Source organism: Alexandromys fortis, unplaced genomic scaffold (genome assembly GCF_014885135.2).
Source record: "Alexandromys fortis isolate MF-2015 unplaced genomic scaffold, M_Fortis_MF-2015_v1.1 scaffold_46, whole genome shotgun sequence".
In the NCBI taxonomy this organism is placed as follows: Eukaryota; Metazoa; Chordata; class Mammalia; order Rodentia; family Cricetidae; genus Alexandromys; species Alexandromys fortis.
In genome coordinates, this window is record NW_026067919.1 from 7,547,595 (window position 1) to 7,617,718 (window position 70,124).

The 70,124-nt window shown below is 45.3% G+C and overlaps 2 protein-coding genes across 5 annotated transcripts; one reads left to right on the plus strand and one right to left on the minus strand.

Moving 5' to 3' along the window:
* Positions 1–333: 333 nt before the first annotated feature.
* On the minus strand, positions 334–7,688 carry Lrit1 (leucine rich repeat, Ig-like and transmembrane domains 1). Its single transcript, XM_050140712.1, has 4 exons — positions 7,567–7,688; positions 4,984–5,450; positions 2,890–3,195; positions 334–1,310 (listed from the first exon to the last, which is right to left on the minus strand). Exons 1-4 carry the CDS (start codon positions 7,686–7,688, stop codon positions 334–336), a joined length of 1,872 nt encoding a protein of 623 aa, XP_049996669.1.
* Positions 7,689–10,931: 3,243 nt separating this feature from the next.
* On the plus strand, positions 10,932–22,504 carry Rgr (retinal G protein coupled receptor). 4 transcript variants are annotated; one of them, XM_050140716.1, is made up of 7 exons: positions 10,932–11,010; positions 12,447–12,603; positions 13,491–13,639; positions 17,057–17,210; positions 18,598–18,715; positions 21,814–21,927; positions 22,382–22,504. In XM_050140716.1, exons 1-7 carry the CDS (start codon positions 10,932–10,934, stop codon positions 22,502–22,504), a joined length of 894 nt encoding a protein of 297 aa, XP_049996673.1. The 4 variants fall into 4 exon arrangements, with proteins under 4 accessions (XP_049996673.1, XP_049996674.1, XP_049996675.1 ...); XM_050140717.1 differs by having other exon boundaries at positions 13,518–13,639; XM_050140718.1 differs by lacking the exon at positions 21,814–21,927 and having other exon boundaries at positions 13,518–13,639.
* Positions 22,505–70,124: the final 47,620 nt, after the last annotated feature.

Below are 70,124 nucleotides of genomic sequence, written 5' to 3' on the forward strand. Positions count from 1 at the left end.
CCAGAGTTTTTGCTTTTATTTGTTATGTAGCAGAAACTGACTGATACAAGCAAAATACTTAACACTTGCTTCTTCTCCAGGAAATTAGAGAGAACGATGATGCCTGCAGATACTAATGGCTGTTATGAGAGTCAAGTAAGTTAATACCTACGAAGTGCTTTGGACACTTGCTGGACCATAGTAAGTGCTTAATAAGTGATGTTAGCTGTCTTTGAAGTAAATGTACATGTAAGTACCCGAACCATAAGGGTGGCTGAACACACAGTCAGGGTGTGAAAGTGTGTGAGACTGAAGAGGGAGAGTGACCAGGCAGGTGCCAATGGAGACTCGGGCTCAGCAGAAGTACTCATTGATGCGTCTGCCACCCCTGACTCCCAAGAGCTGCGAGTCCAGGCTGGAGCGCGCTGAGAGAAGCCTGTCCGCCTCACTGAGGCTGCTCCGGGACAACTCCTCTGAGCCATCCTCGCTGTGGCCCAGTCTTTCCAAATTAACATAGGCACCGGACGCCTCCACGGAGCCCCCGGTGCGGCACTTGTGGCAGCGTCTTCGGAGAGCCCCGCAGCAAACCAGGAGGGTGGGAGGCAGGGCAATGATGGCTGCCACGCTGATCACCACCATGTTGATGAGCCGCTGGGTGCCCTCCGCATCTACCACCTCGTCAGTAGAGAAGATGACACACTGTTCCTTTGTAGGCACCAGGCCCCGCACACAGACACATGCCACATACTTGGTCTTTGGGGCAAGCCCCTCAATAGTGACACTAGTCTTCCCAGGCTCCACAGTCATCCTTCGCATGTCACGCTGCCCAAAGACCGCATAAAGGACGCTAAAGGCGGTCGTGTTCCCAGCTTGAGGGGCCTTCCACACCAGCAACACACTGTGGTAAGTATCTCCCACCACCTTGAGAGACCTGACCATCTGGGCCCCCTGGTGTTCTGCTCGCTCTCTGGAGAACTCTCCTGGGACATCCATCTGAAAGTGCTGGAGCTCCAACTCCTCCTTTATGCTGGGCACCGAGGGCTTGTTCGCCAGAACTACGGGTTCCGGAATATGGGGGACATGCCTGGCCACCAGCTTGTTGTTGTAAGCAGCAGCTTCTGACCCCTCTCCTGTCTTTGGCCACAGGGCCCCCGGAACCCCACTATATTCTGTAGAAGTCTGGGGTTCAGTGACAATCAAGGAGATAAGAGTTTCAGAAGCCCCTAGAAAGTTCTTGGCCTGGCAGATGTAGTCTCCAGAGTCGAAGAGAGACACAACAGGCAGATCCAGCAAAGTCCAGCTTGAGCCATCACTGGAAACTTCCTGGTGCACTAGAGAGAGAAGAGGCAGGAATGAAGGAATTGATGAATTATCTTCACGGGCTCCCTTCTAAGGCCAATGTCACACACAGTCCCTGGTCTACACACACTATAGTGAAAACCACTCATTCCAAGAAAATAGTGGCGTGCACTCAAATCTCAAGTCCCTCACGGCCCACTTTACTGGGTTACTCAAGGACAAACTGCTTAAGGGCAACGAATTGCCTGTAAAGTTTAATCTCTTCAGAGTTTACCCTTCGGGTTCTAGAGCGTGGCAAAGGGGTCCCATCAGGGCACAGGCAAGTGCCTTAAAGGTAGGTTGGTTCAGGGGCAAGTATGAGAAAGAGAGGACAATCCGGAAGCGCCATAACCACCTCTGCACACCCCAACTGACCCATCGAATTAGCATCCTCACCTTTGTGTTGTTACACAGTGGAGCCTTCTGCACCGAACTGACCTAAAATCCCTACCCTAGAGCAACAGTAGTCAGCCTTGTTGAGGAGCCAGAAGAAAGCTGGGGGTGATGGGAAATTTTCCGGTTAGGTGCTAAGAAATGATTTCTGCTCGACTTGTTTTCTGCCCGTGTCTGGCTGTGACTTTCGTCCCTGATGTCATTGTAACAGAAATGACCCATCTCTGCCCACGCCACTCAGCCAGAATAGGCATTTGTCCACACCACTCAGCCAGGGCTAGACTGACTGGAATCCCAGCTTCTTCATATATGAGCTGTGAAACATGGGGCAAGCGTTTACCTCTCAGCACTTCCATTTATTTGTGTGAAAAAAGAAAAGATAATCAGGTTGCTTTTTACAATTTTGGTTTGGTTTGGCTCAGTGGAGGGGTTGATTCTGACAGACAGTCCCATGTAGCCCATTTTACTAACCCGTAACTCTGTGTAGCTAAGATTGACCTTGAATTTCTGATCTTCCCACCTCCCAAATGCTAGGGCTATAAACCCAGATCACCAACCTCACTGACTTTTTCAAGTTCAAAGGCATCATGGACATAATTTACTTAGCACAATGTTAGACCCATAAGATTACAAGATCTTAACAGATGGCAATTCCATCACTATTTAACCCGGATGTTTCTGGGTTAATATTTTAAAGGAAAAACCTGCTAAAATGTTAAATACACGAAAAGTATTTTCTTCCAAAAAAAAAAAAAAAAAAAGAAAAGAAATTAACTTTGTGCTGGGCTGTGAGCACATACCTTTAATCCCAGCACTCAGGAGGCAGAAAGAGGCAGATCTTTGAGTTTGAGGCTAGCCTGGTCTACAAGGACAGTCAGGGCTACACAGAGAAACCCCGACTCAAATCAAAACAAAACAAATTAACTTCGTATTGCTCCTAACATGGGCCCCGGGTTTCTGATAACTAAGTCACTAAGGAGAAGTGACAGGATGCACTGAGAGCCATTGTCACAACCAATGTCCAGCATGTGAGCAGATTCTAGCCAACCTCATTCAGACAAATCAGAGTCCAACCTGGCTTGCTCCAGTCCCTGCTAATTTTGTCCGCTCTCCATTTGGGAAGCTGACCCACCTGTATGAACCCAGCACTCAACACAGACGGCCTTGTTGCTCACACACCTGTGCCATTGAGTGGGCGTCCGTTGCCTCTTCTCCAGCTCATCTCAGGACCTGGGATCCCTGTTGCTCCACAGCGTAGCAATACTGTGCTACCCAAGGGGGACATGATGCTGGTCACCCCCGGACGGAGCTCTGGGCTCTGACACTTTCTCAGCTCCAGCTGGCTGAAGGCCACCCCAGCCAGGGTGCGTGGGCTGGCGCACCTCAGTCTAGGCTCGATGAAGACCAAGTTTAAAGTCCAGCCTTCTAGCAGATGAACTAGGCCATAGAGTCGACAGTCACATACCCAGGGATTGTCCTGTAGCCCTGCAGAAGGGAGAGAGCAAGCAAGAGGTTCATGCTACATCTCCAGGTCCAGCTGCATGTTCCCCTGTTCCCCTGAGAAAACGAGGCAGTTTTTCTGCTCAAAGTCAGCAGAACTGACCTCCAGTCCCAGCTCCTTGCCTTGCTAATATGTGACCCGAGACTTGGTTCAGCGACAGCACTGTTTTCTGAGACGGTTTCTTTCTTTATAAATAAACTGTTTACAATATCAAGAATTAGAGGACACTCACAAATACTCCCTGGGTCTGAGGAGATGGCTCGGTGAATAATAATCCAGCCTTGCTGGATGAGCCTGAGGAACAGTATGGATTTCCTAATACACGTAAAAGCCAAGCAGGCATGGTGGAAGCCTGCAGTTTTCACACTCGGAAGGCAGAGGCAGTGAATCCCCAGGGCAAGCTGTAGTTAAACCAGCTGAGCCAGTCAGCTCTGGGTTAGTGGGAGACCCTGCCTCAATAAATAAAATGGAGACTGACCATGAAAGGCAAGTGACATCTATTTCAGGTTTGCACATTCATATTCGTGAACACCTGCTTACACACACTATGCCCCTACACATGCAAGCATGCATACACACATGCTACATGCACATAAATATGCAAAAAGACTTAGTGATCATATGATCATAGTCTCACACACTAGGGACAAAGACTGAAAATTGTACCGCCTGCCTTAGACGCGATCAAATGGATGATAGAAATTTTCACAGGTGTACTGGATTATCTCTCAAGTTCACTTCTCACCATCCATCCTTCAGATGCATTTGCACACACACACACATACTAAGAATGCATGGCTGAGAATAGTCTCCAGTACCGAAGGTGTTGGTGAGATGGTGAAAACAATCTAAAGACCTGTGAAGGGCGGAATGGCTGCTTTACTGTGGAAGATGAACCTGCTCATTGCGGTTGTTTAGGAAGATCTCAGAGGTGTATTGTTGGATGAAAAAATCGGTGCTGCTTAATACATACAATATGATTTTCAAAAAAAAAAAATTGACAGCAGGGCCTGGAGATGGCTCCGTGGTTAAGAGGACCTGGCACCCACATATAGGCTCACACCCATCTATAACTCCAGATACGGGGGATACAGCGCCCTCTTCTGGCCTACGAGGGGACCAGACACACATGTGATACACAAATACTTCAAAAATTGTAAGAATACGCAGCTTTTCTTTGTGTGTGTGTGTGTGTATATATATGTGTGTATGCACGTGTAAACATGGTGTAAAAGATAAGAATCTTGTAAGTAAACATGGTGATTAGCAGGCTGTCCTCGGGAGAGGGATTAGGAAAAGGGACCAAGAGATCATTAGCCTCTTTGCTTTGTTTTTCATGGCTTTTCCAGTTACCCATCAGCCCCAGGAGCAGGCAGTTGCCCTGGGCAGCAAAGGCTTGCTTATTTACTTGGTAAACTTTTGGTTTATCAGGAGCAAGGAAGGATAGAAGAGGCAGAGGGTCTAGCTGACATATTTCACCGTCTCATTCCATCCTGAGCTGGGAAACTGAGTTTAAATGGGCCACACATTGGTTGTGTGACTAGGAACCTCCCAAGTCTCAGTTTTCTGATTTCTGGAATCTGAGCTGGCTCGGTTTGTCTGGAACTACTAAACCCGAAATTAATGTCGACATCATTCCATGGTCCCTCAAGTATGGACGATGAGCATGATATCAGTCATGATATCATCAGACTCAGAGAGGCTTAAGGAATTGCCTTAAAAACCCAACATGCACCGGGATGGTTCTTGATGATGGATGCCATCTTGATTACCTAGGACTAGCCTGGCACGGTGGCCGGAAAGGAAGGGTCCGGTCTTCAGGTGAGCCCAGGTGTCCAGCAGCTCCAGAGGAAGCCTCATCAGGTGGTTGTTGGAGAGGTCCAGGAAAGTTAGGTTCTCCAGGAAGTGCGCAGCCTCAGGTGGCAATGTCAACAAGCGATTGGCCTGCAGGTCCAGCAGCTGCAGCTGTGGAGCATCCCTGAGCGCCGCCCAGGGGAAAGCAGCCAGACGGTTCCCAGGCAGACGGAGCTCCCTTAGGCGGCGCAGCCCCCTGAGCATGAGGGCGCTGAGCTCGCTGAGAGCGTTATAAGGCAGCCATAGCTGCTCCAGGCGGCTGAGAGACCTGAAGGCCTCTCCAGGCACCCTGCGGATGGCGGTTCGCTCCAGGCGCAGCCTGCAGGTGTCCGGAGGAATTGAAGCTGGGGGCAGGGTCAAGTCAGGGTCGCTGCACACCACTGTCCTGGTCACAGAAATGGGGGTGGGGGTGGGGGTTGAACAAACATTCTTCACTTATGCTGCCCCAGATCTGCTGGTTAACACAGATACCAAACACAGTGTCTAGTAGGCTCGGGAGAGAGCACCCCAGATCATGGAATCAAAGTCACAGTGCCTGCCCATTGCTGTTGATAATCTAGCCAAAGAATAGAGACCTGAATGCATACATAGAAAGACCCTAATACGTAATACATAGACATGCAGTGTCTGTCTGTATGGGTAGGATGTTAACAAAGAAGATGGCTTCGATACAGGTAAAGGAAGGGACTTCATAGAGAAATTGTCCCTCAATGCGGCCCCGGGGAGGGGTATGGTCAAGGGAGGGCGTACAGGGTCGAAAGAGCCTAACATGAATCACCCTAAAAAACTGGGCGCTAAGAGAAAGAGAAACATCTATTTAGATGCCTATGTTGCCCCGACCAAGCCACCTCCCAGGATGCACAGCTGCTACTGTAATTCCCGGAGGCTCACATATTGTGTTCAGGATCCCAGCGTGAAGCAGGAAGGGAGCTGGGGTGCTGCTCTACAAGGTTAGAGCTGGGTTTGAGGAAGGCATCTGGCATACAGAAGGGGCTTTATCTCAGTGTGCTGCCCGTTCCTGTGACCACTAGAGACTGGGGCTTCTCTGCGGCTTTCCATGGCCTCACTGCCCTCACGGGACAATGTGCATTTAGCTAAATGTCCTGCTCCCCATGCATGGCAGAATTCCTGGAGTCTTAAAATTAGATCCATGGATCTTTGTGAGTTTGAGGCCAGCCTGGTCTACAAGAGCTAGTTCCAAGACAGGCTCTAAAGCTACAGAAAAAACCCTGTCTCTCAAAACCAAAAGCAGCTGAAAAAAAAAAATAGATCCATGGATTCTGGTACTGGTTCTACCACCAATGGCATGTGACATTGAGGCATTTGCTCTCTGTGGATGGTGTCACTTTTGTGACCAGGGTGACAAAAGCACCCTCACCACACTGTCCTTAGTCATCAGCCATTTTCCAGGTTGATTGAGCATCATTACGGATCAGCCCGTCTTACTTAGTAAAAGCAAATTTACTTCCCATATGAATTAAGTCATCAAACACATCAAAAATAGAATGCCTTCTTTCCTCCGGAACAGACAAGTTCTCTTTTCTGGAGGTTTCTCTCCGTTCTCAGCCTCCATCAACCCCAATCAAGCCAACATCGAGAGGAGGGTAGTTCCAACAACAACAATTGCACGCTCAGAAATGATGAGTGGTTCTCCAGCATTCAGTGAGGCAAAGAAGATAGGATGATGAACGCCACAAGGTTGAGAAGTTGGTAGGAAAAGCCCCGCGTGAGGGACTGAAGTCCTTGAACCCATTAGAAACTAAGTTTCCTCCTGAATAAGCCAAGGACATTGAGGAAAGATGACTTAAAGTTCTCTGACGAGAGCAAGAAAATGAGCTCCACTAGAAAGGCAAGAGTCCACCAACCACAGTGGCTTTGCCTTCCAAGGCCCATGAAGAGGAGAAGAAAGCACGAGGGAAAATCAAGGAGCGGGCTGAGGAAGGAGGGAGATTCCTGCTATGAAATGGGCATTTCTGGCCCTGTAGATAATCAAGTGGGAGGAAACACAGGGGGAGGCATGTGTCCTACCATGGGGTAGGAGGCAAAGTCACCTGAATGTGATTGGGTGTCTTGCGGAGGTCACGCGTGAGAATGGGAGATGCCGAGAAAGAAGGCTGGGAGATACAAAGAGGAAGGAAAGAAGGAAGGAAGCAGATGAAGGGAAAGAATGAGAGAGGGAAGAAACTTCTAGACTTCAAAAACAGAGCTTCACCCCACCAGAAACACAAAGAAAGGCTCAGGAAAAACTTCCAGATCCTGGCCCCTGCATGTCCCACACCTCGTAGGCAGAGTAAACCCCCTGAGTACACACTGCTTTCCCAAGACGTTGGGTCTCAAGGGTCCCTGATCCAGGATGTCTACGTGTATCAGATAGCCTCAGGTGGGAGCAGGTGACTCATGAGTAAGTGGACAGCTGCCAGACATCCAACCCCAGGCAACTCTGCCTAGCTGGTGGATCTGTGAAGGTTTGATGGCCCATCCCACACCTGGAGGCGTCCTACCTGGCCTTGCTGCCGTCACTCAAGATGTGCAGGCTGCAGCTACATTGAGAGGGACAGAAGCTCCAGGCCTGGTGAGGTCCCCCAAGTGCTAGGAGCCAGACCATGCCTAGGGCCACCCACATGACTTCTGGCTCCTCTTGGGCCCAGGCAGGGAACCTGTCCCCGGGAATGCTCCGTCCTGCTTGGCCAGTAAGTCCAGCAGCTACCAACTTGCTCATCACTCTCCAACCCCCACCCAAGGCCATGGGATAAACACAGGCTGGGGATTAGGGAGGGAGCCCCAGTCCCGGCACTCAGCAGCTTATTGCTCTCTGAATCACCCAGTCTTGAGGGGAGGGGAGAGAATCCCTCTTAAAGCCACAGCCCCAGGCAGAAGAAGCTGGGGCGCAGCAAGATAAAGCAGATGGGCAGCTGCCCAGAGGCACGTGACTAGCTGGCTAGCGGATTGGGCTGTCTGTTTGCAAAGAACTTCATTTCAACCAGGCCATGGGTAACAGATCTGTCTGTCTCCTTGGGGTGCAAGGCTCAAGGAAAACAAACAAACAGAACTGTGGTCTCTCATAAAGGTCTTTGAAAATTGTCTCCTATGACAGTCTCCAGAAAAAAAGTAGGAGTGACAGGAAGCAAGGCCTTCTGAAGTGAATGCAAGCATTAGCAAGAGTCCACGCTTCAGGGCACAACCTCTGTACTGTACTCAGATCTCAGATCACCAGTTACAGAGGAAAGTAAAGCTTTTCTACCTGAGAGCTGCTGAAAATTAGCCCAGGCTTGCCCATCGGTGGCTGTCTGGGGGACAGAGCCTTCCCACAAACTGTACATTTCCGGAACTTACACGCACTTGCTCACCGAGGAGCTGGGAAGACTCTGTATTGCTGGAAGACGTTAGTGATGTCTACCTTGCTCAAGAACAAGGGTAACCACTGCCATTCCTGAGCATCCCAAAGAGCTCAGTCTCAGATATCAGTGGGCTACCTTTTGAGGCATTTCCACCCATGCTTACAGTAAGGGGGGGGTCACTGCAAGGAGAACGGGGTCTGCCCTCCTCAAGGATCACCCACCAGGAAGGGTCCTAGAGCTGGATCTCACAGAGGTTTTTATTTGTTTTCTCTTCTCCAACCCCATCCTACAAAACCTTCCCAAGATGCTAGGGAGGAGGGAATTTGAGATCTCCTGAAAAGTCACCCATTCACTGGCTTTGCTTTCTCCCTCAGAATACTTAGTCCTCTGGCTTTTCTGGTAGATTCCACAGTCTGGCATGCTTAATGGCCTAGTCAAGCCTAGGCTGGTGAGGTTGGACCCAGGAAGACACCTGGGGACTTGCTAGATAGTTTTATGTCAACTTGGTAAAAGTTGAAGTCATCTGTGAGGAGAGACCTTCAATTAAGAAGGTCATTATAAAATCTGACCGTATGCAAGCCTGTAGGACATTTTCTTAATAGTGCTTACAGGGGAGGACTCAGTCACTTGTGGGTGGGGCCAGCCCTGGGCTGGTGGTTCTGGTTTCTATAACAAAGCAGGCTGAGCAAGTCATGTGAAGCAAACCAGTAAGCAGCACCCTCCATGGCCTCTGCACCAGCTCCTCCCTCTAGGCTCCTGTCTTGTTTGAGTTTCTATCCTAACTTCCTTCAGTGATGAACAGTAGTGTTGAAGTGTAAGCCAACAAACTCTTTCCTGCCCAAGTTGCTTTGGTCGTGATGTTTTGTTGTAGCAACAGTAACCCTAACTAAGACAGAACACAGTGACTTCTAGAAGCCTGTCTAGACAGGACCATTTCCCAAAAAAGATGCTTTTCATACCTTCTCTTTCTATCCAGCCAATAGCATTTTCTTAGTGTTAATACAGTACCTCTCATCCTCCTTCCAAAATCAAAGACGTCCCTGCCTGCTGCCACACCCAGGCTGCCTTTTCTTCTTCTTTGGAATGCCTTCACTCAGACTTCATTTAGTTGACTCTGTACTTTATTCCTAACTTTGTCCCTTCTCTTCTTTCTTGATGTCTTTGGGGATCTTGTGGGCATGAGAAGACAGCCATAGGTGTTAACCAGCAAGGTAGAAATCAGAAAAGAGTAGGTAAGGCCCTGGAGGATGTAGCTGCAACTTTGGGCTCAAAGAAGCATTAAGTTCAGACTTAGGTAGGGAAGGTTTGTGACCTGGGCAGAATGAGTTGCTCTTCTAGAGGGGATCAGAGGGTGCCAATGTGAAGCGGTAGTGCCTGGAAGGTAAGGATCACTGCAGCTCCACTTCCGGCTCACTGCATGGCCCTGGGTTGATTCCTAACTCATCTATCTCCAGTCTTTTCATCTGAAAAGGAGGGGCCCTGGCATCTCAACCATGGGGTTAGTTTGAGGAGTCTTCTGATGGCCACCCTTAGTGTGGTCCCTAACTTCAGGAGACATGAGCTATTTTGTTAATAGCCCTCTGGGACTTGGTTTCTCCATCTGAAGGTTAGTTGTTGCACAGATCACTGTTTTCTGATGTGGATTTCAATATGAGCAGGTAGACAACTTGTGTCGAGACCTTGTGTGGAGAAGCCAAAGTGTTAAATCAGTTCTGAGGCACTTTGAAAAAAGAGTGCAAGCCATCCTTCATCCTGGGAGATACTTTATGCATGCATAGCTCCAAGGTTGTGTGGGAAATAGGAAGTGAAGCCCCTAAGTCTAAATCCACAATGTATTCAAACCAGCACTTAACTAGGAAAAGGCAAGGAGCACAAATGCCTAAGCTGAATAGATAATGACCCAATGGTTGCAATGCAGAGCTATAGCCAGTAGTGGCGGCTTTGAAACCAGAAGCTGAGGGTCTGATCCTTGTTAACACTTGTTTTTATGGCAGCATATGATGTCAAAAGCATCACCCTTCCCTGAACACTTGCCTGTATATGCCAATGGACACACACACACACACACACACACACGTACACGCACACGCACATGCACATGAACGCCCAGACATTTAGCTTGTCAGTAACTGTGCACATAGGAGGACCTGGTCACTATCCAATTCTCAGGGACAGCTGCAGCTCAAATCCTTTCTTCCGCTTCCCTCTCTTGGTTATGTAACCCGTTCCCAATTCGGCTTTTGGTCACACACCATTTAGATCCTAGACCTTAATCCTGCCCAGGGGGCTGAAATGAACAAGGCCGGGCTCATTCCAGATTCACACAGGCACCACTGTCCTTCTGCTGAATGAATTCTTTCTGTGTGAGCCAAGAGGAAGACTTAGAAGGGTGAGGAAAACAGAAGGTGTTCAAAGTCTACCCTAGTAAGCACCATGTGCCAGCGGGTGGGGTAGCCCTTTATAAAGGAGGACCCTGGCTTCAGAGAGCCAGCAGAGAGCTGGGTGGCCGACGAGGAGGGTGTCCAAGGATGGCAGCAAACAGGGCCCTGCCTGCTGGCTTTGGGGAACTCGAGGTGCTGGCTGTGGGGACAGTGCTGTTGATAGAAGGTGAGCTAAGCAAGACCTTGGGTGAAGCGAGGACCCAGTGGTTACCAGAATCCAGGCCACAGCCGTGGAAGGGGAACGCCATCCTGGCTGCCTCTCCTCTGGATCCAGGGGTTATTCTCATCCCCCTTAGGATGTAGCATGCTGTGTAGAAGCCAGGATAAAGAAGTCAGGCAAGGGCCAAATACAGAGCCCTTTGGACAGGCGATAGCTGCTCAGGAGGTGACTGGACCAGGCCTGTGCTTTTCATGTCCCTCAAGCCAAGAGAAAATTTAATCCATTTCCCAAGAAATTTTGCTGAGACTGTCTTATAAGAGCATGTTCTCAGAAGTCTCCAGATATAAACAGTTCAGCTGACTACCCACTGGGGGACGTTATCAGGGCATTGCCTAGTCAGAAATGTGTGTGTGCAGAGGCAAGTTGAATCATTAGTATAAAATCATGGTTTAACTAGATATACAGGGAATTTAAGTTCTTTAGCCCCCGGCCACCTCTGCCTTAGTCTGCCACTACCCCCACCAGGTCTATATCAACAACCAGAGTTTTTACTCCAGCAACAGCTACTTAGGTTCAAGAGATGCCTACCTCAAGCTAGAATCTCTAAGATGCTCAGTGAGTACAGAAATGGGGTTCTCCCCAAAGCCAGGCTGGTGGGGTACAGTCTCCATTCAAACCGAACCCAGAAGAGTAACTGTGCATTCTTTCACACGCGCAAGGACTGACAGTGGGGGAGGGAGTGACCATTAGACCCTGCAGATCCTGGACATCGTGGAGTGGGCCCCATTTTCTGGGAACCCTTCAACTTTGCCTGCTTTTTGGGTCCTCTAATATGCTAGGGAATTTACTTCATGTCTTTATATTGCTTCTCTTTCTAGGATTCTTTCCAATGAACTGACCTCCACAATTTTAAAGGAAAAAGCTTTCTCTCTCCATCATCCTTCCTCCCCCCTCCCCCCTTTAGCAAGAGTGGGATGCTACTGAGGCTGTAACCCAGGGCTTTTCACAAGTCAGATAAGTTCTCTACCGCTAAGGAGATGCCTAGTCCTGTTTTGACCTTTTAGCTTTGAGGCAGGGCTAGATAGGCTGACCTTGGACGTGCAATTCTCCTGCCTCAGATTCTTCAGTATCTTGCCCAGCAGGTTCAGCTCTTGCTCTTTTAAAACAAGAAGCTAAGGTTAAGGAAGTTCAAGGAACAGCAAGGGAGTGACCAAGCTGAAATTGAAGGTCGGGTCTCTGCTTCTCAAGAACCCCTCCTGCAGCTTCACCTTGTTGCCTGGTGTCCTGGGTCATCCCACCAGAGTAGCAATTGAAAAGATGCGTGAGAGGGTGCTGAGGTGGAATCTGGGAGGTTCCTGAAACTCCACCCACCCCAGACCCTGCTTCTGATGCCCACATGGGCCTCACCTCGGTGCCAGCCTCGATATCACCCTTCCTTTCAGCGCTCTCTGGCCTCAGCCTCAATGGCCTGACCATCTTCTCTTTCTGCAAGACTCCAGATCTGCAGACTCCTAGCAACCTGCTGGTACTGAGCCTGGCCCTGGCAGACAGTGGGATCAGCCTGAATGCCCTTGTTGCAGCTGTATCCAGCCTCCTCCGGTACCAGCCCCTTCCCCTTCCATAGTCTCTGAGGCCTCGGGGTTTTAAGTAAACAAACCAGAGCCTTTCTTTCTACCTATAGAAAACTGTCACAACGTCAGAGGTTAAGTATGCGGAATTAAGTTAAACTCAAATTCCTGGTTATTGATGAAGACTTAGCCAGTGTCTGTAATTGCAGGGGTTGCTCAGACCTGATCAAAGAGACGGTGGACTGGAGGGATTCAGAACCTGAGCCCTGCGTTCAAGGGGCTGAGCCTTGAGTCCTTGCTTTATCATTTCCAGTCCTGGGATGCGTCTACCAGTTACATATTACGACCTAATTCATATGTTCTTTTAGATGTACTGGTTTGATTATTTACAAACAGCTTGAACTAATAATACTCTCTGGTAGGCCCTAAGTAGGTGTTTGTTAAAACAAACAGGATTTAGACCAGTGTCTAGTACCTCATGTGCACACCAGGGTCTTGTCATATGGTCTGTAAAGGTGTCTTACTGATGAAGTCTACATCAGTAAGAATTCCTCCTCTCACATCGAACCAGTACTTCTTCCTCAGCTTCACCAAGAAAATGAGAATCCAAGATTTGGGGGTTTACCCTCTAGGTTTGCCTTCATCTGTTGTGGTACCCTGGATAAGAAATTTTGTTTCTCTTGGCCTCAGTTCACCTACCTGTAATGAGCAGGGATGAGACAGATGATCATCCCAAAGGACCTTTTGGCCCATTGGTGGTTCCTTAGCCCACTGACCTAAACCCCAGGGTCCCAGTTCCACCATGGGAAGACACCATGGGACCTTAATAAGGTCCTCCTTGCAGGAGCAGGGATAGTGATCCAGAAACCTTCCAGCTTCTTCTGGGCAGGTGTGGGTGGGGGGAAGGATGGAGGGAAGGTTCATTACTCCCATTGTTTCCCACAGGCGCTGGCCGTATGGTTCAGAGGGCTGCCAGGCTCACGGTTTCCAGGGTTTTGCAACGGCACTGGCAAGCATCTGTGGCAGTGCAGCCATCGCCTGGGGTCGCTACCACCACTACTGCACCCGTATGTCTGTGGGCCTGCTGACTGTGGGGACACTGAGCGTAGGAGGATAAAAGAGAGGGCAGGGTGGTCAGTACTCAATTCAGCCCAGTGTTTTCCAAACAGGAGAGTGTGGTTGGGAGGGAGGCCACATGCACATAACGTACTGCATTCATTCCAGAAGAGGAGGAAGAGGGAGGGTGGAGAGGCCTGCTTTGAGATGGGCATTAGAAAGACTGTGTCTGCCCTTGCTACCGTCTTGCTTCAAGGCTTTGAACCTCAGTTTTCTTCTCTGCAAGATTATTTTAAAAAACAATCTTTAGAGATTCATCTTGAAAATAAAATGAGATCATGGGCATAGAAGACATCCTGGAAGTCAGGTAAATTTGGGGGACAGAAAGAGGGTGAAGAGTGTGTGTGTGTTTGTGTGTGTGTGTGTGTCAGAAGGTGGTGTCTGCGTGTGTTCCCACCTCGCCATTTCATGGGTCATGGCAGAGCCACATGAAGATGAACCCAGTCCTAGATTTCCCAAGCCTCATTGTAGATTTTGTCATTAGTGCGCCACCTGCTCTGTTGTCTTTTTTTTTTTTATTTGTTTTGAGGCAGGCTCTTATGTACCCCACCTGGCTCCAGACTCCCTGGGAGTGCTAGGATGACCAGCGTGCCCTTCCAAGCCTGCTTCATGCACTGCTAGGGATAAACCCAGTGGCTCACACACGCCAGGCAAGCACTGTGTTAATGAGCTATGTCCCTAACCCTTGCTTGTTATTTTTTTCCCCCAGCAAATGAGTTACTTTAAAAAATGTCAGACTTTTATTTTAGTTTTATGGGTTTTCTTTTATCTCATTAGTTCTGTTTTATGACTGTCTCAGGCAGCTCAGGCTCCATATGAAGGCAGGGTGACTGAAATCCTGGTCCTCCCATCTCTATTTCCCAAACCAGCTATTATGAGTGTGTATCACTGTGCCTTGCCCAGTTCTCTTTAGAACTTATTTAGGATCTGGTTATATAGCTCAATTGGTAGGGCCCTTGCTTAGCATCTACAAGGCTTTGGATCTAGCCCTCAATTCCACAAAAACCTGGAGTAATGGTGCACACCTTTAATGCCAGCACTTGGAGGATGACACAGCCAGAACAATCAGGAGTTCAAGGTTGTTTTCAGTTACTTAGTGAGTTCAAGGCCAACCTGAGTTACAAAAAACCTTATCTCTGAAACAACAACAAAAAGCTAATTTTTATTCTTCTTAGTGTCCTATTCTAAATGATAGCTGTGAAATCACAGGTGTAGTGTACTTAAATTTCAGTACATGTTAAAACACACAACATTACGACTAGCAGAGAGAGGCACATGAGCATACTTTTGAAGAACTGTAGTTCAACTGACCTAGATGGAAAACCTCCAGTGTACAGCCTAAGAAACAGGCATAGAGAAGAAAAAGAAGGTAGTCAACCAGCCCCATGACACTAGCCCAGTAAATAGAGCTGGCATCGAGTATGGCCAGGATGTCTCCAGAGGTTGTAAATTCCTTTCTCAACTGAGTCCAAGTCTTGCATGGTGGATTTTATCAGCATGAAGGCTCCTTTAGGGTCCATGACCCCCACAAGCTAACCTTCAGGCATCAGGAGCCACCCTCTTGGTGAAAAACTGCCTTGATTTTATTCTGAGTGATGATAAGCTAGCCTCTCCTGTTAACATGGCTTAGGGGATCGCTCTTTATGGTTCCCATACTGCCTTTTCCAAATGTCCTCAGGATCATCACAACATACACAGAAACATACACACACATGCACACACACACGCACACACACACTCACATGCATGTGCACACATATGCACAATGCGCACACACATACGTATGCCTACACATTTGTAGACATGCATACACACATACGTGAAGGGACGGGGGAGGAAGAGAGAGAGAGAGAGAGAGTCTTCTCTGGGAGTCACAAACATCTCTTCACTTAACCTCCAACCCCACCATGCCTTTGCATCCAATTCTTTTCTGCTTTGGGGAGTGCAGCAGAACAGCCTGAAGACAGGGACTAGTGAGGAGGGAGGCCAGGATCACCTGCTCCATTACTGGGTGACATGAACACTCTATCATGGAAATGTTTTTCATGCAAAAAGGCTTCTGCCCCATGTGGGCAAAGCTGGATATTAATTACCCCGCTCTCTGATGGAGTAAAGGGTGCCTTAGTTGGCCTGGGATACTATAACAAAACACCAAAGAGCAGATGGCTTAAACAACAGAACTCTATTTCTCTCAAGCCTGAGATCATGTCTGGTCTTGCTTGGTATAATCCCTCTTTCTAGATGTTCACCAAACTACATCCTTGTTTGTTTGTTTGTTTGTTTGCTTTGAGACAGGGTTTCTCTGTGTAACAGTCCAGCTGTCCTGGAACTAGCTCTTGTAGACCAGGCTGGCCTTGAACTCACAGAGATCTGCCTGCCTCTGCCTCCCAGAGTGCTAGGATTAAAGGTGTACGCCATCACTGCTGTGCACCAAACTGCAACTTCACAAGGTCATTGCTCTCACGTCTGCCCTTATATGAATATGAGAGTTGTGAACTACACTGCAGTCTAGAAAGATCCATACTAAAGGACCATGAGGCTCACTCAGGACTCCCCATTCGTGATAAATGAGCTCCCAAAGTTTTACCTTTAACAGCCATCACACAAGATATTACACTCTCAGCACTTGCATTGGAGGACACCACCTATCTTTAGCAGGGAAGTGCACATTCAAACAAAGTTCATCTGGTGTATTATCAAGAGAGGCTAGGTGTGGGGTGAGGGAGGTTGTAAACCAGCTCTTCTATGCTTGTCCTATCGGGAGCCCTGTCTTCTACCCTGGGGTCAAAAGGGCTCAACAAATAATCCACAGAGAGACAAGGACACCTGGGACAGATATGCTGAAGACAGGCCAGTCAAAGAGGCTGCAGAAGATAGAGAACAGGACCACGGCAGGTCAGTCAGGCTGGACCACATCACACCCTAAGAGGCTGTCAGTACAATAGCTTCTGCCAGCAGTCCTGAGATCAAATCCAGGTCCCCGAGCTTCTGTAGAACATCCTGAGAGCAGACACATGCCTCTCAGCAAGCACCCCTCTACCCAAACTACCGCATAGATCTCTTCCTCAACCTTGGCCTTGGGTGACACATCTGCCTTTTGTCTTCACTCCCTCCCTCCTCCTCTCTGTTCTCTAAGGATGATTTAGCATATATGAGGAGACCATCACTTCCAATGATCTCTTTTGTTCATGATAGCCCTCAAACGCAGAGATCTTCATGCTCATTATGGAGAAAACTGAGGTTCAACGATACCCATGCTATTACTATTGGACTAGGGATTTAGGGACTCTGCAGTGACAAAGTCCGTTCTTTTTCACATAGTCAAGCTATCTCTTTACAACCTATCTTTCGTTCCTCTATCTCTGCAGGTAGACAGTTGGCATGGAACACAGCCATCCCTCTGGTGCTGTTTGTGTGGCTATCATCTGCCTTCTGGGCATCCCTGCCCCTGATGGGCTGGGGCCACTATAACTATGAGCCTTTGGGGACATGTTGTACATTGGACTATTCTAGAGGTGACAGGTGAGGTGGAACTTGCAGCTTTGAGGATCACTTCCACAGGGATCTTGACTTTAAGCTTCTGTGAGAAGGGTGTTCCAGTTGAAAACTCAATTGGAACAATGTTAACTTTTGGGGAAACCCAAAGGAGCATGACACAGTGGGTATTGGTCTGTGTCAGTCATGACTATTATGGAACTCCACTACCCTTTGGCCCTCTTCAGCACAGGGAGGTGTCGTGGTGCAGAAAGCATAGACAAACATATCTAAAGCACATAAAGACTTTGCCTAGGTGGGGACCTCCTGGCATGAAGATACATTCTCCATTTCCTCTCAGCATGTAATGTGGGCTAAACCCTGTCAAAATAGGATTGAATACATGCAGTATCCCTAACCATGGAATTTTCTTATACTACCACACCATCTGTGTGGCTCTTGGGAGAAAAAGCTTAGAAAAATCCATCAGGTATCAATTTGGGGATTGGTCACAGTGGCTTCTAGCTCCATGCCTCCCACCTCTCCCCATCTTGTTTTCAGCACAGTTACACTGGATTCATATTTTACAGACAAGGCAGATTCATTTGCCCCTCATAGCAGGCTTCTCACGTGAAACTGACCTATGCATTTGGATGGTCCTAATAATGTCCTACAGAACATCACCCAACAAGTACTCCTTACACTTCTCCTTAGTGAACAAGTAAAACGTAGCCCTTGAGTAGCATCCCCTTCATGAAGCCAGGAATGCATCTTTGTGACTCCCAGTTGTTTCTGGTCATCCTCCCAGCTCCTCGAGGCCCTGAACCGAGACCACAGGCTTTTTGGCAGTCCCTTTAATGAGTTGTCCATTGTTGATTTTTGAGACACTAGGTCACACTAGCTCAGGCTGGCCTGGAATTCACTCTAGAGCCCATGCTGGCAGTGAACTTGTGGCAATCCTCCTGCCTGGCCTCCCAGGTGTGAGTCACCATACCCAACCCCTTCACTGATTGCTTAAAGAGATAGTACCCAGTCTCCAGCATCCATGGGTTATTTTCAAATCTTTGTGCAAATCAAGAAATGTCCTTGGATATTCTTTTCTCTCGGCCCACTGATACCTTCAGAATTTAGTGAATATATTTCCCAAATTGAAGAATTCCATCCAGCCTTGGCCAACAAGATAGCAGGGCTGAGCATTTGAGCTTGAAAAATAAATCCTTTCTTCATCTGAGCTCCTGGTTCCCAAAGGCAAACTTCAGGAAGACCTATGGCTCCTGACTACCCAGGAGAGATCAGCTGGGCACAGGAGCACCTAGTATGAGCGCATGTCTAAGATGGGGTGCCGCCACTCACTGTCCAGCACCGACATGGTAGCATCCTGAGCTGCTGGTATCCTGGATGAGTTGACCTCTGTTTTTCTCCCCTCTGCCTGTAGAAACGAAATCAGTTTCCTCTTCACCATGGCCTTTTTCAACTTCCTCGTTCCCCTCTTCATCACGCTCACTTCATACCGGCTCATGGAACACAAACTCTCCAGGAGTGGTCATCTTCCGGTAAGAAGCCAGCTCCTGCAGCAGGGGGGGGCCGCTGGGTCCTTTCAGAGACCCTGGCAACATTCATGGCACGACAGAAGTCAGGGTTTTGCAAAAGTCATCAGAAAAAAAAACCCAACTTGCATAGATAATATATTGTTAGGGCTAGACAATACCTTTCTGTTGCTCAGATTTCCAAAGCTTAGGCAGCAAGGGCTCAAACAAGACCAATTTGTGCAGACCTTGCAGCCCCAAGATCCAGGCTTCCACATTACATCCTGCAGGCTGCTATGCTTCAGTCTCCCTAGGGATTTGAGGCTTGGCATTCAATTGCAGGACTCTTCAAATGCTGCTTTTTAAATTGCTTTGAGATGTTTAATTTAACCACAGTCACAGGCTATTACCCACCACATCAAACCACACCTGCAAGCACATTTGTCCGAGAAAACGATGCTTTAAAATAAGACCTCCTGGCCAGCTCAGAATCCCGATATTAAAACTCCCGTGCCAGAGATGTTCATTTGACTCTGCCCCTTAATCAATTAACAAATGAGCCGTAACTGGCAGCAAAGGGTTGTTTTTAAGGAAAGCAAATATTGATATTGTAGACATTATAGGTATTTTCCCTTCATCTTTGTGAATCTCTTCTGATGAGCAGAAGCTTTGTCACAGACTGGGAGGAGGCGCCGAGAAGGGAGCTAGAGGACTCACCAGTGCCCCACATTTGGTAACAGCAGAGGTGGATCAAATCCCAGCCCTGGAGTTCTTCCACAAAGTGCTTGACTTTAGTGCATAAAAATATTCTTTTTAGTAAGACAACATGCCACTGAAATTTATTCCTGTGAATTAGAAAACAACATTATGTATTACTTTCATCTGTGGGTCTAACTAAAATGTCAAGGGCTTCCCTGTGACAAAAATCCTGACCCGGACCCTGGAGGCCAGAGCGCTACCTCCTCGATTCTCTTCCACATTGCTCACCTCAACATTAAAAATTATTTGTATTAATTCTTTGAGAACTTCATACAGTGTGGTTTTATTTGATTCAATCCACACTCCTTCCCATAACTCCTCTCAGGTTCACCCCTACTTTCTTCATCCCCAGCTCACGTTCTCTTTTTAAATAACTTAATCCACCAACCCCAATTTGTGCTGCCCATGTAGTTACACCCATGGGACCATCAACTGGAGAATGCTCAGTCACCCTGAGTCCACACCCTTGAAAGCCACCAACTGGCCATAGCTTCTTAGGGGTGGAGCTCATGAACCACTTCCCAACTCCATGCTAGAAAGTTGACTGGCTTGGTTTCATGCAGACAGCCACAGCTCCTGTGGCTTCATGAGTGCAGCTCTCATGTCATGCCCTCAAAGTACTGTTACTCCCATGCTACCTGAGTCTGGGCTTTAACAGTGTGTGCACCACTTTCCTCTATAATTGCTGAACTGGTGTGTGTGTGTGTGTGTGTGTCTGTGTCTGTGTGTGTGTGTGTCTGTGTCTGTGTGTCTGTGTCTGTGTGTGTGTGTTCCATTTTCTTCTATAGTTCCTGAGTGTTCTCTCAAGTGCTCGAGTGTTCTCAACACACAATTGTAAAGATTTGATGCTAAGATCCACATATGAATGGATCGTGTATGCAATGCCTGTCTTTCTAGGTCTGGGTTTCACTTAGTATATTTTCCAGTTCAACCCATTTACCTATGAATTTCATTTTCCTTGCAGCTGAATAAAATTCCACTGTCTATTATTATCCATTTTCATGATTTTTCATCAGTAGGTTGTCTTCTCGACTGTTTCTGTGTCCTAGCAATTGTGAACAGAACAGCTGTGAACATAGGTGAGCATGTGTCTCTGAGGTAGGAAGCAGAGTTTTTTGGATGCCCAGGAGTGATATTATTAGGTCATATGGTAGATCTGTTTCCATAGTGACTGCATCAGCTCACACTGCTCCAACAATGAATGTCATTGCAACTCAATACAATTGATGGGAGGCTAAGGCAGACTGATCTCTGTGAGCTCAAGGCCACCCTGGTCTACACGGGCATACACACATGGAGGTCATAGGACAACTTGCTGAAGTCAATTCTCACCTTCCACCATGTGGGTCCGGGAATTGGAGTCAGATTGTTAGGATTGGATATAAGCGCATTTGTCTACCCAGCCGCTTCATTGGCCTTTCCCACCCCAACTTTGATCTGCACACATGAAACTTTCACACTTATCGGGGGTTCCATCAGCCAGAAGACCACCACCATGATTTCCTCATCTTTCTGAGGCATCAGCTCTGCTTGCCCAAGCATTGGTCACTATCCACGGCACCAAGGTTCCGAGCAAAGCTGGGAGCTTCTGGAGATGGAACTGTCTACTGTAAGGAGCTAGTTTCCCTCCTAGCCTCAATGTCTTCACTACACGTTTTTCTCCAGAAAAGGGCTAATTCACAAGAAAATGAAAACGGTTCCTGGTTCACATTTGAGGAGCATTGGGGGAAGGAGTTCACGTGGCTGTGAAGACCGAAAGTCAATGCTTACTGCCTTTGCCACTCTCAAGGTTTTTGAGAGGGAGTCTTTTACTGAATCTGGAGCTTGCCACTTGGCTCAACTGGGTAACCAGTCAGCCCCATGTATCTTTCTTGTCCCCGCCTCCCAATGTTGGGATTACAGGCATGTGCCACCGCATCTCGCTTTTCACACGGGTGCTGGGCGTCTGAATTTCATCCTCCTGTTTATACAGCAAGGCCTCTACCCAATGAGCTGTATTCCCAGGCTCACTGCTCAACATAGTTTAAAGATTCAACATTGAAGGAAATGTGTCTTCATCCAGTTAAATCTCCTTTGCTATAGAGTCATGTCAAAGAATGTTGCTCACTATCCATCCCACCCCAGTTCCTACCTCCAGGCAACTCAGCTCTATCATACCATTTTATAGACAAGGAAACTGAGGTCAGGTAGGCTTAAATACCAGGCTTAAGACTACCTACCTAGCCTTTCAAGGCAAAGAGCTAATGTGCTACCTAATTCTGCTGGCTCAACCCCTTCCTAGAGCCTGTCCTGTGCTAGGAGCCCTGCCTCTGCATGACTATGGCCACCTAGAGTGAAGGATGCTTCTTCTGATATTTCCTCCCTAGGTGAACACCATTCTGCCAGGCAGGATGCTGCTGCTGGGCTGGGGCCCCTATGCCCTCCTGTACCTATATGCAACCGTCGCAGATGTGGGCTTCATCTCTCCCAAGCTACAGATGGTACAGATTCTTCCAAAGCCCAAAGAATCCCCTACATCTTCACATCTGTCTGTCTCATTGTATCACACCTTCTGGCTTCCTGCTAACTCACCCACTTGGTCTCTTTTTCATTCCCCTCCCTCTTTCTTCCCTTAAATGTTTGCCAAGTACAGAAAATGTTTTTGTTCTGAAGTGCCCCTTCAACCTTTGGGCCATACTGAGATGATAGAGACAGCTAGACATGGAGTGAGCATGTGCTCCGAGACCAGGGGCTGGGATTGACACCCAGGTTGGGCATGGGTAGGATGTGGTAGGGGGTTCTGTGACATTTGATGAACCATAGACATCTACCAAGAAAGACTCGGAGGCTGAGGAATCAAATGATTGGCAGTTGCAAGGGGATGAGTCATAAAGTGGGCCTAGGAGAGACGGAGAGGCTTCAGAGCATTTATCACGGGCTTTTCCAACACAACAGGTGCCTGCCCTCATTGCCAAAATCATGCCCACAGTCAATGCCATCAACTACGCCTTGCCCAGTGAGATGATCTACAGAGGAGTCTGGCAGTGCCTGTCTCCACAGAAGAGCAAGCAGAACTGAACCCAGTGAGATTCTTCAAGGGGCTGCTCACAGTCAAGCCTACCTCTGCAAGCTTGGGCTGAGACCCTGGCAGGAAGATGCCCTAGCACACTTCCCAACAGCCCTAGAGACATGCTGACCCTCATCCAGTAGCCTTAAGAGTCCTGTTGAGTCCAGAATTAGGCTGGACCCAAGAATTCAGATACTCGGTTCATGGAAGGAGTACTAGTCTCTGCCCTTTACTCATGGACAAAGAGGCCCTGGAAACATAACTGTCTCTGAACTTAGTTATCTGAAGCCCAGAGCAAAGACATCATTATGAACTAACAAAGATGCTGTATGGTTGAACAAGCTAACATACTCGCCAAGCACATAAAATGTTTACTGAAACAGAGCTACTGGAATAAGCCCTGGCCATGTTCTACGTGAACCCAATCTTAAAATAAAAGGAGACAAAGCCCTGGGGTTGTTTTTTTTTTTTTTTTTTTTTTTTTTTTTTTTGGAGGGGGGACTCATCTGAGGCTTCCAGCTTTCAAATAACACTTATTGTAACGGTATCGATGGCTTATTCTGCCCTTTGCTCTATGTCCCATATTGTAAGACATGATTTGTATTGTGAGATGACAGTAATGACAATTTGACCATACAGACTGAGGCAGATCATGCAGGTTACATCCTGCCTGAGTCAGTCACCAGCACCAGAATTCAAAATGAGTCCTTGGTTATGTGAGATTTGGATTGAAGTTTGATTTAAAACGTTCCGGAACTCATTGCCAATATTTAAAAAAAAAATGGAAGCAATTGTTTAAGTGTCCAGATGTCAGGAGATGTGGACCCACAGCTCTGCCTTCCTCTTCATGGTGACAGTTTGCAGAGCTCAGGGTGCCTCTTTGCCGAGCCCTTTGCCCAGAACACACAGGGTCCTGTTCCAGCTCAGATGTTCCCTGTAGAGCCCATGTGCTTCTGGGTTTGTGACACTAATGGAGGGGTTCCACCCACCTTTAGATGTTCACCTGTGTCTTCTACAGAGCCAGCAAGTCAGGACCAAGACATACTAGGTGCAAAGTCCTGTGTGAGACCCGCTGTCCTGGAGGAAAGCGGGGATGATTGACAGGGTGATGGAGCCCATGCTGCAAGTCTAATGGTGGAAGGAACAGATGGCCCAGGCACTGTGAGAGATAGAAATCACATCTTATGAAGCCAAGAACCTGAACAGGCCAGTTTCTGGGGATGAGGGGTGGTCATGAGAATAGCTTGTAGACTTGGGTCTTCCTCCTGGTTCTCCAGATGCGCAAAATCAGGTCCCATAGAAACAACCCAGAAGGCGCTTGCATAAAACAGAGTCCTGCAGCCAGGCATGGTGGCGCACACCTTTCACCCCAGCACTTGGGGGTCAGAGGCAGGTGGTTCTCTGCGAGTTCAAGGCCAGCCTGGTCTGCAGACCGAGTTCCAGGATAGCCAGGGCCACACAGAGAAACCATGACTTGGAAACAAGAAAAGCAAAAACAGCAACACAACAGAAACCAGCCCTGTTTAGTTGTTTTGCAGGATGAACTGAGGAAGAGGAGAATGGGAGGAGCCTTCCCAAGGCACTGTTTTCTGGATTATGTTCTGAGCCGGGTGCTGTGCAGACAAGGTTACACTTGACCATACTTCAGGGCCCACAAAGGATGCTTGACCTAGGCTGTGGATAGAGAGAGAAGCCTGGAAATCCCAGGGTCTAAGCTGGGCTTGCACATGTCTCGGAAGCCCAGGTAGAAATTATTGAACAATTGCACCCATGCAAGTACAATTAGCCAGAACAGTGTGGGGAGTATAGAGACAGTGCTGCAGTTCCTGCCGATTCGCTTTAAGTCCCTACCACAGAACGGAACCGTTTTTCTTCCTCCATATGAAGTAAGAAGTATGTCGTCCAATTTACAGTCAACACAGTTCAGCTCTGCATGCCAATGGAATTTGAATGTGTTTCCATGTTAGCCCCCATTCTGGTTAGAAAAAAATCGTGAAGTTTAACCAGAAAACTTAAATGCCACCATGGTTTCTCAATTTTCCTTTAAAGGGCAGACCAGTTAGGAGAAAGGCTCCATATATGCTCTCTTGTGCCATGACCAGTGTGTGTGCCATGACCAGCGTCTGTGCCATGACCAGCATGGGTGCCATGACCAGTGTGTGTGCCATGACCAGTGTGTGTGCCATGACCAGCGTCTGTGCCATGATCAGCATCTGTCTGTGTCGCCCCCTCGTTTGGTGGCCATGGGGCAGAAACTTTCTTTGTCCATGTTTTCTGTCTTCCTGATCTCAGTGGATTCTGATCATGACAGAGGGTGCTGAGACTATAAAAAGTCTCTTTCTCAACCAAAATGTTTATGTGGGATCAGTTATCTCCTCCCAACTGAAACCAAACCAACCAACCAACCAACCAACCAATTAACAGCAACAAAAGCCAAAGCACCCTGGATACAAAGTCTCCAAGGAAGTGGGGTTAAGTGAGAGACGCACCCTAATGCCCCCAAATGCTCTCTTCCTAAGAGGAGGCAGCACAGAGCCAGGACTCTGGCCACTTGTCCGCTCCCATGCACACAGCAGGAAAAGTCCTTGTGAGCACACAGTGAACAACTGCCGTCTGCACACCGAGCACAGACCTCAGCAGACACCACCTCTAGCAGGAACTTCCTTCGGCTTTCCAGCCTCAGGACCCAAGGGAGATGCAGGCTTGTGATCTGAGCCTCTGCATCTATGAGCTTTTGTTAGCGTGCCTCTAGCAAGCAAATCGTTTTCAATCGGAGCTCCTTTCAAAGAGATTAATAACAGAGGCAAACAAAAGCTTGGAATGAGGCCCCTGGAATACCAGGGCCACTCGTGCAGAATTCTAGCTCGTATTCCTTTCAGCCTAAAATGTGTGAGCCAGGCACGGTGTCACACACCGTGTGACATTGCAGCATATATGTATATACTCTTTAGGTCCAGCCTCAAAAATACGTATTTATGATATGAGATATGAAATTTGCCTCCTCAGACCTCTTCAGATACAGAGTCATTGTGCTTAGTGTGTTTTAACTAACAAATATAAGTCTAGTTAGTAAAAGACTTTCCATCACCCATATCGTCTTGCTAGGAAACATTGCTCTCCCTGCCTTGCCAAATAGATGTGAGTTATAGTCACAAGTAAACCAGCAAATTATTTTTAAAGTATCAGATTGTCTTCAGACCAAAAGACTTGCATGGAACCAACCATTTTTCAGAAGAGGAACAGGACTGTGCTTAGCAAAAACGATATCAATTATATGCATTCATATTTCTTCTTAAAAGCGAAGGGAATACTGATTTTTACACACACACCTATTTCAATAGCAAGAACGTGGGCGCAATTTTTACACACACACACACACACACATACACACACACACACACATCTTGAGACAAGGTCTTATGAACCTGAAAGGTCTTTTTCTGTTTCCCAGTTAAAAAGATTCTTGGTCAATTTATTCAAATATAAACTCGCTCTTTTTTTATTTTTTATTTATTTATTTTTTAAATGCCTAGTTCCGATGTTCCCATCAGAGGAAGCGCCGACGCTATCGGTCTTGTCTTATGAGCCAATTAAAGCAAGTTCTAACAAGTAGAAATCAATCGGGAGTCAGTGAGGGTGTGCAGTGCCAGGCTGGTGCCACAAGGTGGCAGTGCTCTCTCGACGATGACTTAGTCTCTCAGGCCAGGTTGCTTTCTTTTGTCTGATCTAGGTACTGAAGCCTGATGCCTGGCTGTCTCTAAGTGGGTGACCTTAAGATCCCTTTCCTCTCCTTGAAAGACACAAATTATATATTTAATGTCTGGAGGGGTCGCAGACAGAGCCCCCTTTTCTCTGTCTACAAAGTCCTCACAGAAAGTCTCGTCCGGTGTAAAACCAGAGCCCTCCCAAACAGGGCAGGAATGTGGGTAGGCTATTAAGAGTCTGATCTTGGTCTAACTGGGCAATTAGGACGGCCCTTGGCCTTCAAATCTCGTGTGAAAATCAGGTGATAGTCATAGCACCGAATGCTGAGATTACATGTGGACACACAATGTAAACTCCAGAGAGCCGGGCTCGAGGGCACTCTGAGCACCGCTCCTAGAGAAGCAGCTTCTGCACATGCGCACTGCCTGCCATTCATTAAGGATGAGCAACGTTTCCGAAGAAACAAGAGCTGGGAAACTTCTGGATGAAAACCAAAGGCACAATCCCTTGAAACTCTCCTCTCCTGTCAGTCACGGCCACTGGTTGCTTCTTTCGCAAGCTGTTCCTTGGCCCTAACGCTGCACACCTGTCCTTCCCTCTGCCTGCCGGGCTCTCTTAACAATAGCCTTCGTTGTCTCCCTTGGCCCAGCTGCTCTTCTCCCGACAGCTGTTGGGCACTAGCAACAGCTTCGCCCTCCTAGGTAGGAAGTAGTGTGACAACCTGGAAAGCTCTTAGCATCCAGGGTCGGGAAGACCTGGGCAGAAATCCAAGTTTTGCTACTTAGTCAACATGACAGTCTCTGGTTAGCCAGAATGTAAGGTCTCCGTTCTTCTTCTTGGCCCCCCTGTAAAACGCCTCATGATGGTTTTAGCTAAATTGGTTTAGCAAAAATACTCCCATCCTCAGTTTCTGATGAGTGAGAGGGTTATCCCCCACTGCCTAACGTGTGATGTCTGACCTCCGTCCTTGTCTAGGAGATGATCCAGTTCAGATCTTGAGTGTAGCCTAAAGATTCACAGGTTTAAGAGTGGACCAGAGGCTTGTGTTGTTATTAGGGGGCGTGTGGGAAATTTAAGATTGGGGTCTAATGGGAAAGCTTAGATCACCCAGAGTGTTCCCGTAAAGGGGACAGTTGAGCCCTCACCCCCCTTTTTTTTTCACTGCCATAGAGTAACAGTTTTACCCCTCCATATGCCCCCTGGCATGGTGGCTGTCTGGCATAGGCCCCAAAGCACCCATGGGGTAAAACCTCCAGAACTCTGAGGCACGGTGAATCTTCCCTCTTTATAAGTCGATTGCCCCAGGTATCGCTACAATAACAGACGGCTGGCTAGCACAATCATCCAGCATCCACCCCGGTGCTCCTCTATGTCACTTTCTACCCACTGACCCTCTCCTTTGCTCTGAATTCCCACTAGCCCATGTTGACTGCACCTCTCCCCACTGCATCTCCTGGCAAATGGTACGTGTTCCCAAAGCGATGATCCCAAATAGTGTCTCCCTTGCTTAGAGACCATTGAGAAGGTTTATAGACTAATTTCCCTTTAACAAATGCAGGGCACAGTTTGAGAGGGTCTGTAGCAAAGGCACACAAATGGGTTCCATGAAAGTAGTATATTTCACAGCACGTGGGCCACAGTGGGCACTCTGTGAGCGCTAGATTTTCTCCTCTATCCAGCCCTTCTCTGATGCCTTGGGGTACCCTCTGGCTCTCACTGGCTGCTTAAGAAAAGAGCGGGCAGCAGTGTTATGATGATTAATTGACAATCACATGTAAATGAGTCCCATCTACAAGCTGATTTAACTCCCACAGAACCCTCAAAGCATAACTCTCCCCCTCGTCTGCACATTTGAATCACTTGAAATCTGGACCAGGAAAGTCAACCTCACCTGTGGGTCAGAGACGCAGACTCTGATCCACCTGCATCTCCTAAATCTGATTTAAACTTTAAACAACAAGGTCAAGGGAGTTTGCGTGCGCTTTCAAACCTGAGTGGAAGCACAGCACTGTGTAGCCTGCAGGTGTCTGGCTCAACCCACAGAGACTGTGATATAACAGTTTTGCTTATTAATTTATTTTTGATGATTTCATGTACATATGTATAATTACATGTAATATATTTGGGATGTTTTCACCCTCATTGTCCTCTCTCATACCCCTCCCACTCTGACTGAACCCCTTTTTCTTTTCAATAAGGCCCCCCCTTTACTTTCATGCCTTTGGTCTGTTCGTTGACCCAGTGAGTTTAGTAAGTGTTGCTTGCATGAGCACGGGTGAGCTGTGGGCTTGTTTACTGAGCATGCGCACTTCAACAGTAGAGATAGCACTAAGGAAAATGACTCTCTCCTTCCCCATCCGTCGCTGACTGCTGTAAGATCCCAGGGAAAGGGGACATCAAGAGTCCTTCTTCATCCAAGATGGGATGTCCAGGTTGTGCCATCCTTATAAAGGTCTTGTGTGGGTAACTACAGCTAGATACAGTGGTTTTGAAGGCCTGGACTGGTGCAGAACTTCTCAAGCAATTCAGAGATTCTAATAGGCAAATAGGATTGAAAAGCACTGTGATTGGATGTTAAGGACCCTCTCACTTCGTGGAGCATGAGCTATCGCTGTGAGAGCACTCTGAAATCCTTCTGAGGCTATCTTTTACTGTGGGGTGTGTGTGTGTGTGTGTGTGTGTGTGTGTGTGTGTGTCTGGTGTGTACGTGCATACACTTTTCTCTAGAAGTTCGTTTTCTCTTTGTTCGTCCCCATTTGTCTCACGGCTTACTTCCATCTTTCACTTGCTAATTCCTAACATTTCAAAGGTCACAGACGAGGAGCGGCCTCTGTCCCAGGCTTTCTGCTTTATCATCATGATATCATTTAGAGAATAATAAGGCCAGGTCTTGTGATGGAAGTCACAAGGCATGAGAGGATGCAAACACTGCACTGCAAATGGGACACCTGCCTCCTGACTTCTGTCTCGGAGACTTTCAGAGCCGAGTGAAGGCAGAGTGAGTCCAGAGTGGGCAAGGGCAGCACTGCACACTGTGGGGTGCACAGGTCAAGGGCATCACTGCACACTGGAGTGTGCACAGGTCAAGGGCATCACTGCACACTGGAGTGTGCACAGGCCAAGGGCTCCTGATGAGCACAGACGCTAGTGTGGTATATTGGGGAAGTGTCTTGGTTAGGGTTTCTATTGCTGTGACCAAATGCCACGACCAAAAAGCAAGTTAGGGAGAAAAGGGTTTATTCAGTATTGCTCTTCATCACTGAAGGAAGTCATGACCGGAACTCAAACAGGGCAGGATCCCAGAGGTGGAATCTGGTCCAGGGGCCATGGAGAGGAGCTGCTTACTGGCTTGATTCAGCCCACCTTCCCGTAGAACCCAGGACCAACTGGGCCCTTTGCCATTGATCACTACTTGAGAAAATTCCAGCTGGATCTTATTGAGACATTTCCTCAACCAAGGCTCCTTCCACTGATGACTCCAACTTGGGTCAAGTTGACACATGGGGAGTGAGGCCATAGTCTGCATTTCCTAGGCTTCTCAGGAAAGCCTGGCACTGCTGGAATCACGGCCAAATCAGCACGAAAAATCCCAGAGCCCACTCCTGTGCCACTCAGCAGCTGCGGATGTGGGGGAGTGGGGATATCATTGGCCTTTCTCACCTACACAATGACTGGGACCAATGATTCCACGTTCGTATTTTTTTTTTTTTTTTCGAGACAGGGTTTCTCTGTAGCTTTGGTGCCTGTCCCGGAACTAGCTCTTGTAGACCAGGCTGGTCTTGAACTCCCAGAGATCCGCCTGCCTCTGCCTCCCGAGTGCTGGGATTAAAGACATGCACCACCAACGCCTGGCTCCACGTTCGTATTTGAACTCAGCTCTGAAGACTATACCTCGGGAGCTGGAAGACCTGCTGAGAATCTCGCTACAGGATTTCCCACTGCAGAGCATTTTTGAGGCATTCAACAGCAATTAAATAATAAAGCCTAACTTGAAATCGGGGGGGGGGGGCAATTTAAATAAACAACAGCCTTCCAGTTCACAGCAACGATAAGAAGGAAGATTAGGACTGATGGAGAGAAATACTCCAAAGCACCAAAAGCAACCAAGAAAGGGGGTCACGAATGACATTGTTTAGAAGACACTTGAACAATGATTCATAGATGGGAGTATGGAGCTGGGGAGGAACAACTGGACACAGTCCAGCTGAAGGAACAGTGGCCGGTGGAGAAGGCCCTGGCAGCTCAAGAAGCTAAGACAAAACCAGAGAGCCAGAGGAAGGACTGGAGAGCATAGGGCCATGCTTGTCCCTCGAGGCAGAAGGATAAAGGGGAGGAGAGCAATGAAGCTTTTTGTATATTTGTTTTGTTTCATAGTTCCAGGTTAGCCTGAACCTTCCCAAGAAGCTTGGCTTGGCCTCAGACAATCCATTCTCCTGCCTCAGCCTCTCTCAGTACTGGGAGAGCATGCACCTCCAGCAAGATTTCATAACTGAGTTGTATTTTGAGAGCAATTGAAGACTTTAAAGGGTTTTAACCAAAAAAAAAAAAAAAAAAAAGCCAACAGCCAATCCCTTGGCATCCGTGGGCAGGGCCTGCAGTGCAGGTAAGAATGTTGATCCAAAGAACAGAGAACACTGGGGTAGGCTAGGCCAGGGGTGCTGTCTGGAAATCAGAGGTGATGGGCACAATGACATGTGAGCCGATTTTCTTATGTTTTTCAAGAGAGATTATATGACAAGAGAGTGGTTTGAATAGTTTTATCAATTTGGATGTTCCTATTAGTTTTCCATCACTGTTAACAATGCACATGGGGAAAAATTGCCTTCAGGAAGGGAAGACTCATCTTGAGTCATGGATTCAGTGTTTCAGTCCATCATGACAGCACAGCAGCTCACATCTCAGCAGCCAGGGAGCACAGAGAGAGGACCATTCTCCATCAGCTAGCAAGTTATCTTCATTCCACTCTCCCATTTCATCCCGATGACCAGCCCTACGGGATGATGTCACTCAGAGTGGCAAGTTATGGAGCAGCTTGGAAGCTACACGAAAGCAAATATTACAAAGCCAAAAGAGATTTTGGAAAGAAAGGATTCAAGTCCAGATTTCTGATTTTCATACCTCTGTGCATAGTACTTACAGGAAGTGTGCATGCGGAGGTGAGCTTGCACAAGCATTTTTGAAACTGAGGTCACCTGAAGACTATCTCAATCCGCTTCACTCAAGGGGTCTGGCCAGCCCTACCAAATGCCCCAGGGAGTAGGCAGTGGGTGAGGGTGGCACAGATTCTGAGAAAAAAACTAGAATTTCCACGTGTACACTACATGCATTTGAGGGCATGAGAGGACATAGGATGGCACACAGATTTTCAGAGGGACCGACCATACCCTAAGATGAAGAAAATTAAGCTTGGAGCAGGACAAATACATAAGCCTTGTCAGGTACTTGTATCCAGTAAGCATCCAAAAATATGGAGAGGCAAAGGAGTATCCTAGGTCGGCTTGTCCACACCAATCACAGACTGTCCTGTAGGTGTGGGACAGAGTGCAAACTTCCAGCCACGGGCACAGCTGATCTTTGACAGATCAGAGATCAGACTGAGGATGACCTCATGATAGAGGGTTGGTGCTACGGATGTCTAAACCAAAGCAAGCCCCGAGCGAGAATCTCAGTGAACAGGTAAACTCAGGGGAATTACAATGAGGGATATTTTTCATATATTCTCTTTCAGTCACCTTTAGAGCAGGTAAGAGGACTCAGAGAAAAGGGGGGACAGGCATAGGTGAAACAACAGCTCAGTTCACACCAGAATCTGAGTGTGAGACTCACCCTCTTGGTCCTAAATCCAGTAGCCAGACACTGACGTTTCAAACATCTACTATGGTCAGATATCTTCAAGACGAGATGTACACAAACAAGAAAAACCTATGACTCAAGTCTACACATGCTGAGATGTCATCATCAGGTGCTCCAGGAGGCACCTTAGCAGGGATATGGCAGGTGAGGTGGCAGGAACTTTGGCCTTCCAGCCACAGCAGACTTCTATTCTGGAGTGCTAACATAGCTACTCTCTTCCTGGTTTGGGAACCAACAGCAAAATTTTCTAAGCTGTTTTTTTTTTTTTAATCTAATGAGTTAGATTAGGTCAGTTTTTTTTAATATTAGAAAGGAAGCATTTTTGAGAGGCTGTATGTTATCAAAATGAGGCTCAAGAAAACCCTTCTTTCACTGCACCTCCTTCTGGGAGATTTCAGGGCTACTCTGCTTTCCTTGACAAGAGCATAGGATTGCCTCCCATGTTTCTGCTCTGGTGCCACAGATGTGTACCTGGCCAATTCCAAGGCATCAGGTAGTCTCTGTTCATAGCTCTCCCAGAACATGAGCCCCAGAGATAAAGGGTCTTGACCGTTTAGCTGCCTGAGTTACTGAGAAGGTCTTTGTGGAAACTCACACACATTCGGAAAGCTACAGCTCATATTCATCAGTTGCTGTTGCTGGGCGTATTTTCTAGACCATTGCTCAAGTTAAACAGCAAGTAATTAAAGGACTTCCCAAAGTTAGGAAAGGTGGGAAGAACAACCAGGTAATTAGGAAGCACCAGTGCCTGGCTTGTCGTTATGGGCTTTGTGTGCACCCACACATCTAATCCTTCGGATAAAAGTGGATCACAACATCAAGATGCTAAGTCTTATCCTGTGCTATACACAGGAGAAAATGGAGGCTCTGAGTGGTCATGAAAACTGCCTTGGGATAACCTAGCAAGAAGCCACACCACTGGGACTGAACTCCTAAGAGCTATCTACATACACATGCAAGAATATTTTCCAAGGATTCCCTAGGTTTAAGAGGAAATAAGTACCCTGGCATTTCAAACAACACATACTCTTTTGTTTCATCTGACTCCTTTATCCCTCACTGAAGGTTTAAACTTTTATTAATTTAATTATTTAATCATTTATCCACAGCTTGGCATTTTCCAAGCACATTGATTTGTTCTAGGAGGGGAGAATAAGGAGGTGAAAACTCATAACTCAGCAGGGGAAGGGGGCAAGGCATTTACCGCCACTGGCTGCAAGTGCCGTGGCAGTAGATAATTCAAACTACCACGGGATCAGCATAGGTGAAGGAGTAAAATATTCTCTCTGTTACATAAAATCAGAGTGAATCTTGGCTTCTACAGATTAACAATATTAAAGAGCAAAGGATGCAGCTGAATTGGTAGAGCACCTGGGTAGCATGTGCAAAGTCCTGGGCTTCATCCCAAAGGCTACATAGACAAAACATGATGGCACATGCCTGTAATCCCAGCAATTGGGAGTGGAGGCAGAAGGATCGGAAGTTTAAGATCATCTTTGGCTACATAGTGAGCTCAAGGCAAGCTTGGACTACCTAAGACTAAAATTATCACTATCAAAAAATTAAAAAAAAAAAACAATGGACCAGCAAGAAGGATTCTGTCACAGGGGTGTCACTTCTTAGTAGGTGTGGTGGTTTGAAAGAAAATGTCTCCCAAAGGGAGTGGCACTATTGGGAGGTGTGGCTTTGTTTGAGTAGGTACGGCCTTGTTGGGGGAAGTGTGTCACTGTGGGGGCAGGCTCTGAGGTCTCCTATGCTCAAACTACACCCAGGGAGATGATTCACTTCTGGTTGCCTGAAGATCATGATGAAGAACTCTCAGCACCTTCTTTAGCACCATGCTTGCCTGCATGCCGCCGTGTTTCCTGCCATAATAATAATGAAGAAGCCCTCTGAAACCACAAGCTAGCCTGTTTTCCTTTATAAAAGTTGCCTGGGAGCACCAAATCTCTTGCCAACCCTAAGATGGCTCCCTTAATTAAGATGTGTGCTTCCCTGCTCCCCTATACGACCTTCCTTTATCCCAAACATCCCGTTTCCCAAGTTCCCCCCAACCTCCCCTTCTCACTTTTCTCTCCCCATCTCCCCTTACCTCCCTCCCACCCCACCCCCAAGATCCCATTTTTTGCCCAGCAATCTTGTCTACTTCCCATAATCAGGAGGATAGCTATTGTTTTCTTTGGGATCACCTTCTTATTTAGCTTCTTTAGGAGATCAAATTATAGACTCACTGATCTTTATTTATCTCTAGAAACCAATTATGAGTGAGTACATCCCATGTTCATCTTTTTGGGTCTGGGTTACCTCACTCAGGATAGTGTGTTCTATTTCCATCCATTTGCATGCAAAATTCGAGAAGTCATTGTTTTTTACCGCTGAGTAGTATTCTAATGTGTATATATTCCACACTTTCTTCATCCATTCTTCCATTGAAGGACATCTAGGTTGTTTCCAGGTTCTGGCTATTACAAATAATGATGCTATGAACATAGTTGAACAAATGCCCCTGTCATATGATCGGGCATCTCTTGGGTATATTCCCAAGAGTGGCATTGCTGGGTCCAGGGGTAGGTTGATCCCGAATTTCCTGAGAAACCGCCACACTGCTTTCCAAAGTGGTTGCACAAGTTTGCATTCCCACCAGCAATGGATGAGGGTACCCCTTTCTCCACAACCTCTCCAGCAAAGGATATCACTGGTGTTTTTGATTTTAGCCATTCTGACAGGTGTAAGATGATATCTCAAAGTTGTTTTGATTTGCATTTCCCTGATCGCTAAGGAGGTTGAGCATAACCTTAAGTGTCTTTTAGCCATTTGAATTTCTTCTGTTGAGAATTCTCTGTTCAGGTCAGTGCCCCATTTTTTTAATTGGGTTAATTAGCATTTTAACATCTAGTTTCTTGAGTTCTTTATATATTTTGGAGATCAGACCTTTGTCTGTTGTGGGGGTGGTGAAGATCTTCTCCCAGTCAGTGGGTTGCCTTTTTGTCTTAGTGACAGTGTCCTTTGCTTTGCAGAAGCTTCTCAGTTTCAGTAGGTCCCATTTATTCAATGTTGCCCTTAATGTCTGTGCTGCTGGGGTTATACATAGGAAGCGATCGCCTGTGCCCATCTGTTGTAGGGTAGTTCCCACTTTCTCTTCTATCAGGTTCAGTGTGTTCAGACTGATATTGAGGTCTTTGATCCATTTGGACTTGAGTTTTGTGCATGGTGATAGATATGGGTCAGGTGCCCAGGGCGATGTCCCCAGTTAGTTCCTGGGGCAGCTGAGGACAGAGAACCTGAAATGACCCTATCCTATAGCCATACTGATGAATATCTTGCATATCACCATAGAACCTTCATCTGGAGATGGAGACAGAGACCCACACTGGAGCACTGGACTGAGCTCCCAATGTCCCAAGGAGGAGCAGAAGGAGGGAAAATATGAGCAAAGAAGTCAGGACCACGAGGGGTGCACCCACCCACGGAGACAGTGGGGCTGATCTATTGTGAGCTCACCAAGGCCAGCTGGACTGCGACTGAAAAAGCATGGGATAAAACCGGACTCTCTGAATATGGCGGACAATGAGGGCTGCTGAGAAGCCAAGGACAATGCCACTGGGTTTTGATCCTACTTCATGTTCTGGCTTTGTGGGAGCCTAGCCAGTTTGGATGTCCACCTTCCTAGACCAAGATGGAGCGGGGAGGACTTTGGACTTTCCACAGGGCAGGGAACCCTGACTGCCCCTCAGACTGGAGAGGGAGGGGGAGAGGGGGGGTTGAGGGGGAAAGGAGAGGGAGGAGGGGGGAAAAGGGGGAGGGGGAGGGAAATGGGAGGCGGGGAGGAGGCGGAAATTTTTTTTTCAATAAAAAATTATATTTAAAAAAAAAGTTGCCGTGGTCATGGTGTCTCTTCATATCAATAGAAACCCTAAGACAGTTTGTGTACTCACTCAGGGCCTTGGTTTTCTCCTGTGTTGACTACAGATAATAAGACTTAGTGTCATGATTTTGTGATCCAGTATTATTCAGGGGATTAGAGATTCCAATGAATACAAAGCCAGTAAGGATTCATGCCAAGTCTGATGCCCTGAGTTTAATCTCCAAAGCCTTCAAAGTGGAAGGAGAGAAATGATTCTCACAAGTTGTCTGATCTTTACATGCATACAGGTCCCACGCCTGCCCATGCACATCTATATGTATATAAATTAATTGATTAATTAATTGTGGTTTAATTTTTAACATTAACAAAATTTGGATTATGGAGATAGTTAAGAGGAAACAAGTTTCTCCTGCAAGTGTAATGGTCTGAGTTCGGGTCCTCAGAACCACACGAGAGCTGGAGGCAGTAGTGTGTACCTGTGATCCCAGGATTCCTATGGCAAGATGGAGAGATGGAAAGCAGAGAGAAAATAAATCCCAAAATTCTATGGAGCAGCTAGCCTGGTGCATGCAGCAGCAGCAAGCAATAGAAGCTTGTCCTCAAACAAGGTGGCACAGGGCAGGGCCAACACCCAAGATTAACTTCTTTTTTTTCCTATTTATTTATTTATTTATTTATTTATTTATTTATGATTTCTGTCTCTTCCCCACCACCACCTCCCATTTCCCTCCCCCTCCCCCAATCAAGTCCCCCTCCCTCGTCAGCCCAGGCTGGATGCTCACCTTACTAGACCTGGATGAAGGTGGGTGGTCCTTGGACTTCCCACAGGGCAGGGAATCCTGATTGCTCTTTGGGCCAAGATTAACTTCTAAGTTCCAAATATGTGGCTCCCACATACCTACCTCTCTCTCTCTCTCTCTCTCTCTCTCTCTCTCTCTCTCTCTCTCTCACACACACACACACACACACACACACACACACACACGTTAGCAAAATCATCATTTCTATAACCCTGTAAATTAGTCAAGTACTTTCAACAATATGGTAACTTGGATTCAGGACAATTAGCAAATTTTAAGCAAAAACCAAAAACAAACCTGAAACAAACAGATAAAATCCTATGGGAAATATAAGAAAATAGAATACATATCTTGCCCACAAGAAAGGTGCTTTAAGTAATCCCCGATATCATACTAACTAAATGAAACTTCAAATCAGCTACTTAAGAACTAAAGGAAATAATCTAAACAACGAATGAAAGCCATGAACTCAAGGTTCTATCAGGTGCAGAATATCAACAAAGAGAAATTGTAGCCAAACAGAAATTCTAAAGTTAAAACATAAGCTTACTGAATAAAATATTTTCACGACTGAATGAAATATTTTCACTAATGTGTCTACAAATGTAAACACACACAAAAAGGAAGCTGCTAAACTTAAAGATCGGCCATTGGATGCTCTCTTTAGATGAAGAGCAGAAATAAAAAGGTTGAGCCCTACACTGCCCATCAAGCGTATCAGAGTCCACACTATTAGCAACCCAGAAGGAGAAAGGAGAGAGAAAAGAAAGACGGGCCAGGTTAGTTAGGGTTTTGTTTTGTTTTGTTTTGTCACCAGTTAGCTTCCAAATCATGACACAGAGACTTCTTATTAGTTAAAAATGCTTGGCCTAGATTAGGCTCTTTTCTGGCTAGTTCTTTGAACTTAATTTAGCCTGTTTCTCTTTACCTACCTTTTGCCTCAAGGCTTTTTACTTTTCTTTCCTTCTGTATATCTTACTTTCACTGCTTCTCCTATCTGGCTGGCTGGGGGCTTCCTGGCTTCTTGCCCTTGGGCATGTCCCTCTTGACCTCATTCTCTTTTCCTTCTTCTTCCTGTTCTTCTCAAACTTAGATTCTTCCTTCTGCTTATTCTCTCTGCCCACCTAGCCCTGCCTACCCATCTCCTGCCTCACTATTGACTACTCAGCTCTTTATTAGAGCAATCAGGTGGTTAGGCAGGCAAGGTGAAGCAAATGCACTACATCTTTACATAATTAAACAAATGCAGCAAAGACAAATGTAACACATTTTTACATTGTTAAAAATAATATTCCACAACATAAAGAAAAAATATTAGAAGAATAATGATCAATAATTTCACAGTGTTTAAGAAAAACATTGATGTGCACATCGAGAAAAGCATCATGAGCACCAAGAAGGACTAAAACTAAAAGATCCAACTAGATAAAGAACAGTCTGTGTCTCAAAGCCAAAGACCAGCCAAATATTGAGAGAAGCAATTCATCACATCGAGTTTCTTCTATTCAGCTAACAGCTAACCTTCTAACAAAAGCCACAGAGGCAGAAGACAGTGAAATGAAATGACATTGCAAACACGATGAAAGAGGTTACACAACCAAACAAAAAACAGCACGGACAGATGGCTCAACAGGTAAGAGCATGTGTTGTGCAATCACGATGACTTGAGTTCAAATCCCTAGCGGTGATGTAAAAAGTCATGCATAGTAATTTGCATAGTGATGTAGCCCCATTGTGTGTGTGTGTGTGTGTGTGTGTGTGTGTGTGTGTGTGTGTCAGGGAGCTGTACAGAGACAGCAAGAACACTGAGACTGGCAGCAAGCTTAGCTTTAGGTTCAGAGAGAGACTTTGGCTTAAGAAGAATAAGGAGAAGAGTGATGGTGCAGGACACATGAGGTCCTCAGCATACATCATACACATGTGCACAGACCACACACAGACATTTCATACACATTGACGCACACTTAAATTTTATATATGAATATAATACATGTCGCCGGCAACCAAGATATCTGCATTTAACGCAATTATCCTTCAAAAATACAAGAGAGCAATCATCATATTTTGCCTATCGAATGTGGAGGCAACATGACCAGCCACTGTGACTTCCTGAATCACGATAGATTGTAAGTCCAAATTGCAAGCAAGAAAAAACTCCTAAGCTCTTGAGAAATCAAACGAGAAATGTAGACATCCGAAGTTAGTAACAAAAGACAGCTAAATGCCAAGAAACCAGAGATTTTGCTGTCAGCAGATGACCCCTACAAAGAATATGAAAGGTATTCTTCAGGCAGGAATGAGAACACAGGCCTCATAACCTGGCTTCAGCTGCCCATGCGATGCCAGAGCAAGTCCTGAAGCAATAATAGTCAGTGTGTTTCTCCCATGTTTCTGAAAGCCAGAAGGTTTCAGTCATGTTCCCAGGTGGCTTGGTTCGGTTTTCAGTTAGGTCTTTATTCTTGGCTACAAGTGTACTTGACAATAACAAAATAGAGAATTCTCATTCTCATTTTCTCTCTCTCTCTCTCTCTCTCTCTCTCTCTCTCTCTCTCTCTCTCATTCATCTTCTCATAATGACACCAATTCTAATACATTTAGACTTCAAAGTTTGCCCCCACTTATGTTATTACCTCCTGCAAGTTTTTTCCTTCAAATACAATTACAGTACAGGTTTACGGGTTAGACATTAGATATACTACTTTGGGGAGCAGGGAAGACAAGCAGCCCAAACCCTAGAGGGGAAAGTGAAAAGAAAAGGAACAAATAAAAGAAACTCTGAATAATAAGAAAAAATAAATCATACCAATTAAATAGAGGTTACAGAGGAAATAAACAAAAGTAATAAGGAAAAGTAATAGCAAAACAGCAACCATGAAACCAAAGTTTAGTGGTTTGGAAATATAGCAAAATGTATATAAATTTGCCTAGATGGGCCAAGGATCAAAAAGAGACCAAAGCCAAAGCACTAAAGGCAAGAATAAAAAGGGGAAACATTACTATTGACCCTTGGGAGGGAGGGAAGGAGGGATTCTGGGAGTTGAAGGTCAGCCGCAATGGCCATTTGCTTGTGAGCGTGGCATCCCTGCACTATGCACTGTGCTTCAGCGTGATGTGCGGCAGAGCAAAGCTGAAAGGGAAGGACTGGCCCAACACTAAGATTCCCTAAGTGTCCCACTGATCTGAATGGGTGACAGTGGACAGAAAGGATGGAAGAGCAGTGGAGGAAGCACTGTGAGGAAGGACAGCACTGAAAATGAGTTGTCCTGGAAAGTATGCAGTCTGGAGCAGTTATCTCCAAAATATGAGGTGGCCGTTTCTCCACTTCTCTGCGCTCTGTATCGCCAAGATGGGAGAAACCAAACCCCTTTTAGTTCTAGACTTTTGATGTGACAATAAAGACTATGGTTGAAAGTCCTGAGCGCTCAAGTGATAAATGAAAGAGCGTGAGTGATTTGTCCTGATACGGGACAGACTCAGAACCCTGACCATAAACACCTTGTAGGCAGGTAAGGATTTGGCTCTTAGTACTAAGTGCATTTGGATGACATAGAAGCTGCTGTCATCCAATATAGTTTTGTCATTCTGGCAGTCGGTGTATCTCTGTGACAGCAGAGTGGTAGGATTGAGAGAGCAGGGGAATGTGGAGGTCTGGAGCTCAGAGAAGCCTGGATTGAGAAGGACACTTAGTCTTTGCTATATTGATAACCGTGTCTGTGGTCCTGTACCTGATTTTTAAAAAGAGATGTTATAGAAGAAATGGAGACAGGGCCGAGCCTTAAGAAAATGCAATGTACTCACCAACCAGTGGGGGACACTCCCCCAAGGAGATGAAGATGTATATTCACAGTAGAGTGGGGAAAGCCTGGTATGGAGTTTCTTAGGCCTAAGGGGAAGCAGGCATTCCAAAAAGAGGAAAGTCAAAAAAGATAAAGGTGAAAATTACCATTGGGTTTGCTGTCTTAGTGAGTGGTCACTAGTGACCCAAGGCGAGAGCTGTGTCAGTGAGGGGAAAGAATAGAAGCCAGACTTGAAACAAAATAGTGAAATTTATATTCAGGACAAAAGAAATAAGGTTGTATGAAGAGGACTGGAAAGTTCTCTGTGCTCTTGTTTAACAGGTGACAGAGGCGAGTTTAACCAGACAGATTAACCGAGAAGGAACAATAGAATAAATGAGAAAGATACCAATGATTAACAGTGCAGCATTCTGAGAGGAAAAAAACAGATAGTTTCCATGCTGGACTGATGGATAGGAAGGGCAGACTGGAAGATTGTGAGGTCTAGTAGCAGGAACAGGAAGGGATTCTGGATATCAAGAAGCAACTGTGCTGAGTGAAAGATGTAAGATGACCAGAAAACAGAGAAGACTAGGGATTTGAAATACTAGTTGAATTTTAATGAAGAGAATTGCATATGGGATATGAATACTGGAGACGGTATTAGGCATCAGAGAGAAGCAATCTGAAGCCACAATGAGAGCCGCTTCCAGGAAAATGGAAATAGATGTACTGTTTTCTGTTGTGCATCCTAAGCCCCAGTGAAAAGCCAGAGTTTTATAAATACATAAACATAGGAAGACTGTAGGCCAAAGAGGAGGTAGGCCACCTAGAGACCTCAGCACTGAGGAGGGCACAGCTGTGGCTGCCTTGAGATTTCTTTTGGCCTCATGGGCCCCAAATTTGGAAAAAAAAAATCCACTATTCTGTTCGATATACTTGTTACAGACCAGAAAAAAGAAGGGAGCCTCAGTAGGAAGCTGGTGTCTTGAATCACAGGAACAGAAACAATGCTGCTTACCAAGGCAGGGAGCTTTTAGATAAGAGCTCCCAATGGGGCTGGGGATGTAGACCAGTTCCTTACTGAAGTGCTTGCCTGCCATGCACAACATCCTGGGTTCAAACTCAGTCTGCGGACATTGTGGTGTAGGCCTGCAATCCCAGCACATGGGAAGTAGAGGCAGAAGGATCATAAATTCTAGTTTAAGGTCATCTTCAGCTACCTAGCGAGTTTGAGGTTTGCTTTGGTCCTAAAGATCCTATCTCAAAAAAGGAAGAGTTTTTTTTTTTTTTCTACTTCAGCCAACCATCACGCACAAGACTGTGGTTTGCAACCCTACTTACCCTAGCAAAGACCAGATAGGAAGCCCAGGCTTCTCTCAAGGCTGTACCAAGGCATCAAAAGCCCCGATGAGATGGTGCCAGGCAAATTCAAGCCAAAACTGAGGCTTTCATTCTCAACAATCAATAATGAGCCCACTTCAGACAGTCAGCAGATGCCATGAACAGAGTCTTGCCCTCCACTTCCATCTGACAGTATTGAGGAGCCTTCCTTCACCCCAGGCATTAACAGAAGTGGGGCCGAGAACCCAGACTTCCACCTGGAAATAATGAGGCAGTGCCCTTGGCCCTTGTTAAAGCCAGCTGAGACAGAAGGTGTAAGGGAGCTCCAGCGGCATATGTAAAAATGTCCAGCATCCAGTTGAAGGTTATATATCTTGTTATGAGCTCCAAGGACCTCAAGGTAAATGAAAAATTACACTCAATAGTGACCAATACCAAAGAAAGAAAAAAAAAGACGAATTTTCTAAAGGTTTTAAAGTAGCTTTTTTTTTTAATTGAGACTCTATAGAACTCCAAGATCACCTCAAACTCTTAGTGATCTTTTCATCTTAGCCTTCCTTGTGTAGGAATTATATGCATGACCATCCACCCCACCATTTCCAGTTGGTTTTTAAAATGACTTAAAACCGTCTGAAAGCTGGTGAAGTGGTTCCACGGGTAAAGGCACTTGAGTAACAACACCGAGGGCATGAGTCTGATCCCTGGAATTCACATAAGGGTGGAAGGAGAGAATGGACTCCACAACGCTGTTCTCTGACCCATGCTGTGGTATGTATGCATGTGCATGCATGTGTATGCATGTGCACGTACTTGTGCGTGGACACACACACAAATAAATTTTCAAAAGATTCAACAAAAAGCCCTGAATATGTAGTGGAAATGAATATCTTCCTCCTAGGATTGGAAGGAAGGTGGGAATGTCTGTGTCACCAGGGCTCTTCAGCATGATGCTGAGCATTCCAGAGAAACACAAGGAAGGAAAAGAAACGAGATGAGAGCCATGCAGGTTGGAAGGGAGGAAGCAAGGTGCTTCTACTTACAGATGGCAGGACTATCTACATAGAAAACCCCAAGTAATCCAGAAACAGATACCCATAATAATGGGTTCAACATCAATGGAGAAATGCAAGACAAATTTTGAAGTGGAGATTGTATTTCTGTGCATCGTCAGGTAGCACACGGAGCTGAAATTGAAAACTATGACAGGTTGCCTTGCCCAATTTCCATGTAGTGATTTTTGCTTTAACTTATTATATTTTATTTTGAAAAACAGAAAAAGATTGGAATGTAACAAAGCCTGCAGGGATTATTTTTTGAATTACTGATTGATGTGGGAGGGCACAGTTCATTGTGTGTCGTGCCATCCTTGAGCAAGTTGTCCTGGGTTCTATAAGAAAGCAGGTTGAGGGGGCCATGAGAAGCAAGCCAGCAGGCAGCAGCCCTCCATAACCTCTAAATCAGCTCCTGCCTCCAAGTTCTTACTCTGTTTGGGTTCTTGTTCTGATTTCCTACAGTGATGAATAGTGACATGGAAGGATAAGCCAGAAAATCCCCTTCCTTCCAAAATTGCTTTTGATCATAGCAATAGGAACCCTAGTAAGACAGGATTTTGATCAGATATGAAATCTTGAAAAAAATAAAGAGAAAGAAATTAGAATGAGAGACGATAAAGAAAAATGAGAAAGTAAAATAGATTCAAAGACTGGACACAAAGTTGTGTCCATTATTTTTCATCTTTCAAATATTTAGGGTGGTCAAGCTGGCTCTGTTGGTAGAAGAACTTACCATGTAAGTCTGAAAACCTGAGTTTGGTCCCCAGAACCCACAGTGGAAGGGGAGAACTAACTCTTGAAGGTTGTTCTTCATCCCCTCACACACTCTTAGGTGCACACACTGCTACTGCGCCTGGTGCTAATAATAATAAGGAAGATTGTGACCGGAGAGAGGGTTCAGTGGTTAAGGGAACTGACTGTTCTAGAAAAGAACCTGAATTCAGTTCCCAATACTTACATGTCAACTCACAGTTATCCATAGCCCAGCTCCTGGGGATCTGTTGCCCTCTTCTGGCCTTCAAGGACACCAGGCAAGCATATGATGCACATGCTATATACATGCTGGCAAAACATTCATACACATAAAGCAAAAGAATCTAAAATGTAATAATAATGATGATGATAATAAATTAAAACAATATTAAGATATTTCAGTTCTATTGCTTTTCTCTATAGAATTCACAATGGTATCATTTTTGTAAGGTTTCTGAAGCAATTGCTTTAACCATTTAGAGATGAACTTTTTGTTAACTGTGTTGCTCTTCCAGTTCATAAATGCATTGAGTCCATTTCTTAAGAGCTTAGATTTCTTTACTCAGCATACTAAAGCCTACATGTGGCTGCTTTGGTTTGCGATCTTTTCACTTGTACCTATTTTTACTTTCTCTGAGCAGTTGTAAATGGTGTTATAGTTTTCAATTTCAGCTCCACGTGTTATTGGCCAATACACAGAAATACAATTGCCACTTCAGCGTTTGTCTTGCATTTTCCGCTGATGCTAAAGTCATTGCTTATGGTGTCTGTTTCTGGATTACTTGGGGTGTTCTATGTAGACACTCCCATCATCTGTAAGTAGAAGCATCTGGCTTCTTCCTTTCCAATCTGCATGACTTTGATTTCATCTCTTTCCCTTACTTGTACTATCTGGAATGTTCAGCATCATGTTGAATAGGACTTGGTGACTGGCATGGTGGCACAGTAGGTAAAAACAGTCGCTGGATAAACCATGTGACTTAAATTCAGTCTCAGAAGTCTCAAAAAGCCAGATGCCATGTAATTCCAGCACTCATAAGGTAAATTGGGAGGTGGAAACAGATGAATCACCCGCAAGCTTACACAGAGTGGGAGGAATGAGAAAGACCCTGCCTCAATAATGTGGAAAAGAGCCCCAACTCCTGAAAATTGTTCTCTGACCTCCACACATGCATCATGTCAAGAATGCATGTACTTTTACACACACAATACACATACATGCGTAGGCATGGACACAAAACCATACCCAATTTAAATAAGGATAAAGATAATGCGTAAGATTTTGTCAACTTGAATTTAAGGCTTGTAGGAATCAGGGTTTGTATCTCTGGAGAAAGCCTGTCATGAATATCAGAGGACCAGAAACAAGCCTGTGCTCAATTGTCCCCTTTTCCAAAGTGCTTAGAGGCAATTCGCGGGAGGAAGAATAATTTTCTTTTAATAAACAGTGCATTTGGGGCATTCAGTCTGAGGACTTGTAGAAGACAGGATGTCCCCCCACTCAGTCTGAGGATTTCATAGAGATCCTGATCACCAGCACAGACCACAGGACATAAGTGACAATCAACAGGCATTTGTGGTATGAATGAGCAGCAACTCAAGACCACCTTGGTGTGAGTCAGGGACCTCCGAGGGAGCGGGCCTGAGACAGTGAACTCATCTATGGAAACAGGCCTGAGCCAGGTACCTCCGCTGGAGCAGGCCTGAGACAGAGACCTCCCCAGGACTGGGCCAGAATCAGCGACTTCAGAGGTAGCAGCCTTGAGCCAGTGACCTCCCTCAGAGCAAGCCTGAAACAGCAACATCAATACCAGATGTTTATGGGATCTTTTCGAAAACCCTCCCCTCAAGGCTCAGGGACTTCTGACAAAGAGGAAGCAGAAAGACCATTAAGGGCCAGATGTGGTGGGTGACTCCAAGGGACCAGTTTCTTTCAAACAAAACAGGGCGGGGACCTACATGAACTCATAAAACCGTGACAGCACACACAGGGCCTACACAGGTTTAAGCCAGATAAAATCTTGGTACTGAAAAGGGAAGTGAACATGAAGTCCCACCCTGATTAAGATCTACCTGCAATTGGTTCCTGTCCAGAGAGGAATGTCAGTTTTCTTTAGCGGATGACGCTGGTGTACCACACTCCATGGCAGGCCCAGTGCTCAGAAGCGGTTAGTCAAGACAAAGTGGACTCCATGTGTTTTGTGTGGTTTGTTTGATTTTTGTCCTTTTGTTTGTTATCTTTATTTTATTTAAAATATTATTTATTTATTGAAAATAAAATATACTATGACCATGCTTTCCCCTCGTCCATCTCCTCCCAGACCCTCTTCACCTCCAAACCTTCCAACTCCAAACCTTCTACTTCTGTTTTTATTTTTTGGTTTTGTTTTTGTTTATTGAGACAGGGTTCTCTGTAGTTTTGGAGCCTGTCCTTGAACTCACTCTGTAGACCAGGCTGGCCTCGAACTCACAGAGATCTGCCTATCTCTGCCTCCTAAGTGCTGGGGACCACCACCACCTGTCCCAATTCCAAGCTTCTCTCTCTCTCTCTCTCTCTCTCTCTCTCTCTCTTTCTCTCTCTCTCTCTCTCTCAAGAAAATAAACAGACAAATATAAAAGACAAACAAGTATAAAAAGCCAAACTAACAAAGAAAAATAAGAGAAAGTAAGAAACTACGGAAGCACAAGAGAAACATATACAACACACACATACACAAAAACCCTAAAAATTCAAAATTGAAAAACATAATATACAGGAAAAATACCAACTTAAGTAAAAAACCAAACCAAAGAGATATGAGACAAAAATGTCCAAAAAATACCTTTGAGTTCATTTTGTTTTAGGCATCTACTATTGGACATAGGGCTTGCCCTTAAGTGGGACTGAATCCCCAGTGAGACTCCCTTAGAGAAACTAAGGTTTCCTTTGGGAATGCTTGCTAATTGGTGATAGCCTTTTAGTTGGGCATGAGAGCTGTGTTTACTTCCTCTCTCAAGGCTGGGAACCCATTGGGTTTGGATCTGTGCTGGCCCTGTTCATGCTGCCACAGTCTCTGTAAATCCATCAGTAAATCATTCTTTTTTTAAAAAATATTTATTTATTTATTATGTATACAATATTCTTTCTGCGTGTATGCCTAAAGACCAGAAGAGGGCACTAGACCTCATTACAGATGGTTGTGAGCCACCATGTGGTTGCTGGGAATTGAACTCAGGACCTTTGGAAGAGCAGGCAATGCTCTTAACCGCTGAGCCATCTCTCCAGCCCCCAGTAAATCATTCTTGCTGTGTCTGGAAGACATTGCTTTTTTGGTATCATCCATTTTCTCTGGCACATACAATTGTTTCATCTCTTCTTCAGCATATTTCACTTAGTCCTGATTGGAGAAATTTGATAAAGGCATCCCATTTAGGACTAGGTGTTCCAAGGTCTCTTGCTTTCTTAACATTGTCAGTTGTGGCTCTCTGCGTTAGTTCTTATCTACTATAGTAGGAGTTGTCTCTGATGAGAGCTGAGCAAGACCCTTCTTTATGGGTCTATAGCAGTGTAAGCAGAGGCTGTTTCTTCATTACCCAGCTGCCCAGACCCAAAATAATCACTGCTTGGCCTATTAGTTTAGGTTTCTTATTAACTAACTCTTGCATCTTAAATTAACCCATTTCTATTATTCTATATATTGCTACAAGGTTGTGACTTGATGGATAAAGTTCCATCCAGTCGGTGTCTTTCTCCTTTGGCAGCTACATGGCATTTTCCTGACGCAGCCTTCTTTCTCCCAGCATTCAGTTTAGTGTTTCTGCCTAGTTCTATTCTGCCCTGCCACAGACCAAAGCAGCTTCTTTATTAACCAATGATAGTAAAACATATTCATAGCATACAGAAGGGAATCCCACATCATAGCAGAATATCATTAGGAGTTATTTTATTTCTAAGCCCCTTTAGCAGAACAATAGTATTTTGTTTTCCTCTAGGTTCATGGCCTATCTAGTCTCACATCCTTGGCCCCCTGAGCGGTGTCAGGGCTGGGTTCCATGTTATGGAGGGGGCTTTAATCTCAATCAGATAGTGGTTTGTTACTCCCACATTTGTGTCTCTGTTACATCAGTTTTTCATTCAGGTGGGTCTCCCCTGTAGACAGAAGACTCGGGGTTTACCTTTCTTCTCTGGTTGCATGCAGAGTACCTCCCAGTAACATGAAGGCTCTAGTTAGGCACCAGCTCGATTTTTCCATGTTCAACCATATATGTGGGTGTTGTTTTTAGCCATGGGGCCTTGCCATCAATTTGTAGAAAGCAACCAATAGCTTTGGCAATAGCCTGAGCTGTTTGGGGATTTCCATGGAGCCCCTTTGGCCCAAAACTCAAGTAGATGTAACGCATTCCTGGCACTGGAGATTTCACTTGGTGGTAAGAGATCTATTTTATTGGTGTTTGTGTTTGTTTCTTTGAGAGTGAGAAAGAAGATAAAGTTGAGTGAGTAGGGGAGGATCTGAGAAAAGTTGAGGAAAGAATACATTAAAAGTATATTGTTTGAACAAAATCTTTTAAGAGTCAATGAATTTTTTTAAAATGAAAAATGCAGCTCTTCCTCCTTCCTCAGTTCTGCCTGCAAGGTGCTTTTGGTCGCCTGCCCTGAGATCTCTGGGGACAAGCCAGCACGTCAAAAAGATAACCAAGGAGTTCATCCAGCACCAGTCAGACTGATAACAGCCAAGTTAAGTGTAAGTAGCTGAAACCTGGAGTTATGGATAACAAGGCTTAGAGAAGACCCAAGGACTGGATACTGACATCAGGACTGGTTATTGTAAGTCCTGGTCTCGGGCCTCTATCTTTGGAGGCCCTGCCCCTGTGCCCACCAAGCCTGAGGAGGGTCAAGGCAGCCAGCCAAATCTTGACCACTCCTCCAGTCTATTTAAACTGATCCCTGGAGAATCCCTTCATGGTCTCTTCTCTTTCCCCTGGTGGTTTCGTTTGTGTCTTCCCTGTTCCCTTCAGGGCCACCCGAGAACACAGGAATCCCACCCATTAAACTTGGATAGTTTTAATTTGGATTGATTGGGATTTTTATGTTGGTAGAGAGCTCGCGTTAGGAATATTCTTAACAGTTATGAGCAATTAGGATAGCACGCGCTGCTTGGTGGCTTTAAGAACTCCTATTGTGCAGCAGATCTTACCATGCTGAGGTCACTCTCAACACGTCCCCCACCCTGAAAAGAGGAGCACAGCCAAATGTCAGTCACTGATTCCAATGCCAGGCTTTGCAGTGAAGGAAACGGTGGCGCATGTGCGTGCTTTAACTGTGCTTAAATAAAACCAGAAAAACCACACTAAAAATGTAATGTACAACTATCATCCCACCAAGTAACCATACTCCTTAGTATTCATCCCAGAGAGCCAGAGACTTCTGTGCGCTCATATTCTCTCTCTCTCTCTCTCTCTCTCTCTCTCTCTCTCTCTCTCTCTCTCTCTCCTTGTAATAGCCCCAGACTATAATCACAACAGCAGTCTTTTACTGGGAGAGTAAGTAAACAAACCGTGACCTATACATGCATAGTAGACTGTTCAATAATAGAGGAGACATCAAAGTCAATAAAGTGATTTTTAGTAAAGCATGAAGACCTAAGTTCAGATTTGCAACAAGTTAAGCACACATCTGTAACCCCAGAACTAAGAGACCCAGGGTAGTATTTATTCAGATTTAGGGACAGAGACAGAAAATAGACCCTTGGCGTAAAATATCCAGTCAGCTTCATCAAAACCATGAGATATAGGCTTAGTGGATATCTTGTCTAAAAAAGTATAAAGTGAACAATGACTGAAGAAAACACCGACACTCTGGCTTCACATGCAAGTGTGTGCATACGCACCTACACATAGAAATGCACACACACAATACATTGCAGTCACCCACACACAAACAACAGAGAAAAGAATAAACTGTAGCTATACACAGTCATCTGAATGACTCCAGAGAATTATGCCAAGTGGAAAAAAATTCTTCCATAAAATGGTACATGCTTTATGCTTCCATTTATGCGACAATTCTCAAATGACAATATTTTAGATTTGCATGGCAGGTTGGTATTTTTCAGAGTTAGGGATGGAGATGGGAATAGAAAGGAGGAGGATGCATCTGTCAAAAAACCAAAGGACATCCTTGTGATTGGATGACACGTGACTCTGCACAGTGTTGAGTGGTATAAAACTTAAAATGCAAATCAGGACAAGTACAGTAGAAATCAAACAAAATCAGTGGATTCTATCAGTGTTGAGATACTGAGATACAACAAAGCACCACTGAGAAAGAAAACTGGTCAGAGTGCACAAAAGATAGTGTGTAAATATATCATTTTACCTGCATATCTATATAAACCGGTGAGGTATTTTATAGAGAACAGCAAGCAATCTGTAATGCCAAAACAGCTTCCTCAAAACTCACCTGCCCCATTTATATTTTGAAGGCATCTGATATTGATAATCAGAAAGAAATGATTTATTATTAGGAGTCGGCTCTCTACTCTTTCTTCACTGGAAATGTTTCAAACCCTTCCAAAAAGGACTCTCCGGACCAGACACACACATTCTCTTCCATTCCAGGCTCAGAAGCAGACGTGTCAGAGCCACACACCTGAGACCAGAACAAATGTGCTGGAGGCGTCTGCTGCCCTTGCTCCTCAGAGCCAGAGAAACTAATCCTATTTTCCGTGTCAGTTTCTGTTTCCCTCTTACTCACTGCCCAGAGATGCCTTCTGGGCTCCAGTCCTTCTCCCCTGAAAAGGCTGCCTATTCAATCAGAGACACAAAGTTGCCTTGTGCCAACCAGGCATAGAAGACACAAGGGCAATTTATTCCGCTAATAAGATGGGAGAAGGCATGTAGAGGCCAATTGTCTGCTGAGAACAGGAAGAGTTTCTTGGCTGGCAGTGTCTAATGTTGTAGCAGACACTAGCATTTGTCTGTCCTGCAAACAGCCAACCTCCTTTATTGCTTAGAAAAAAAACTGTTTGCTATAGATACAGAGCAGGGGGGCTGTAATATTTGCTAACACACCCGGGGGATGAACAAATCACAATATCTTGATGCATTCATGGTGCCAGCCTTCGCAATCTCCCCAGGGATCCTCATCTCCTGGGATCCATGACCAGGTGTAGTCTTCTCCTTCAGTGGAGAGGGCGATGTGGAAGCAAAAGGATATTGCGATAACAGCAGACTTTGACTTTTGAAGCTAAGTCTGGGAGACAATGCAGCTTTTACCTTGCTCCCTTGGATCACTGACTGTGGTGAAAGATCACTGGGATAGCCCTTTGGTAAAGTCCAAATGGTTAGAATCTGGTGTGTCTGAAGCTAACACAAATTTGCTTGGACTAACACCTCAGATAACTGGAATCCTAGCTACTGTCTTGCTTATAGTTTCATAAACATATTTTTGTTTGTTTTGTTTGTATTCGTTCTTTTAGTCAGACCCTTACTATTTACCCTACTAAGTTGGCCTTTAAATTAATTATTTTCTCTCTCTTTCCCTCTGCATGCCATGAGTTTGGATTAGAGGTTTGTACCATGATGCCCAGCCTCATAAGATATTCAAGTCAGAATGTCTTAGTTAAGTTTTATTCCAAATTATGGTCCAATAATCTGCAAGATATAGTATTTGTTATTTTAGGTCACTACATTTCAAGATCATAAGCTATGCAACAATACATAATTAATACAATGATAATGTCAATTTTCATTTGCTTTTTGTGTTATATGTAGCACATATGCAGTTAGAAAACCGTGCTGTGAAAAGTCACAGGAGTAGGTGATAATCCTTGACATTGCTCATATTTTACTCATAGACTTGGCCCGTGATAGTCCAGTCAGCCACATCTCTAGACACACTTAGCATTGATTTGTCATATTTACCTGTCACATGCTGTAAATAGTCCCTCCTTAACAAATCTTATGCTACAGGTATGACGTCACTGAGCACAAAGTTGAGAAGAGTCAAGATCAGCTCTTTTGAACCTATGAGAGTCATCTCCTGAGTATTGTTAGTTTTAGCTCAGAAGAAACTGTTGGATCATACAGTCACACTATGTACCTCTGCTCATGTGACTAAGAATATCTTAAGAAAGCTGGGTGGTGGTGGCGCACGCCTTTAATCCCAGCACTTGGGAGGCAGAGGCAGGTGGATCTCTGTGAGTTCGAGACCAGCCTGGTCTACAAGAGCTAGTTCCAGGACAGGCTCCAAAACCACAGAGAAATCCTGTCTCGAAAAACAAAACAAAACAAAAAAACAAAACAAAAAAAAAAGAATATCTTAAGAAGTAGTATAATGTGCTGGTGTTGTGCTGATCTGAATGGCATGCACTGCCATCTGGGGCAGTAGTGACATCCAGACCCAGCTGTTGCTGAGGACCATGTCTGCGTCCGTGATCCTATCACGGCTGGGGTCTGTGCTGAAGTTCAAGTCCAGTATTGCTACCAAAGGTCATTCAGAACCCCGAGGTTGGGGCCACAACCCGAGGCTTTGGTGGTGTCTGGGAACTATTCCAACCCCCAACCATTCCAACCTGAGTGGCAGTGTTTCCACCCAGAGCCAGGATGTCATCCGGGGCCAGACTGCTGCTGAGGGCCATGTCTGGGTCCATAGTCGAGCTGCAGCTGGGTTCTGTATTGATGTCTGTTGTGTGGCCTATGTCACCTCAAGGAGTCAAAGGAACCATGCATGGTGAAATCAGAGGTCTATCTTGAGCCGGCCTTAACCTTTACTGGCCCAGGGAAAACTGGCCCTGCCTCTTGCTGAACACTGCAGAAAGAGAGCTGACTCTGACCCTCAAGACTCTCATGGGAGAGCTGGACCCTGTATTCAGAAGAGATGGGCCCACCTCTCACCACAGGTGAGGGGGAACAGACCTTGATGGCATGGGCATAGAGGAGCCAACTCTGCCCCCTCGCCTGAGGTGGGTGGCCCAGTTGCCCAGAACGATCAACTCAGCTACTACCCATGCCCACAGCTGGGCCTTGGGTTGGCCCTCCTTCATATCTACCCCATCTAAGATCTTCTGGAGTTCATGAAGAAACTGTCCCAATGTAACAACTTTGGCAGGATCTTTGTGACTCAGAGTGGTTGCAGTGGATCCCCGAACTGCATCCCAGAGGAGTTCCCATAAGGATGCAGTGATGGTGGTGTACCAGAAACCAGAGATCTTGAACCAGGTCAGTGACTCATTACAATGAACTTCAGCTGATTGGACAGAAAGGGTATATACTATGTGACACACTGCTTCCAACGTCACCAGGATGAATGAAGAGGTGTTGGAGAGGCAGGAAAGAAGGAGAAAGGAAGAGGGTTTCATTTGTTTGGTTTTGGTTTGTTCTGTTCTTATTTTTGTTTATTTGTTTGCTTATTTTGGTTTGCTTTGTTTTTAAGCTTTCTTTTGGCAGGGAGCGCTGCAGGGGTGAGGGGAGGTTATGAGGGCATGGGGAGGTGAGCAGAATTAGGGTTCAAAGTGTGAATTCCCAAAGAATCCATAAAATGTTATGTTAAAAAGAAATAAATATTGCAATGGAGCTGGAAATAGAGTTTACAAAGTAAAGTGCTTACCTTGTAAGTACAAAGACATGAGTTCAATCCCCAGAACCCTTGCTTTTTTTTAAAAGCCAGGTGTGGTGGAAAGCACTTGAAATCCTATCACTGAGAAGGCAGAGACAACCAGTCCTAAGACTCACTAGCCATTTGGTATAGCTTACTTAGTAAGTGCCAAGCCAGGGGGAGAGCTTGTAGTGACATTTCAGTTGTATTTTAATAAATAAAGAGCACCTGAAGATCTGAGACGAAAATAGTCCCACTGGTCAGCCTTACAGACCAGGTTATGGTAACCCCCACCTTTAATCTCAGTAGCCATAAAGACACCCCTGTAATTCCAGTAGCCACAATAACAAGCAGAAGCCATAATGACTTGCACCTTTAATCTCAGTAGCCACACTTGTTGCCATAGAAACAGGGCGGTACATGCCTTTTAATGACAGTGGTGCATGCCTTTAATCCCAGCTCTAGAGAGGATTGTAAAAGGGGAGGAAACAGCTCTCAGACACGTAGTCTCCTTCTGAAATTTCAGGAGGCAGGATCGCCATTTCAGACTGAGGTTGAGGTATGAGCCAGTGGCTGGCTGCTTTGCTTTTTGGATCTTCAGGTTGAACCCCAATTTCTGACCCTGAGTATTTATTAATCGTGTTTTAATAATCTATCTTAAAAATTAAAAAGTGGACAGCATAAATGACACCCCAGATTGTCTCTAACTCCTACATGCATGCACACACACACACTTACACACACACACTTATACACGCATATACACATCCGCACTGACACATTCACTGGAATATACACAAACACACAAATAAACATAAGAGAAGTAGCATTTTGACAACAGTTTTCTATTTTAAATTTTTAATTTTTTTAAAATTTTTATTATTTTTTCTTTTAAGAGACGGGGGTCTCGCTATGTTGCCCAGGCTGGAGTGCAGTGGCTATTCACAGGCGCGATCCCACTACTGATCAGCACGGGAGTTTTGACCTGCTCCGTTTCTGACCTGGGCCGGTTTACCCCTCCTTAGGCAACCTGGTGGTCCCCCGCTCCAGGGAGGTCACCTGATCGGCATAGCGCACTACAACCCAGAACTCCTGGACTCAAGCGATCCTCCTGTCTCAGCCTCCCGAGTGGCTGGGACTAAAGGCGTGTGCCACCGTGCCCGGCTTGACAACAGCTTTTTACATTATGACCAAAGATCCTATTTCCAATAGCCAAACTCCTTCAGTATCTTCCTGAACTGGGCAAATGATTTTGATGAAGAGCTGTGAAACTTAAGTGTGGAGATGGTTTATAAAATGGGCCCAGGCTTCTTTCCGAACCAACGAACCACTCTGTCACTCAAAGAGGTGGGCACAAAAATGAGCTGGGAAGGAATGCCAGCCGTTAAATGTCCTTCAGCACCCTGGCCAGAAGTGAGGCCCAGCAGCAGATGAGGCGCTGTCCCCCTGCTTAGTGCTGAATTCTTCCTAAATGGGGTCTGACTCTGCCCACCATGCATAAGAACTCAGCTCCTATGGCAGCACAGGGAATGTTGTTCAGTTCAAGCAAGGACCGCATAGAAACAATGAGTCTCTGGGGGAAAAACTTACAAAATCCAGAATCATTCCAGGTTTTCTGGCTTGATGGGGCTGTCACAACAGCCATGTTCCTTTTTAGCAATGAAGAAGGCGAGAATACACATTAGAAGAAAGAATGTTCTATGCTCATTCTGAGGCAGGCAAACACAGGGGATAGCCTAACAACTCAGGGCTCAACTTATGCACACTACCCTCTTCTAGTGTACTTGGCGACCCAGCTACTTATCCAAGAGTACAGTGCATAAACATCCCTCTTCGAATCGTGAACCTAAGCAAACACAGACTTTCACCTGCATCAGCATTCAGGTAACCCTATCTCTGAACAATAGGATAACCCCCCCAGCTCCTAACAGCAATTATGTAGGCAGATTCTATACAAATATATCCCTAATAAGAAAAAGAGAGGGTGATCAAACCTGAGCTAGTTTGGGATGCATGACAAAAAAGCAAAACTGTGTCCTCAAGTAAATGTTCAGAGAGACACCCCTATTTGCCATCTTATGCCAATATATAAATCAGACTCATTAAGGGAAGGAACATGAGCAGCAGGAAATACTAAAATATTGTTAAATACTAACATAGTATTTAATCTATAAATCTAACTACAGAACTACCCAAACTAGGCTCCTCAGTTTTTCTGTACTTTTCTTGAAAAAAAAAATAAAAGAAAAAAAAGTCCCCTCAGAAATCAGCCAATTCTTTCTTTAAAACTCATGAAAGAGACCCCCAGCTATAGTCTGAAACCCCGAGTACTCTCCCCCATGACACCCACTGTCATACTGTACAGTGTGAACTTCTGTAATCTGTATTACCGCTTTGCCATGAATTTTCTCATTTGCAAATCTGTGTGATTCTCCCCCCCCCAAAGTTCTGGATATGAGGCCAAAATTCTGAAAACTCCTGGACTAGTCTCCAATCACCTGTAACAATCTCTGGGCTAACAACTTCATAATTTTTTTTTTGGTCCTTAAAACCCTATATGGAGTTTTCCCTGCTGGGGGGTGACTTGACATATACAGAATTCATTCTCCTAGGTGGGGTCACCCAGCTCATCTCATGTTGGGAAAAAATCTTGTCCCAGATCTCTGCCCAAAGATACCCAGCTCATTGCAGTTTGAGCACTACTGTAGCTGCTCAACTTATCTAAAAACCAAGGAGTATTTGGGGTAGCCAATAAAGGCTGCTGTTAGCTTAGAAGCTGGAGGACACTGATCCCTCTGTGGTCCTCCCTTCAGCTTTCTGGGGGAGGGGCTCCTTTGATGCTGGAAAGTGTGTTTATACTAAGTTCCACTCAAAACCAGAAAGGAAAACTCCTGAACTGTCAATGCCCTGGGGCTGAAGAGCACCAAAGCTTGAAAGTAATTTGGAGATTCTCTGTGTGTGAAGGTCCCTGGTGAATAGGAGGGGCCACTTGCTCTAAGCCTAGGTTGTACCTCAGATGTAGTCAGGTCTGTGATAACCATACTTTGGAATAAATACTTATGCTAAGATGGCAGTTATGTGCCAACACAGACTGTCTGCACCCAAATTAAATTTCCTGTCTGGGTAATTGGGGGCACATAACTCTGTATGCCTCAGTGTTCCCGTCTTTCAAATGTGAATGACAGGGTTGGTTTGTGCAATTACGTAAGTCATGCGGCTAAGCTGGGAGGCTGCTCAACAAACAGCTTCATTTATTGCCACCACTATTATTAGTGTGCGCTGATGCAGGTCGTGGAAGGAAAAGGCCCAGCTTTTCCACATTAAAACAAAGAGGTTGGTAGAAATAGTCCAGTGGTAGAGCACCGACGTAGCAGGCTGTGGATTTGAGTCCACACACCTCTCCCCTGTAAAAGAGGGGCACTGCTTCCCATGCCTGCGTCCCCACACCTCTCCACTGTAAAAGAGGGTCACTGCTTCCTGTGCCTGCATCTTCTCTGAAGGAGAGCAGGAAAGACAGGGTAGATTGCCCCTTGCTACTGAGTCTTTGGGACTGTCCCCTGCAACAGAAGCTCCACCCCGCCTTGCTCCTTTCTTAACCAGTACAGAAGACATCTTAGTCTCAGGTTCCCAGGTACATCACAGTTAGGCTGCTTGCCAGGAGCCGTCCAAGTCCTAGAGCACTTCTCTTCCCAGTCTTCCCTGCCCCTTACCCTGGATTGCTAACTCTGTCCTTGCTGATCTTTTCTGAGGATGGAGACCTCCCCCACACTGGAATCTTATGGATTTTTTGCTCAGGAGCGAGAGGTAACTGTTCCGGTGTTCTCTGATGACAGTTGAGAGGATGGCACAGTCTGTCTGGTGTGTCAATTGTCACTGTGACTCCCTCACCCAGATGGGCACTTGTCACTTCCTGCAGAGAGCCAGCTGCTTCTTCAAGAGAAGCTCTGGCCCCCTAATGACTTAATCTGGCTTTGCAAGTCTACCCCATTATTTGGTCAGGCAGGGGTCCGGGGATCTTGCAAATGAACTTGCCAAGGTCACCCTACTCCCAAATAAGGTTGCAAAGATGAAACTGCACCTCCTCTCCTGGGCCCCACCTCAGATAGCTGTCTGCTCTTTGGCCTCACTATTCAGGCCAAAGAAATACAGAAATATTTCCTCCATTAGTGATACCTACTTCCCTTCAGGACCTTACTTCTACTGGAACACAAATGCAGCCCCTTTCCTCTCATAACCAAGGCAAACCTGTGTTCTGGTTTTCAGATTAGTGTTTCTAATTACCGTAGAAACATGGGATCCAGTGGCCACATACTTATTAAATATTTATAAATGCTGTCCTAAAATTTAGGGTCTGTATGGTTAAAGATAATGAATGTCTCGTTGGACTCCTATTAAATATGGCAGTCAGGAAACTTGGGGTGTAACTCAGTTGCCAGAGTGATTGCCTAGCCGGCAGGCATCCCTGGCTTCAATTCTTAGCACAATATAAACCAGACATGATGGCACGCATCTGTGATCTCAGCACCGAGAAGGAGGAAACAGGAAGTTTATAAATTCAAGGTCATCTTCAACTACACAGGAACTTGAGGCCAGCTTGGGATATGCAAGACCTTTCCTCAAAATAAATAAAATGAATCACAAGACAGATTTTGTTCTAGGTGACTGTAGTAGGAAAGGATACAATATGAATATTGCATATTCACTGAAATATGAATGCTTCTCCTTCCCCCCTTCACATGGTGAAATCTAACATTTAAAATGTAATATTAAAAGCTGAGATTGTTGTAAGTGAGTAGGTCACATGACAAAGTCCTTTTTCATAAGATCACAGTTTCTATCTGGGAGACTAAAGAGGCCTGTGGGCTCCTTTCCCCACTTCCATAGGCCTAGACAGGGCTGTCGATGAACCAGAAATGTGGTCCTTTTTGGACACTGGTATCTTGTTCTTGGACTTCTCAGAGACATTTCCAAGCCCCCGAGATGTTTATAAGCGTCCCAAGTGATGGTAGTCTGTGGCAGCATCACAGCTAGGCTAAGGCAGGAAGAGAGAAGTGGGACCTAGAACCACTGGACAGAGCTGCTGTCGTGAAATATTTATTGTAACTGGGCAAACATATGTTACATTTGTTTGTGCTGCAGAATATTAACTTTATGTGAAAGTGTGTTACATTGTTTCTGTTGCCTTTGTTAACGATTTAAGGATGGGTTACATTTGTTTCTACTGCCTTTCTTAATGAGGTAAAGATGTGTTACATTTGTTAACTATGTAAAGATATATTGCATTTGCGTTAATTAAATAAAATTAACCTTGGCTCAGAGAAGTGGGGTTAGCAACTAATTGACAGGAAGTAGCAGGGAGGAGCTTCATGGTTTTTTTTTTTTCAGTTGGGGGGTGTGGGAGGGAGTAGATTTGGGAGCAGCAGCAAAGAGAGAAAGTCAGTTTGCTATTGTAACTCTCTGAACTTGCAGGCTTTCACCCTTGTCTTCGATGTTCAAGCTTTATTAGACTGAGATTTAGTTAAAGTTGCATTTAGTGGCAGCAACAGAGTCAAAGTCTAGGAAAACAGTATTTCCCCCAGGCTATGGCCTTAGTGGCCAGGCCACTATCAGTTCAAAGCACAGCCACTGTAAGGAAGGTGAGACAGCAGCTACTAAGAAGAACTGCTTAGAGGCAGGCAGAGAACCTGAGCACACAGTGGGAAGGGTGTCAAGAATCTAGCTCGACAGAGCTGTGTAGAGTTGAGCTTAGCGGGTTCAGCAAGAGGCCTCATTGGGAGGATGGCCTTCTCAGAGTCAGGCTGATGCTTGATCTAGAAGAAAAAGGTGGTCACTGTTAGTGACCAGTCAGAGTTCTCCAGAGGGGCAATAGGGTGTGTGTGTGTGTGTGTGTGTGTGTGTGTGTGTGTGAGAGAGAGAGAGAGAGAGAGAGAGAGAGAGATGTATGCATAGTACATGTGGTGTGTGCATATGCGCAGTGTGTGTATAGGTGTATGTGTACGGTGTGTGTACTATGTACATGTGTGGTGTATTGTATGTATGTATGTATGTAACTAGAGAGTGGGTATAGCATGTATATATGTGCTGTGTATGTGTATAGTATAAGTGTAGTATGTATGTATATGGTGTATATGTAGGTGGTGTGTGTGTGTGTGTATGTATTTGTGGTGTAGTTGGAAAGAGTGGGGGTACTAGCAAGCATAAGATAGATCTGTTGTGTGATATTTTGTTTGTGTTCCAACAAATAAAGCTTGCATGGAGATCTGAGGGTTGAGCTACACACTAGTTAACCATAGACACCAGGCAGTGGTGGCACACACCTTTAATCCCAGCACTTTGGAGAAGGAAGCAAAAAGATCAGGAGTTCAAGACCACCCTGAGCTACAGAAGATTGAACCAATCTATAAGAGAAACAGAGCTAGCCAGGGGAAGCTCACACTTTTGGTCCCAGCCCTTGAGATCTCATGTCTTTGATCCCAGCACATAGGCTCATGTCTTTAATCCCAGCACTAAGTAGGTGGAGACAGGAATATAAGGTAGGTGGAGACAGGATTTTGGCAAGTCATCTGATCTGAGGATTCCTAGAGGTAAGAGGTTACTGGCTGCTCCTCTGCTTCTCTGATCTTTCATCATTTACTTTGATATCTGACTCCTGCTTTTTATTGATAAGGCTAATTAGGATCACACGTCACAGGTCAATTTGCACACACTTTGATAAGTCAGACAAGATTCTGAAAACCTCCAGGGCAAGCTAGCAGTCCAGAAACTCATTCTCAATGTCTTTTTCTTTCTTCTTTTCTTTCTTCATGTGTCTATGTGTGTGGCCTGCATCATGTGTCTTTAAATGTGTATGGAGGCTGGAGGCTGACTGATGCCAAGGATCTTCCTCAATTGCTTCCCTCTGCATTCATTGAGGCAGGGGCTCTCAACCGAACCCAGAGTTCACCAAATGTCTCTCAGGACTCGGACATTGAGTACCCATATCCACCCTTGCACTTATGGGGTAGGTTCCCATGCCCACCTGGCATTTTTATGTGCTATGAATCCTAATGCCTGCAAGGCAAGAGTTTTACCATTGAGTCATCTTCCCAGTCCCGAGACTGAATTTCTGTTAAAGTTTTGAAACAGAATGCATTCTTCTCTGAAAACCTTCAGTGGTAGCTCTTAAGGTCTTCCAGTGATTGGATCTGGATCTGGTCCACCTCCTGGAGGATCCTGTACTCTATTTTAAGAAGACGTTAACCATATCTACAAAATAGCTTCACAGAAACAAGTAGACTAGTGTTTGATCATACAATTGGCTAACACATCTTGGCCATGTTGGCACATAAAATTAACTCTCATGGGATCAAAGAAAAGTATGTATACTTTTTTTTTTTTCAAAAAAATTAAGAGATGGCTACGTGGCCTCCTTTGATCAGGTTCCTCACAGTCCCCTCCCCAGCACTAATTTTATAAGATAGAGGTGAAATAGAAAGGATCTCACATGAAGAAGCTGTATCCAGACAAAGTCTGCATGCAAACAGCGAAGAATCAGACATTTCCAGAGAAGCTAGAACATGGCAAAATTTCTTGATAATGCCACTACAGACACTGCAGCATTAACTCCGAGTGGTTCTTGGACCTGACACTAAAGGACGACTAGGACAGGGACTTCCATCTCCCAGCACAGTTCTGAACCTCAGGGACAAGCTGCGGACTTGACAGGGGTCAGAGACACAGCGAGAAATGGCCAACAGTCCACCCTTCCCACCTGGTCCATTTATTTTTAAGAGGGCATCTTGTGCCAAGATGACTTGGGAACCTTAGCCCACGTAGCGAGCATTAAGTGAAGTGCCGCTGTGCTGGGGCTTGGCCAAGCCAGGGCATGGCTTTGGCTTCTGTTTCCTGCACAAGCACCCTTGCCAAAGAGTGTGGCTGATCCACAAAGAAGCAGAGGAATGGATGTTTCCCTGCTTTCTTCGGTACATTTTCCCTGTGCAGTTCTAAGGTGAAGCTGTTTGTTGTTAGATTGACAGTTCTTTCCGTTTTTTTTCCTTCCAACATCCTGCTCTCCCAGGACTCAAACATTGCATGCTGTGCTGAGAGACAAAGCTGAAAGATGCCCGATGTGGGCTCCTCCCTATGACCAAGTTCCTGATTGGCTCAGACCCAGCTCTCAGGAATTGCTGCCCACTCATTCATTCAAGGACATGTTCCCCATGCTTGTTACATACAGATGTGAGGGTAGGAGTTGAGAACACAGCTGTGACAATCCTAGAGTACCTATTCTTGCAAAAGGACCCTCTGTTCTCCCATCCCCATGGCCAGATGTGTTCAGAGATATGCCAATTCCAAGATGGCCTTTTTCATTCCACATGTTTAAGTATTCAAAACATATTTTAAACAGTATCTCATAGGAGACAAGATTTCAAAAAAAATAATATAAAGAGAAGAATGAAAACTAATAAAGCTATCATTTTTACATCCATATCCAGAAATAAAACTGCTAACATACTGATATATTTTGTTCCGATCTCCTTTCTTCTCTGATACTTGTAGCTTTGGAGATACATCACATCCTTACATCCTTTCAATAGGAAGAATTAGTCCCCTTACCCTTTTCTTCCAAAGAACTTATGGGAACAAAAGCTCTTGGCTAAGAATGAAATGAAGCCCTTTTCTAAGGGTGGCTTTGTAGCCCCTCCAGGGTAACCAAGGGAGCCTCCACAGAAGCACAAAGTGGCTGCTTTATTAAGAGCCAGCGGAAACAAACCAAAGACAACACACAGCCTGGCAGTGCAGAAACAGACTCCAGGAAAAAGGGAGGTGTAGACTGATTATGTGGCCATCGAGGAAAGAACAATCTGTTTACAGAGGCTTGGGGCTCCATCTCTGACATTAGTGTTAATATGTGTCCTTGGGAGATGTAGGCGTTGATGTATCTAACCAAGGAAGCAGAACTGAGACTCGCATAAATGGAGATATTGCACAGAAAATCGTACTCAGGGGCTGTGAGATAGCTCCATCAGTAAAATGATGGCCGTGGAAGCATAGGGACTTGAGTTTGAATGACAGAGTCAATGTCAAAAGTGTCAAGTGTGGTGGTGGGTGTGCACTTGTAATCCCTGTGCTTTGAGGAAATCATGCAGACCCTTGAAGCTTGCTGGCTAGCAAACAGGAGACTCGGCTTCAAACACCAAGGGAGTGTAGATGTCAACTAAAGAACAACAATTGAGGCTGAACTCTGGCCTCCGTATGCATGTACCCACATGCATGGAGATGGACGGACACACACACACACACACACACACACACACACACACACACAGGGAGTCTGACCCATTGCTAAAATCCATTTAACCATCAAAGCCCTTCCAGACGCATGTTATACTGTAGTCTTTGTCACTGGGGTTGGGGGTTGGGATAGTCTTCTATAAGTCAAATATTCCTTCTTTGACTTAATCAAAGCCCCTGGATGACATCAGAGTAGCAGAGCCAGGTCAAAATAGGAAGATAAGTGTCACTGGAAAGGATTTTTCTCTCCTAGGAGAAAACGGGGTTAATTCTAAATTGAATAGTATAAAGATCTTGCTTTTGTGGGCTTTGTTTAATGAAAGAAAAGAAAAAAAAAAAAAACACACACACACACATTAGGAGTCACTCTAGGAGAGACAAGAGCCGTAGAAGAAAGGGATGGGAGTCACGACGTATTGCGAGCTCTACAAAGAACATTGTTGATGTAGACATAATAAGATAGCCTCTATTGATTGATCTGAACAACAGTAATGGAGCTATAAAGGGAAAAGGGAAAGAAGGATGATGTAAGAACTAGACCAGCCACAGGAAGTTGGTCCATTTTCTGTTGCTATAGCAAAATACCTAAGAGGGGACAATTTATGGAGGAAAATAGTTTATTTTGGTTCTTGTTCCTTTTGGCTGAAAAGTGCCAAATCAGGCAGCTGTACCCAGAGAAGGCAGTATGATTCAGCTCCTAGAGGAGGGAGGAAGGGCAAGCGGGCATCTATGAAGAGACAAATCATGAGAGATGCCCTCACTCTCCAGCGAGTCCTTCTTGAAACAACCGACCTAGCCCAGTGAGTACAAGAACCCGTCCCCATTCACTGACCTTTGCCTTGTGACTTAATAAGTTTTTGAAGATCCCAACATTTCACAACACCATTCCACTGGCAGTACAATTTCAGTGCCTGCTTTGGTAGAAACAAACCATGTCTACACCACAGTGCAGCTGGAGACTTTTCTCTGTCACGCCTGGTCCTGCTGGACTGGTTTTTCTCCCGTCTGCCAGTTACTGCAGCTGCTTATAAAATAATCATTAGGAGGTTTAATATTAATTATAATTGTTTGACAGATGGCTCAGGCTTCTTACCGGCTAGCTCTACATATAAATTAACCCATTTCTAATTATCCGTGTATCGTCATGTGCCCCGTGGCTTACTAGGAAGGATCTGTCATCTTACTCCTCTGGTGGTTGCTGGCGTCTCCCGTACCCTGCCCTCTTTCTCCCTGTATCTCTGTTTGGATTTCCTACCTAGCTATATTCTGCCCTACCATAAACTAAAGCAGCTTATTTATTAACCAATGGTAATAAAGCATATTCACATCATACAGAGGGAATCCCACAGAACCACAGTGACTGCAAAGTGTTAATAAAGTTCACAAATTACAAGTGATGGCTTGGACAAGATGAGATGTGCTCAGAGCTGGCACATGGTCTGTTTTATCATCACTGTATGTACCCCTAGTTCTCTTGTTGCTTTTGTATGGAATCATCACTAAAATTTTTATAATCAATGAAGAATAGTCATCTACAACATGGAAGTTGGCCTTGCTGTATGGCTGTTGTTGAGAGATGGTGTCCTGGGGTTACAGGAGGTGGAAGGGTAGGGGCTCACTGTTCATGTGCTGCATTGAGGGTGAGAAGCAACTCAGACCCTGGTGATTGGCATAGCCAGTGATCTAGGAAGTCCTGGCCATGGAAGATCTTTAACGATGAAGACCTTTTCTGAGACGCTGATGAGAATCTTCCCAGCAGCTTGAGAGAAAGCTCACCAATGAGTGAATTTGTTATACAAACATGGAGAACTGAGTTCACATCCCCAGAACCTTTGTAAAGTCAAGTACAGTCCTAGTTACACATCTACAGTCCCAGTACTATTGGCAGTGGGAGGGAGGAAACAGGAGGATCGGCAGAGTTTGCTGGCCACCAATTCAGCTCCAGGCTAAGTAAGAGAATCTAATCTGTCTCAAGGGCATATGACAGAGTGACAGAACAGGACACCTGACATCCTTCTGCGGTTTCCATGTATAAGCATGGCTGCACTTTCACTTGACTCTGAACCTACACAGTATTCTGCACTTGCACATACACACTACACTTTTTTTAACATTAAAACCCTAACCTTTCTCTACTGCCACATGTTAGAGGAAAGACACGGAGCACGGAGTTGTACATCTGTGTATACGGTTTATGGTTAACAGTATCCTATGGACATTTTCTACATAATACACATCTTGAAAATTTGCTCTTCATGACATCTGGTCTCATGTGACTGTGACATCAGTGGCAAATCTACATGCAGAATACTTGGTAGGCTCAGAGTGAAGTGCCAGTCCCCTTCTCTGGGCTGGAGTCCTGGCCCTGTCACTTTCCAACTTGGACACTGAGGGGCACAACTGCAGTTTCTGTCTCTGAAAATGAGACAATCAAAGTACATACGCCACAGGGCATTAGCAAGACTTAGAGAAATGATTACATGCAAAGTGTGTAAAACCAGGCCTTCCACTTAGTAAGCACTCACTAAATCCTAGCTACTGCTGGTTTTTTTTTTTTAATTACCCATCCTTCCTTTAAATATAGGGTTTCCTTTTCCAAAAATTCACTTTCATAAACTGGGTAATATTGTGCATAATTTTCCAGGGTTCAATTACACACCACAGGTATATATCTCAGTGACAGAGCATGTGTCCAGCAATTGGTTCAGTTTTCAGCACCAAAACCTCCACTGAATTGTATAGTGTCTTAGTCACTGTTCTGTTGCTGTGAAAGGACACCATGGCCACAGCAGTTTTTATGAAAGAAAGCATTTAGTTGGACCTGGCTTGTAGGCTCACAGGTTTAGTCCATTATCATCACAGCAGGGAACATGGCAGCATGCAGGAAGACATGGTGCTGGAGAAGTAGCTGAGTATTCTTTATCCAGATCCTCAGACAGCAGGAAGAGAGAGCCATGATGCTGGCTTGGGTTTTTGAAACCTTAAATCCCACCTCCAGTGACACACTTCCTCCAGTGAGGCTGCACTCACTCCAACAAGACCACACCTTCTGATCCTTCTCAAATAGTGACACTGTCTGACGGACTGGTACTACTTCAGACATAAAACATTCAAATATATGAGTTTATTGGGGTCATTCTTACTCAAACCACCACATGTAGATAATTCATTTTCATTAGATAGTACTAATACATAGGAAATAAAAGATAAATAGTTTTAATTTTTCATTCAAAGATAAATATAATGTATCTGGCATATGAATTTAAAATATTTTTCCATATATGCAAACACACCCATACATACAAACATAAGCAAAAATATAGAACTCTACAAAAATGAATTTTGTGATACTGCTCTAATTTTCTTCTTATCAAGTAAGGACATTATTTGGGGAAAATAATTGAGATTTTAATGGCTACTTACTATTTTAACACTTATATCCTTCTTTGTTAGCACCCAGTGTTATTACAAGCAGCACTTGTACTACATTTTATTTGTTTGCGTGTGTGTGTGTGTGTGTGTGTGTGTGTGTGTGTGTGTGCGTGCATGCATGCGTGTGCCTCAGCAGGCATGTGGAGGTAGAGTGTAACCTACAGGAGTCACTTCTCTCTCTTTCTCTTTAGCATGTGAAATGACTGAACTCAGTCATCAGGCTTGGCAGCGGATGCCCACACTCATTAAGCCATCTTGCTGGCCCACAAAGTATGGGCTGGGGTTTTAGTTCAGCAGTAATAGAATACTTCCCTAGCACGCACAAATCCTGGATTCAAGCCCCAGTTCCTGAAATGAACAAATAAAAACCCAACATTTCAATGATAGAGAGATGGCTCAGCAGTTAAGAGTTTCTTATTACTCACAGAGGACCCACGTTCGGTTCCCAGCACCCATGTCAGGTCGCTAACAGCTGCTGGTAACTCCAGCTCCAGGAGGTCCCACAGCCTCTAACTCACATAGACATACCCACATGTAGACACACATGCACACACATAATTAAAATAAAGATATATCTTTAAACTAAAAACAAAAAAGCATAGTATTTTACTCCTATGTTCAGAAGACTGAGGTGTGGAGAATCCTCGTGTATTCAAGGACAACCAAAAACAAACAGAAACTGAATGTCTTTTTCCTCTAAATTTTGTGTGAGGTAGGACTAAGAACTATGCATTTTATTCAGGTCCAAAACCACAGCTTTCAGATCCCTCTGCAATGGTCACAGGAAGGTCTCTGTCCTGTAATGGGGCAATGATAAAAGTTTGGGTCTGCTATTTGAAAGTTCAGACCTCTTCTAAGTCTCTTATTTGAGAGACATAGTCTGTCTCCTAGTTCTGAAGCTGGGCTCTGGCTGAATGAGAACACATGTATGCGAAAGTGTAGGTCCTTAGACAGGTCCCAGCTGTGGAACCTGTCATGTCTGGCCTGCATGAAACAGAGAATGCCCCCAGCATCTCCTAGGAACTGCCGGCCCTGGCTGTCTATTCCTCCTCAGTCAGCCTCCTCACCAGGGTGCCTGCATGGGTGATCTTCCAACTTCAGCAGGCTTGAACTCAAGGGCTCTGTCAGAAAAGACTGCTGGTCACGCCCACAGATAGAGTAGGGCTGAGTTTGTACGTCCCACAAACTGTAGGTGAGGAGATCCAAAGGCCACACTCGAGTACCTGCTGCAACTTGGCCACGGGATCACTTTATCCTCACCGGGTGACGATATGACTGGCTCGCTGGTTCTTGGCTACTGTAGGCATCACTGGAGCTTCTGAAAGCTTCTAGGGTCCTGAGGTCCAGCAGAGTGCTTCCGTAGCCTTCCTGCCTGTCCCCAAGCCATTCTGTTCTGCAAGCTGTAAGCACAAATCTCAAATCTTCTAAAACCCCAAGTAAGAAAGCACAAGTTCCCATTCTTCAGACTTTTGATGTGAAGGAGTATTTTTTTCTCCATCGTTTTTTCCTGTTTTAACACTAAACATCAACTATTGCTGACTTGGGTGGGGGGGGGAGGCAGCCCCCCCCCGTCAGCACCAGGGTGTGAGAGAAAATCCGTAAAAGCGGTGATAGCTTAGGGAAAATTCTTACTGATCTAATAATTAGACCTTTTTATCTAAGGGGAAGAGTAAAGAAACACAGATGCTTTCTGATAACTTCTCTTTTCCTTCATCTTAAATCCTCTCTATGAAGCTCTGTCTCCACATTGCCACAGTTTGTTAGTTTCCTAATCGGCCCTACGCAGTCTCGGCTACTGACAGCTCTGTCCAGTTCATTTCTTCTCTGTCCGGTTCTCTTGCTGCTCTCTGCCTAGTTCTTCTTCGCTGCTGTTTCTCTACCACACTCTGCTGTCTCTCCTCTCCGCTGTCCCCTCCTCTCACAGCCAAACTCCGGCCCAAACTCACAACACAAGTCACATAGTTTCTCTCAGGCTAGGCGTGTCTCAATGACCCATGCATGTAGCTCTAAGTTGGTGAGGGTTCCCAGACAGAAAATGACACTGGAAATCAAGACTTAGCAATAACAATTAGTTAGCTGGACCTTGAGTGGTAAGGAGTATGTGCAGAGTAAAGTTGCTTCGAACTCTGGCTTGGGGTCAGTAAACAACACCTGGGGAAATGACCATATATGTATGTGCCTCCAGGGGCAACTAGCCTGCTTTGAATCTCCTGAGGTCTTAGCTAAATGTGTAAATGACTGTCCTTGAGCTATGAAAAGTATCCTGTATTATTTCTGTTCATTAATATTATATAACTTAAGCAGAACCATCCTCTAGATCATCCACAGCTATATGTGTGCCCAAAAGTATGAAACACACACCAAATGGCTACGGAAAGAACCCCACAGCTGTTCTTATTAGGGAGGCATAGCAGTGGTACCCAGGAACTGCAGTTACAGATGCTTGTAGGCCATCATGTGGGTGCTGGGAACTAAGCTCCAGTCCTCTGAAAGAGCTGCCCACGCTCTTAACTGCTGAGCCAGTTCTCCAGTCCTATTACTTCATTCTTAATGCTTTCCTTCTTCAGCGGACATCTGGCTACTTTGATGGGGCTCTAATAGTGGGGTGTCTGCTGAAGAAAATAATTTAGGAAATATTTAAAAATATTGTTGTTAAGAATACCTAGTGTAATATTTCACGAATGATCCCTGAAACATATAGTAATTGTGGTTTTTCATTTCATTCATTCATTAAGTTTTTCTGTTTGTGCTTATTTTTTTTTAATTCTACACTTTCCTGGTTTCAGGCTCAATAATTTTGTTATTTTTGTTATATAGGAAATGGGATAATATGTTTTTTAAAGTTTTACTTTTATTCTATATGTATGAATGTTTTGTCTGTGCACCAAATGTGTGCCTGGTGCCCATAGAGGCCAAGAAAGGGCACCAGTTCCCCTGGAGTTAAAGATGGTTGTGAATGTGTCTGCTGAAAACAAAATTTGAGTCTCTTGGAAGAGCTACCAGTGATCTTAACCACTGAACATCCATCCAGTCCTGGAAAAAAAAATCTTCTATCCTCTTAGGTTTCATCTGGGCCCTTTAAAATAAATGACAGATCAAGAAACAGTAATTGACAAATATGTCTCATATACATTTATCTTAGTTAGGGTTTCTATTGCTGGGAAAAGATACTTTGACCATGACAACTCTTATAAAGGAAAGCACTTAATTGGGGCTGGCTTACAGTTTCAGAAGTTTAGTCCATTATCATCATGGTGAGACATGCAACATGCAGGCAGCAGATGTGGTGCTGGAGAAGGAACTGAGAGTTCTACATCTTGATCCAAAGGCAACAGGGCATGAACAGAGACACACTTCCTCCTACAGTGCCATGCCTACTCCACAAAGGCCACACCTCCTAATAGTGCCACTCCCTGTGAGCTCATGGGAGCCAATTACATTCAAACCACCATAACACTCCAGATTCATGTACAGGATAGTAACTAGAAGTGGCTTGCACTTCAACTTCCTTCTTTGGTGAAGACAAAGGAAGACTAATGTGAATGAGACACATTTGGAAATGGTGACCAGAAGAACCTCAGGAAGAGCTGGGCCTCCTTCAGGGATGAAGTTCTCTTGAGACTCAGGGATCTCCTCTTTCTGGACACTGTTACAAATGCAAAGTTCCTCTACAAACTGAACTCCCTTTACTGGAGGGTGTCATAACCCTGCTTTCCACAGATCATCTCAAAAGAATTCTTTTTCCAAAGACATGTTCTGGCATCCTACCAATATGTTCATCACTTTTAGATTATTTTCTTTTTCAGATATTATTTTGTTAGTCTTTATTGGGTAGACTTTTTTGGTTTTGTTTTTTTGACACGCAGGCCTCAAATTTACAAGTTTCTGCCTCAGCTTCCACATTCCCGGAGTCAAAGTGTATCCTGCCACACTTTCCTGCTAGCATCTTGAATGGAAGGTTTTATTGGTTTGTTTCACACTCGAGCTGAAGAGTGTGATTGTGATATGTGGGCCCAGACTGTAGGCGCTGGAACTGTTGTGAGATCTCCCTTCCTCCCTCCCAGCTCGTGTATCCAGTTGCAGTAGCGTCACCATCTTTAACATACAACAAAACATCTTCAGGTTTGGAACAAAGCTCAGCCGGTAGACTGCTTGTCTGTAATGCATGAAACCCTGGGCTCCATCCCCAGCACTTCACAAACAA

Excerpts from the sequence above, each read along its gene's own strand:
- Lrit1 (XM_050140712.1), bottom strand. The coding sequence starts at position 7,688 with ATGTGGGTGGCCCTAGGCATGGTCTGGCTCCTAGCACTTGGGGGACCT. Across the intron at positions 5,451-7,566 it reads AGTGACGGCAGCAAGGCCAG|GACAGTGGTGTGCAGCGACC; the intron begins GTAGGACGCCTC and ends TTCTGTGACCAG. Across the intron at positions 1,311-2,889 it reads ACGCCCACTCAATGGCACAG|TGCACCAGGAAGTTTCCAGT; the intron begins GTGTGTGAGCAA and ends TTCTCTCTCTAG.
- Rgr (XM_050140716.1), top strand. The coding sequence starts at position 10,932 with ATGGCAGCAAACAGGGCCCTGCCTGCTGGCTTTGGGGAACTCGAGGTG. Across the intron at positions 13,640-17,056 it reads CTACCACCACTACTGCACCC|GTAGACAGTTGGCATGGAAC; the intron begins GTATGTCTGTGG and ends CTATCTCTGCAG. Across the intron at positions 18,716-21,813 it reads CCAGGAGTGGTCATCTTCCG|GTGAACACCATTCTGCCAGG; the intron begins GTAAGAAGCCAG and ends TTTCCTCCCTAG.